At 42.3% G+C, this 63,271-nt stretch overlaps 2 protein-coding genes across 2 annotated transcripts; one reads left to right on the top strand and one right to left on the bottom strand.

Moving 5' to 3' along the window:
* The first annotated feature begins 3,767 nt into the window (after positions 1-3,767).
* nfil3-4 (nuclear factor, interleukin 3 regulated, member 4) lies at positions 3,768-4,659 on the top strand. Its single transcript, XM_085397321.1, has one exon. It carries the CDS (start codon positions 3,768-3,770, stop codon positions 4,524-4,526), a length of 759 nt encoding a protein of 252 aa, XP_085253447.1. The 3' UTR covers positions 4,527-4,659.
* A 9,467-nt stretch (positions 4,660-14,126) lies between these two features.
* On the bottom strand, positions 14,127-46,900 carry lingo3a (leucine rich repeat and Ig domain containing 3a). The gene is made up of 2 exons (XM_085399170.1): positions 46,400-46,900; positions 14,127-17,096 (listed from the first exon to the last, which is right to left on the bottom strand). The coding sequence occupies exon 2, from the start codon at positions 17,039-17,041 to the stop codon at positions 15,203-15,205; it is 1,839 nt and encodes a 612-aa protein (XP_085255296.1). The 5' UTR covers positions 17,042-17,096; positions 46,400-46,900; the 3' UTR covers positions 14,127-15,202.
* Positions 46,901-63,271: the final 16,371 nt, after the last annotated feature.

Here is a 63,271-nt window from a genome sequence, read left to right as displayed (position 1 = left end):
CCCGTATGAAGCCTGAGTTTGATCGGAGCTGCAAACATCACAAGTTTGCAGAAAGTGAAAGTGTGTTTTATGAAAGCATAAAATGATTTTACTAGTAAGTGAAGGTTCACTGTCCACTCAGAAGTAAATAAAGGTCAAGCACTTTGGTAGCAGCGGTTGCTAGTAACGCTCGCTATGAGCGACCGGAAGACTTCAAGTATAAATCCAAAAGGTTTCAAAAAGTAGTGCGATCACAAGTCTAGCACATTTATGCAAATGTTATAGCCAGTCATGAAGCTAAATGTTTATTTTGTGATACGAATCATAATTTGTGACACTTGAATAATAAAATGTTTATGTCGGTATGGCTGACTAAACAATGAGGAAAAAATATTTTTCACGTAAAGTCAGGAAAATTACAAAAAAGGCAGAACGCCTGATGTTTCGGAACATATTTACTGCATGCAAAGCATTGTGAGGATGGTAGTTTGTATTTTATCTGCTCATCAAGAAATGCATTGCATTACAAGACGGTTAAAAGCAAGAACGGAGGCGAGTTCTTTATCCACCCAACAGGGAATTCTCTCATACTAATGGCAGTTTCAAGGTGATGTGAATAGAGTACATTGAGGTGGAAAGCCACAGAATATGGACTGACCAACTTTTCCTATGAGCACTTATTTTAACAAAGCTTGGCAGGGTACAGAGCAACACAACAACAGATGTTAGAGTGTGAGAAAACGGATAGACACCAAAAGAAGAAGTCTGAGAGTTCCTTACTAAAAAGCAGGCGGGCTATAATTAGTCGATAAGAAACAGGTGCAAATGTGCAGCAGAGTAGAGAGCGGGGTTGGCCTCAAGAGAGATTTCACTCAGGAACCCTCTCTTTTTTTATTTTCTCTTTGTCTGTGTCTTCCTTTGTGATTATTGTTTTCTCTCTTCCTGCTGTTGCTTTTCTTTTTTTTTAATGTACAACAAGTAGTTTTTGTGTCAGACACCAGTTTGCAGGTGTGCACGTTCTCACACAGAAACACACGGGGTTTCTCTGGGCAAAGGTTTGAATATTTTTAACCAATGTGTACTCTCACCACTACACACACGGTACATGGCCTCTTTGAAACTACAGTTTTGTTGCCTCTGGCAAAGTCTGACTGTACGGTCACTCGACATGCTAAGAAAGTACTTTCATTTTGTACAACTGAAATAAAAAAAAAGGCCATTCTACAGCCTTGCAGGGCATTGCACGGTAAGTAATAAGCTGTGAAGTTATTGTTTGCATTTAAGAGCATGCTATATGTGTGACATCCTGAGTGACAGCTTTTTTTGCAGCTCTTCTATGAGGTGTCACAATTGACTACTATCATAAAGTACTGTGCAGTGTATGATTTAAAAAAAAACACTTATCAGGTATTATATTGTGAGCAAGAATAAGGTGTGAATGAAACATCAATGAGTTAAAAGAGATAAGTGTAAGCCTAGCCTGTATGAGTCTATGTGTGTTTCTGATTGCACGTACAGGAGGCTGGCTGTGGTTTTTAACACATTGTTCACCCATCTTGCACAGCTTCCCATAAAAACCACCCACAAACCCACGTGAATAAAAGATAATTCATTAGCAGCAGTCAGTATTCCTCCTATTCTATTCATTTAAAGAAGGATTCGAGGTAGATGTACAGCAAAATGGACAAACTCTTACTGGCTGCACGTTTGTTCACGCAACAAAGTGACGCACAAAGATGAAAGTGCTGGAGAGGGGAAGCAGTGACTAGAAGGACAAGGCGATCAAAGAGGAAGATGAGGGGGAGACAAAGTGAGAAACATGAAGCATTGTTTGACTTCACGTTAACTAAAGATACCTATGCGTAATTTGCATACGCCGAGCTTAGGTCACCTCAGCTGAACTAAAAGCCGCTTGGTGCGACAGCATCTTCTCGGTCGCGTAAAACCTCGCGTGAAAAGTTTCCGTTAAGAAGCGTTTTATTTGGTTTCACAGATATAAAAGTAAAAAGAGAAAGGCTTGACGAGTATTTTTATTTGGTTTTGACAACACAGATCTGTAAAATCACAAATGCAAACTCCTCTAATTTGGCTCCTCATCAGCCATGATGCAGACAAAGCACACTGATGACTCAGTATGGAATATGGAGCTAACACACAAAGCCACAATCTTGCCATTCTATGTATTGTTTCCAGCCTTATTATTTTCATACGTTTCATATTGAGACAGGTAGGTGGTGAGGCTAGTTCAGGAAAGGGGGTTGTGGGTCTCGAGGTGCTAGACAGAGTGTAATAAAGTACTGAACTGTAATAGCCTCTAAATATTTTTGGAGAGGAAAAAAAACATAATGGTATGAAAATGGTCTGCCATAGATGGACAGCCTCTACAGGCACGTGCAGCATTTTATACAATTATATCCGATTTTTTAAAAAGCCCTTTATATCTGAACATTAGCCATTTATATGCTTAAAGCGAGACAAACAAACTCAAAGTTGCAAATACACAAAGTATATGTGCCTCTATTACTCAACACATTATAAGATTAGGGACTAGCACTGCAACAGCATGCCGTTGTCATCAGCGGCTAATCTGTTTTCTCAGTGGTGCGATTAAACAGCTTGCCCTAACAATGTGACAAAAATATGGAGAAGTGTCTGCTGTTTTCTTTAACCAGACCCTGAAACTGCATCCGTAAGTGTAAGAATCCAAATGTAAGACATATTCAGATTATAAATGTGTTTAATGACAAGAATCACTCAGAGCGTTCAAACCTTCACCGAGGCAGCTCGCTCTGTGCGCGCGACTTCCTTTTAAGGGACTAGGATTGCATTTGGTGTATGTTCACCTTGTTTTCCTCGTTCCTTTAAAGTGCATTTAAAATATGTAATGGATAACGGGTACTGATTTGTAAATAACTAACTATATTCTGCAGCATATCTCTGATTAGCTCATTCTCTCTCTTGACGATACTTTCTTTAAATATTTAACATATTTGAGGATCATCTTGAAAGAAAGGCAGATATGAAATTAAAAGTGAGATCAGAGGTCAAATGTGACGTGATATTTGGATGCAAACGATACTCAGAATCCTCAAATACCACAATCATCTCCTAAATGTTGTCAGGACAAACAGGCAGCAGAATTTTAAACATAAGACATTTTACTGAAGTTTGACCTTGAAGAAGAGGTCAGAAGTCCAAAGTAATATTTTGAATCCCCCTATATCATTTCTCATATTCCCTTATGCTGTCAATATAAACAACGGTAATTAGAAACAGTTTTAAACAGCTCAACGCAGCACTATTATCACGTCGACTTATCTATTGACCTTGAAGGAGAGGTCAGAGGTCAAATGTGACATATTTTAAATCTTCACACGGTACTTTCTATATGTTGACAGCGCACAGTACAGCTGTAAGGATACAGGAAATCGTCATGTTATTTGAAAAGAACCTCAAAGCATAAATATTTTGTGGTTCCTGTTTGTTTAATGTAAAGCTATATCTATAATTACCTCCACCAAGGACGTTTTTGGTAGCGTTTGCACGTGCGTCATTCTGTAAACGTGATATTTCAAAACGTCTTTATTGAATTCTGACCAACCTTTGCAGGAGTGTAGAGCGGTGTCACATTGACAGTTTGTTAAAATTTGTCTCATTATTCATTAAAAAACTGCAGAGTAGTTTCCTGATAAAGAACTCATTGCTTACTCAGCTGCTCGCTTCAGCTCCACTAACTGCTCTCCTCTATTCGATTTCAGGTCTCTGTTGTGACTCGCTCTTCATTTAGCATGGAGTCCCTACCGCTAGCTTTTCACGGGGGCCAAGAAAACCATGTTTTACACATGGAAAACGATCTGGTACGTAAAGGACCCCGTCGCAAGAGGGAGTTCATACCTGAAGAAAAGAAGGATGAGCTCTACTGGGAGAAACGTCGCAAGAACAACGAAGCTGCCAAGCGGTCACGGGAGAAGAGAAGGATGAATGACTATGTGCTGGAGACTCATCTCATGGCTCTGAAAGAAGAAAACGCCAGGCTCAGTGCTGAGTTAATGGCCATCAAGCTTCACTTTGGCTTGGTTCACCCTGCAGCGTACACAGGCCAACAAAGTAATCCACTGCAATGCCATTTCAACAGCAGCAGCCAGCCTGTAAGCACCACCAGCACCCACCAACAATCCCTGCAGAGAAACTACTACTGGGGTGGTAGAGACTCTTCTGTCCTGCCCAGTCACCAGCCTTCTAACTCCTTTCTGATCCCTGCATACGCCCTTCATACGATGAGAGGCTATTCGTATTTCAACAGACCAGCTACTAGCGGCTCTGGCATCCTCAAGCCCCTTGTGCTTCCTCGAAATCTCCTGCCAACCCATTCCCCTCATCCCATAGGTCCTCTACTGAAGCCCATGGCAACAAGAACCCCCTCAGATGAAGAGGAGGAGCAGCAGGTTCCAGGGCTGCTGTCCATGTCTTGCCCACCTCCGCCTCATAAAATCATCGCCAGAGCAGGCAGAGCCCATTCTCCACAAAGACAATACATGTCTGACTGACTGTGAAACACAGAAGGACGAATCTAGCGTACAGCTTCATCGACCAAGAAACAAATGTGTTATTTCTTTTTCAGTACTGTCATACATGCCTGCTGACGATGTAACGTTATTGCTGGGAACTAACGGCTCAAGGTGCGCAGCCCTTTCAAAATGAGAACTTTTCAAGTGTGTGCAGCATGCAAACCTCCCCCCCTCTCCACTTTTTGTTCCTACAGAATCAGCTGTCAGCTCTAAGTTGCTGACCATTCCCATTGCAGCCACATAAAGAACATTCTAAAGTAGGAGTACAATTTTTTCCATACAGTCCATTCATGCTGTTTAACTTCACAGAACACGATGCTGTGGTGTTTGTGCAGTTCGCTGTTTGGTACTTTCCTGAGAAAGTATACAAAGAATAAAATGCACACAGAATTGGGCGGGTAGCCACATGTGGGTCAGTGACGATAACAACACACGCTCACCTTTGCCCACCACTCTCAGTTCAGAAATCTGTTAATGTTATGCAAAACTGTGACTGAGCTACAGATGTGTGTCCGGTGTCTCGATGTTTCACTGGTGTTAATGCAGAATTTACAATTAAACTTCTCTGTCATCATATCACACACTGCCTTTACAAACTGTAGGCCACAGTCTGCCTCCAAACGGAAAGAGTGAAGTATAAGATGATCTGTTTTGCCGTGTGAGCAGATGTAGTCATGTTCTTCCATACTGTGCCCACAATTTGTTTTTATTGTTCCATTAACCTTCAGAACCCTGACATTGTTTTTAATATTTTTACACGTAAAATTGATTAAAACAGATGAATAACAGCATTTTGAACAAAGTCTTTGCTTTATTCTTTGACACAGTGCTCACAAAGATAAAAAACACTTCTCTGACTTGAACCATGAAGATTGCCCACCCCTGGGCCTCTGTGTCCATGCTTAAGGTTTTTTGGGGCTTTGCTAATAAAGTGTGACAGTCTAACCTCATAGAGATAAAAACAGAACTATTGCATAGGATTTACAAAAACAGTAGCTGTGACCCCTTTCTTGGATTTGGCTTGTGTTTCAGTGTGTTTTTGAGTCAGCAGCCAGCCACCCCGGCTGTAGCGGGTTGCTGGCTCATTGGCAGTGCTGCTGGCCAGGCAGGCAGCCAGTCCCAGTGGCTCAAAGACAAACTCAAAGAAACATTCAGTGTCAACAGAGAGACAGCAGCTGACTGCAGATGAACTCTTTTTATAATATCACACTACTTTAAAATAACTTAACCAGCTATTTAACATCAATTACGAAGCAACATCAGATAAGCAAAAGTAAATTGGAACTTGGACTATGTTCGGAAACAATTTGCATTCAATAAAGAGTGAGCAATAGAAATCCCACCTGTTTGCTTGCTTCTTATTTGTCATAATTGTCTCTCACGGGTAACGCCTAACTTTGTTATCAGCAGACATCCAACTGAAATAACAGGCAGCTGTTATTCCCCTTAAGCTATTAGCTGGGTTATATTTCTCATCAAGAGTACAGCCAACAGGAGTCTGACGGACAGCTAGCAAGCTATAAGCTATTTTTTTTAGCCTTTTTCAAATAGGAACAGTGGACAGAAAGAGGGGGGAGGCATGCCGCAAATTATTTTTACGCGCCCTCAGCCATACGGCATTGTGGTCGCCGACTCATCCCAGTGAGCTTAAGCAGCGCAGGAAGCTACTGATCTGGTGGCTAAACAAAACTTCCATGTAGTTAAAACAGAGAAAATGTGGTAATTTCAGAGTGAGATGCACTTACAGGTTTTTAAAGCTGCCGAAGTACTCGTGGTGCTCTTTAAGCATTTGTGGACATTAGATTAAACAAATAAAATAAAAAAATAAAGCACCGGAGGGATTTTTTTTTCCTAAATAACTTTGTTTTACCTCTGGGCTACACACAGCCAGGGTTATGTTTTAGCTGATCACCAGTGGTTCTGATCTATGAGATCTGTTATTAAGACTAGTTTATGATATATTGTTTTCTTTTTTGTAGTGGTGAAATTGAAGTGATCAGAAAAAACACTAAATAAAACTTGGCTTTCTAAAAATAGTTTTGTATGAACACAAAACTATTACAGCAAAGCTGCACTGCTATAGTGGTCAAGGGACCAGAACAGCAAGTTCAATTTCAAGGGCTGGAGGGAGGTGGGGGTGGCCTAAGTTTATATTTGGTGAAACCCTGATTGAGATATACTGGTGACTTCAGTTACATCAAATGAAAGCAAGCAAGTTACAGTAAAGCAACATATAGCATCATACGTGTCACCACAACTGCAGACAAAGTCCGAGCTGTGACCTCAATCACAGCCTCGCTGGGTCAGCCCAGCCAGAGCAAGTGCTCTAAACAGAGATCTGGTTGCTGTATGACAGTTTGATCTTTTGAAAAGAATAATGAGCAATGAATGAATCATGATTATTTCTCCTCTCTGTACTGGTTACATATCAATATAGTAATCAGTATATTATCATTAGACTGGTCCAACACAATAACTCAAAGGCCCAGAATTTTCCATTTGCACACTGTCATCACAGTCAGGCATACTGAAATACTACTACATATAAAAACAGTGCAGAATTATATTTGGGTTATGTTGTTTGTTTTTATTCAGTGGCAGACAGGCTCCCGTGAGACTTCATGCCTCTCAAACATAAAGAGCAGACACTGTTTATTTTCTATTTAGTAACTTCTATAATTATCATGTACAGAACCACTGCATATAAAATTAGCAGAGACATACTGAAATGCTGTAGGCTATATTTTATAAGCATATTTGCTGCCTATTAGTTTCCATTTGTCTGTAGATTTTTCTCACATCGAGTTTTAGTTTATGCTCTTTGGTTTAGCTTCTGTTTGACATTTTGTGTCTTGTTTAGTATTTTCGTTGGACTGGAGTTTTATTACTGTTCGACTCCTTGTGTTTAGTACCCTCTTGTATGTTATGTGATTCCCCTTTTAGTGACTTCCTGTTTTCTTCTGTTAGTTATTAGCCTCTTGTGCCTCACCGTTGGTTTGTCTTTCCTTGTTATTGTCTTAATTTGTTTCAGCTGTGCGTTGTTACCCTGCTGCTTGTACTCTTCTTGATTACTTTGTGTTTATGCGTAGCCTCAGTTTCCCTTTTTCCTTCTTCCGGGTGTCTGTCAATGTGCCATTGTGTGTTCCTGCTTAGTTACCCCATTTTGGATTTTTATATTCTCTGCATTCGACCTTATTTATCTTTATTTGTTCTTTAGCGTAAATTTTGAGTCTCACATTTAGGTGCTGATCCAGCAGTTAGTGATACCATATTCATAGCCTGAAATACATTTTCCAATAGCTTTAGAGAAAACGGCTTTTGGTCTTCATATTTGTGCATGTTACATTTTTATTATTTTTTAAAGGTAACATATTAGACTGTAGCCTAAAAGTAAAACAGTGCTGGATGAGCAACCATCATTTCAACTTCATATCTAACTAAAAATAGAAAACTAAGTGCAGAGAAAACTGGGTGAGCATTTTGCAGCTATTTAGTTTAAGTGGCAGCAGGTCAACAACATGATTGGGTATAAAGATCGGCAAAAGTTTAGCAATCTGGAAAAAACACAGAACTATTTTAGAGGGATGTTTCTCTATGTACAAATTCAAAGTGAAATTTTACAGCTAAAATAATGAAAATCTGATTATCTATAGTACATAACATCTTCAAACGATTCTGAGAATCTAGAGAAATCTCTGTGCAGGAGGCACACGGCTGAAAGTCTGCACTGGATCACTGTCATATTTGGGCCCTCGTGCAGCACTACATAAAAACAAGGATGATTCTGTCATTCTGAATGAGTGCACGGGCTCGTGAACACTTCCAGAAACGCTGCTGTCTCCTCTGGACCAGAACTAAGGCTGGGCTTCAGTGGAAAGCTGTTCTGTGGTCAGATGATTGACGTTCCCGAGCCCGTGTGGTACAGAATCAATTAGTCGCGCGTCATGTTATACACACGTATCTTTTCCTTTATTGGTTTTTGACCTTGTCTATTGTGTTCAGAAGTTTTTCTAGAATCTTTGAGTCGTTTAAGCATCACAAATGATAAATTCACCAATTTTATGTTGACAAGGCCTTGTCATACATTGCTGAACTCATGCCCACACAGTGTTTTTGCAGCACGGGGAAATCCTTTTAGTTCTCAGAAACTCCATCCCTCTGACACTGACAGTTAACTTCAGTTAGTAGTGAGATATTCCAGAGGATGTTTTTTGAAGTATTACACAACTTTCCCTCCCTTTTGGCGTCACAGTTCTAAATTTCTGGAAATGAACACATATTTTTCAAAACACATTGGAAATGTTTCAGCTGTGTTGTTTTTGTAGTATGACTACAATATGAATGATATGCATCTAAGTGTGTTCTTTTATTTGCATCTCAGTGTGTATTTTTCCACGTTGCCTTTATTGATTTATTTCTGTATTATTCATATTAGAACCACAGTTTTTGACATGCAGCCATCGGTGGTTGCTGGTAATTCTTTGTGCGACCTGCTGGCGTGAAAGAGCGTGCTAATCTACAACTACTTTAACCACTTTATGTTGTGATATAACTGAAAACAATTTGAACTGTTTGAACTTGATCGTAGACTTTTTATTCCAGTCACAGTAGCAAACTAAATCATAACACTGACAAACACAGGTATCAATAAATGTCATCTCACTACTAGTTAAAATCTAAACCAGTACAAAAATGACAATTCCCAAGACAAATCACCACTCTGAGATGACACATTGCAAACACTAACTAGTACTGATTTGCACACTTTTCTTGTTCAACTCTCAGTCATATGCTAGCTCAGTAATCAACAGTAATCTATTAAACTTTTGAGAAACTCTTTATCAGAACATGTGGGAAGGTTTGGGGATTTTGAAGCAAGAAACTAGGCTCAGTTTAGCTGCCCTGCATTTGTTCTCTACTTAAACTAGAACCTGCGCTTGCAAATTGTTACTTTCCTCTTTTTCACCCTCACCCTCACCAACGAGCAGCTGTGGCAGGAGACACTGTACATCGGCAGTCTTTGTTCAAACTAATGATTCAGATGTAAGATCTTGCCTTAAACTTGTGTGAAATGCAACCTTTGAAACTTTTTGTGGGGCACAGGATTTGGATAATGAATGCAAATACATATTTATTATGCACAAATTGACAGGTGCATAGTGCAGGTGTGCTTTTTGAAAAGCTTATCAGAAGCGCTGCAAGCAAATGAAAAGCGGCGCACATGTCGCAGCAGGTGAATTGTTTTTTTTAACAACTGCTAACCACTGCATTCCCATTTAGACCACCACACCTCAACAACATGGTAGCAAAAAAACGTGTGATTACGAACCCCCCACACACACACACACACATGCACACACCCACTGTGTTACATCATTTCAGCCACTTTATGCTTGTTCCCATGGTACGGATGGAAATAACCTTGCTGAAGCAGAAGCTGGGTATCTCTGTGTTAAAGTGCATTCTGACATCATTTCCTCTGGCAGCCAAATGAAGAAGGTAGTTCAGGGCAGGGTTTTAACACGCTCTGTATTTTGCCACTTTTGTCTACTCCAAATAAATTAATAAATGGTATAAATGCAAGGCAGACCCAATGAGTATTGATGTCATTTCACACTAATTCTGGCATCTAAAGCAGGTGATGACACATCTGACATGTTCGTTATGTCTCTTCAGAGACCGCCGAAATCTGCATAGGTAGCCACAGTCAGTGCTCAGCAAAGGCGGAAGGAGTTTCAGGTATATTACTTTGAAGTTACAAATGAAAAAAAACTGTCATAATAATTTGTTTTCAAAGAAAATTTAACAATTTAAAATTCAATTTCAACAAGGTTTTGTTGAAATCCTATCTTGACTGTAAATAGCAGAATAATATTTAACACGGAAGCCTGTTTTTATCTATTCGCATAAACGCTATTGATTCGATTGCAGCAGGTGTCTTGAAGAATAAAAAGCTAATTATCAATAAGTCCTTTCTATTTTACATACAGTACCTACATAATCAGCTACTCGATATCTAAAAAAAGAAAAACAAATGTTATTAAATACCAAAATTCTTGTTCATGGTCACTTTTTTCAGATATCTTCCCCTGCGTCAGGCTAAGAGGTGTATATAGGTGAGACATCACTAGAAAGACCTGAGAGAAAGAGGGGACAGTCATAACAAATGCACAGGCTTCCACACGTGTGACACAGATGAGCGGTAAAGGTATTCTCATTCCTAGTATAAAAACGGATGAGATGTGATGATCAAAATTTAACAAGAACGTAACGATCAGAGGTGACTCATTGTAGAGTCATTGTAGGTGCAAAAACCATTCACTTTCACATGTGCCTTCAGAGGTATGAAAAAAAAACCTTATAAGGCGAGATGAGTCACTCTAGTCTGTATTCTTGATAAGTAGCCAAGTGTTAGACTGGTAAACAGAAAAATTCTTAAAGTGTGAATGACACCCCCTCCCCCCCTCCAGGGGATGGATATGTCTGATATGCATTGGGGGTAAATTGCTTATACGTCTAGTTCTGAGGAACGCTTCTCTTCTCTGCACGTTTTCAAACATTTTGTGGTGGTTTGAGTGGTTTCAACAGTTGGGGGCACAAACATGGTGCGATTATGATAAATACCTGTGGGTGATTTTGGACTCACGTTTATGGGAAAAGCTTTTGAAAGATAATGCTCACCTTGATGTCATCTGGGCTAAGGGGCAGTAAACGTGTGGCGTGTTTTTGTCAACACATTTGCAAATGTGGGATCTTATGACCTGTTTGCTCACCTTTATACAAAATAAAATCTACAGTTTTGTTGTTGTTGTTGTTTTGCAGATGAACTCCAGATATATTTTGAGACCCTATTTTTTTTAAAAAGGAGGAAAATTTGATAGAAAATAATACAGGCCTATGAGTAAAAGCAAAATGTGTCTTACATCACTGAAAGTTTCAGTATATGTGTACTGCAGGCTTCAGCTTTCCACGTGACATCAGTGTAATTTAAATACTGAAACCCTCATGGCTTCCAGACTAGCAATGATACCACAGATCTTGAACATAAACGTGTTAAAATCAAATTTATAAATATACTTGTTGTTCCTACAGTATTTAAAAGTAGAACGGGAGGCAGAGCCTTCAGTTTTCTGTGGAACCAGCTTCCAGTATGGATTCAGGAGACAGACACTATCTCTACTTTCAAGATTAGGCTTAAAATTTTCCTTTTGCTAAAGCATATAGTTAGGGCTGGATCAGGTGACCCTTAGTTATGCTGCAGTAGGTCTAAGTTGCCGGGGAATTCCCATGATGCACTGAGTGTTTCTTTTTCACTCACCATGTGTTTATACACCTCTCTGCATTTATTCTTTATTTAATATTAATCTCTGGCTCCCCTATCTTCCTCCCTTCCCTCCCAACTGGTCTCAGCAGATGGCCTCCCCTCCCTGAGCCTGGTTATGCCCAGAGTTTTTTCCTGTTAAAAAGTGCTTATATATATAGGGGTTTGTCTTTTTGTTGGGGCTTTCTCTGTCTTACTGTAGGGTCTTCGCCTTACAATATAAAGCAACTTGAGACAGCTGTTCTTCTGATTTGGTACTATAGAAATAAATAAAGTAACATTGAAATTTAATGTTAAAATATTCCTGGATGAGGAAGCAATTTAACTAAATAACTCAAACAAACTTTTAATGCACGGGGATTTTAATGGGGCAGTGGTTCACACTGTTGCCTCACACGGTCCTGTGTGGAGTTTCAGTGTTCTCACCCGTGCCTACGTGGGTACTCTCCAAACATTGCGGCTTCCTCCCACAGTCCAAAAACATGCACAGGCTAGGCTAACCTGCGATTCTAAATTGGCTGCAGATGTGAATATGAGACTGTCTCTTTCTCAACCCTCCAACAGATTAGCTTTCTATTCAGGGTGTACCATGCCTCTCAGCCCCTGATCCCTCCACTCCATGACCCTGAACTGGATAAGGAGAAGAAAATGGATGGGACTCTTAATGAGTATGAAGCTGTATACTGAGTGTTAAAATGCTGAGAACTTTAAGTGTCATTTATATGACCAGTTATCAGTCAGATAACTGGTCATATCAGTACAAAATTAATTCATTTACCCAGTGAACACTAACAGGGCTTGATTTTGTTTTATATTAAACTCACTGCCATGGATTAAGTCATCATACCCACACGATTAAGGAGTAACAATCTTGAAAGCCCACAACAGACACATCTGAAAGTGTGAATGCAGAGTTGACTTTATCTGCTCACAAAAATGAATTTATTTTTTGTAACTTTTGACGAATGCATAGAAAATGAACAGTAATAACCCTCCCCAGACACTATATCATGTTTACTCATTCATCAAGTCCGGACAAGAATGCTTTCTGCTGAGCTCTATATCTTTACTTGTGGTGCTGATAGCACATCAATCCTTCTGATGCAACTTTCTTTTGAAATTAAAATATGAGCACTTCCTGGGGAAAGAGAAGCAAATAAAAGCACAAAATCTTCTAAACAAAATTTCCATGGGGGTTTGGGGGGGTGGGTCACAGGTCTATCGATACGCTCCTGAGACCACCACCATACAGACTGATTCGCTGGCCAGCTGCTATTAAAATGGAACAGGGGACAAGACATGATTGTAGCAGATAATATCACATGCTTTATAAACAGTGGACTTCATTATTTATAAAACAGTAAAGTACAAAACAGTATAGCACAATTTCCATACACAATGGTTTCCATATTTACAGGAGGGATCGGGGGGAGGAAAAGAAAATTACAACTGAAACCAAAGTGTTTACATATTGAAAAATACAAACAGGAAGGCTAACTGATTTGAGATCGGTCCACGGATGTATTCAAAGTTCAGTATTAATAACTTTGTTTGTAAAATTAGTTGTGCGGTGTCTATGTTGTTGAAACACGGGACTCAGTTTTGTGTGTTTGAAGAGGCAGGGTATACTGTTGAGCAACAATAAATTCATTTTTAATTCCAGCGCTGATTTAGGTCGACCATTGCTGAATTCCACATTTGCCTTTTGAGAAATTCAAAAAAATTACTTAATATTAAGTAAAACCCTGCTTGCACTATAGAAATATCGAATTTCCCAGAGGAACCCACCCGAGGGATTAATAAAGTTCTATCTAATCTAATAGTGAAAAGTACAATACTCGTCTTAGTCAACAGAGGGCAGCAGAACAACACTGTTAGAAATCAGCAGTCAAAGCCAAAACAGAAATAAATGGTTTGTGATAATGACATTGGGTCCCAGCCCTAAACCCACAGATCATGAGATAGAGCTTGAGGGCAGAACGGCATGCGGGTGACCTCTGTTATCAGCATCTAGGCATCAATGTTAGTCACAGTTATCATGCAGCTTTTTGTTGTTGATTGTATCATGAAGCTTTCCTCAAATGACTTTGGCTGGTGTCATTTAGAGTTTTGCAAAGATTGTTTTTAAAAAACATTCACACTGAATGCCTCAAACGCAATTAGAGTTTCTTCAGCCACAGGTCAGACAAGCCTTCGTGTTATTTGTACAGCTACAAATAGGTAAACGAAGTGAAACTTGATGCAAATGCCCTTCATGATTTGCTGAGTCAGTGAGCTCAGGGAGTGGGTTGTGTTTCAGTCGAAACGAAATAAAAATAAAAACGCTTCTAACTGAACTGTTATGAGTCATTCCAAATAGGACTTTAACACTTTAATAACAGCATAACATTAAAACCTTATTAATCACTCAACAGTACTATAAACGACCACAAGAACTTCAAGGTCAGTAATTACAAAATATATAATACATCTTATGCACCCCTATGAGTCTTTCCTTTACAAATAATACAAGTTATTCAAAGTAAGAAGCCAACTCTGTACATGCATTTCATTTTATACACATGTTTGCAGATTAGGAGGAAGCTGTAGTTCTTTACTGAACAACAATGGGAAATCTGACTAGCAAACGTGTATTGGCATGTGCTGATTTGTCACCACATTACTGTGCACCAGGCCCCACTGTAGCTAAAAATCTGTAGAATGTTATTTTAAACAACTTCCAGCCGTAACTATTGATGTGAAACTTCTTTTTGCCGTCCCTTTGGACTGACAGTGATATTACTTGGTGCTTTCCGGTCGAATTGGCAGTGTTGCAGAGTGTATTCTAAGTGTAATATATTCTGTACGAACCCACCATCAGCAAAATGTCTTCAAGCAGAGCGAATATATTGTTGCGCTCAACTTATGACTGTGAATAAGTCTAAATATGCAGTATATAGCTGGAACTACTAAAATACATATTGGCATGTCCTTGGCATTTATTGAGCACCACCCTAATATTATGTATTCACCGGTTTGTAGACAGAGCAGACGGAGGAGAAGGGTGTATTCTTTTTGAGATAAACGGGGGAGAATTCCTCGAACTGAGCTGGTCGGAGCATGAAGATAGTGTAGATGGGACTTTGCCGATTGGTCTTTTAACAGTCTGTTCAAGAGTTTAAAACATATTCGATGATAATATAGCTTTTCTCTGCACAATAATGTGAATACACAAGAAAGAGCTATAGAAATATATCAAGGTCTCGCAAAGATTTGACGTTGATGCTCTTCAAGCACAGCAGTCCACTTTGATGTGTGCTTATAATCAGCACTGAGGAGAGAACACTAAAACATATCAAATCATTTTCATGTTGAACTTCCGTGCTCCACCTTGTCCTCCACTGGCTGCAGGCCCGTCCACTTTTCTAAAAGAATATTCTACAGAGAAGTTGTTTTTGTGCTGCCCTCGCCCTCGACTCCACACAAACAGCAGAATGAAACAGAAAAGGACTACCCCCAGAAACATGATACAGCCCATGGCTGTAGATATGAGGATCGTCTTGAGGTCCAGAGTAAACTTCAAGAAGACTCTGGTATCATTCAGATTTGTGTCATTAAGATCCCCAGCATAGTAGGTGCGGTTGGCCATGAGGGCTGCATCCAGCGGCAGCCCACTCACTGTAAGTGTGGCAAAATATGTGTCATTTCCACCGGCATTGCTGGCTATGCAAATGTACGTCCCACTATCTGTGACCTGGGCATAGCGGATTTCTAGCGTGCCTTCTGGTAACACGGTAAGGCGGCCGCTGCTCTTTGTGGTGATGCGGCGGCGCTGAGGAGAAATCCAGAATATCACCGGTGTGGGTTCACCTTCTGCTCTGCAAATAAATGACACTACCTGTCCCTCGCGGGCAGATATCTGCTGCAGTTTCCGGTTGCGGATTTTGGGCTTTTGACAAGTAAAGTGGTCAAAGAGAGCTGAATCAGAGAAAGCATTGAGAGCACGTCCTTGCACTTCAACAGGTGTCATACACACCGGGGAGGCACCATCAAAGTTCAGGGTCTTCCTGCGCTGAAGGATCCAAAGCAAGCGGCAGTCGCAGGCCAGAGGGTTTCCATCCAAACGCAGCGTCTCCAGAGTGTTGACAGACTGAAAGGCTCCCTCCTCCAGGGTCACCAGGCTGTTAGAGGAAAGGTTAAGAAGGCGGATTTGCCTTAGACCACCGAGCGCATAGGGCTGCACTACTGCCAGGTTGGTTTTGACTAGATGCAGCTCCTTCAGCCTTACGAGATCCCGCAATGCCCAGGACTCCAACACAGTGATGGGGTTGTAAGATAGGTTGAGGCTGGTGAGGTGAGCCAAACTACGCAGGGCAGAGGTGGGCACAGAGGTGATGTTGGTGTGTGTGATAGACAGCCAGGACAAGTTGAGACCCTGCAGGCTGTGAGGAGAGATGTACTCCAAAAAGGGCCAGTGATCGATCTCCAGGCCCCTCAGGTTTCCCAGCTTCCGGAAGTTTTGGTCCTCTAAGGCAGAGATACTGAGGTAGCGGAGCCGCAGAGTCACCAAGTTATGCAGGTAAGACAAAGACTGACTGGACACCGAAGTCAGGTTACACCTCTCAATTGTCAGCTCCTTCAGTCCCACCAAACCCAGAAAGGCCTTGTTAGAGATATAAACTAAATCATTGTCGCCGACCTCCAAGTTCTTTAAACTTCTCAAGTCTTGGAAAGTGAAGTCCAAAAGAATTACAATCTTATTCCCACTAAGGTCCAATGAAGTTAGGTTGGAGAGACGTGAGAAAGCTCCCATAGGGACCAGCTTCAGTTGGTTACCTCTCAGTGAAAGCGACTTAAGGTTCTGAAGGCTAGAAAAAGCATTTGGTTCCAGGACACTGATCATGTTCTCACTCAGGTCTAGCTTTTCGAGACGTGAATATGGAAGCAGGTCTCCGTGTTCTACCCAACGCAGTTTATTCCCACTCAAGTCCAGGATCTTGGTGTCCAGTGGGATTCCATCGGGCAGTGCAGACAAGCGTTTACCATAACAAGACACAGTCTTGAGCTTAGCAATGCACTCACAGCGCTGGGGACATCCTTGGCTTTGGGCAGGTGACACTGTGATCATTAGTAACAAGAAAAGGAAAGGCACCAGCCAGCCTACATCCTGACCCAGGCTCGCCCTCGTGGCCATCCTTTCTTCCTCTTCCTTTGTTTCCTGTCTGGGGTCGAATCACTGGGCCAGACACCTGCAAAACGAGAAGAAGGGATAGAAAGAGTTAGACAGAAAAAAAACCAATAAGGCAAGAACAGAAAGAGAGGGAAGACAAAAAGACAGATAGTGAGAGAAATTCATTAGCGTCAGCTCTCTTTAAACAGCAGCAATCAAACACTCTAAATGAGCGGAATTACAATTACAAACTCTAATTGACCCGACACAGCAGTGAAATTAAAGCCAGGGCGCCAAGATAATCCTCAAAGGACTGATTCGGCATTGAGTTGAAACAGTTTGGCTTACAATGGCCGACTGTGCATTGTAAGCTTACTGGTTTTATAATCACTTGCCGTGGCACAAAACCTCTAATAGCCATGACTCAATTTGATATATGATGGTTAGGGTATATTGCTCCCCAGCCTGTCTGTATGAAACTCATGCATTGTAAATGAAAACGGGGAAATGGAGAACCTATTGTATTAAAAGCACCCCATGTGAGAAATCTTAAAATGCATGAAAAGCTAAAGTGATTGTGGGCTCTCAAAAGTCTTTAACAGCAAATACCTGAAATGGTGCACATAAAGCGTATGTTGTGAAACAGAACACTAACAGCTATACTTAACACTTTGTAGAAGAAAACACAAGCAAGTGAACAGAGTGACTAAAACATCAAAGCGACACTGAATAATCAATAGACATAAAGCACAGTACATCCACCCCAGAGTCTTTGAGTACAAGCCCGACACTGTCTCGCACTGCAGAAGGAGGCCACGACTGGGTGCTTCAGTATAACTCCCATCACATCATCTGCACGAGTCTCTGAGGCATGAGGCTTATCATGAGAGGAGCTTGTCTAGGCTGATCTGCTAGTGTTTTCATATGACACACACACATGCACGTGCACAATCCCTCTCTCCCACCTAACGTCTTTATCTGCTGATGCTTTGACAGCAGATTGGCAATCCTTTTTAAACCCATTGTGAAAGACTAACAAGTAGGATGGAAAGTAACTCCATATTTCACCTTGTTTTAGTACCTGATTATGACGCTAACTGTGTGTTAAGAGACGATCAAAAGCCACCGTTAGTTTGCCACGCTATCAATTGCATATTTAAACAATACCTATTATTTATACCTATTTCCTCTTGGAAAATTTACAATGCGTCTTAGCTGACAGATGATTATTCCCAATACCCCACCTGCCACTAAATACAGTTACACACCTGAAAATGTGTATAGAAAGCTCTAATAAGAGACAGGGCTAAATGAGCACATTGTTTTTAAAATTGACTTAATGACACTGATTTTTCGAGAGCCACCATCAAAGACGCTGTGACAGAAAGTGATATACCAAACATCCCACACACTCTCACCCACACGCAACAGCCTGACACATAGCCTTTTGCAGTCGACCCAGAAATTTTGTGTTATTCACTGCGATCTAACGAGGCTCAGTAGACACTGGAGCAAGAACTCGCGCTGCACCCATGGGTAGTGTTTAGATTGTGGCTCAGACTTTGTGCATGGAAAACAAATCGCAGCAGATGGTTTGGTAGCAAGAAAATGGCAAAGAATTAAGAGATTTAATCGCCTGGCAAAGCAGATGTTCCCAAGGCACAGACATAAACAATGCCGTTTTAAAATAGAGCACCGCTAACGTAATGCAAATCATCTTACTTCATTTGATGGTCCAACATTCGACTCTGATCTTTACAAAACTTAAGAGAATATGACGTTTTAAGTTGGAAAGCACTCACTGAAGGATGCTTCTATTTCCTATTTCATTCTTTCCATTGCTGATGAGAAGGGGACTGGTTTTTTGGGGAAAAAATATACATCATATAGACCTCTAAATTGAATTGCTGAACTTGTCTGCATGATTTCAAGGACTTTATGTCATGCCAAGCATGTCTTTAGTTGGTCTGACATGTTTTGACTGTGTGACCCAGGGTCATGCTGGTAAAATAGTAAAAACTCACCTCGTCTGCACAAGTAAAAATATTTCTTTCAGTATTCACCACCAGAGTATTAGCCACAAACTTCCTCCCTAGAGTCCTACTGTCCTCAGTCCTCTGCTTTTAAAATGTCTCCAGTTTCTCTGTCAGTCACATAGCCATGCTTTACGAACCCATATCTGGTAGCAGACATTCACTAATAAGCCCAGAGGCCCCTGGCCAGAGAATGCACCATAAGTCAACAGCAGGTGGATAGAGAAGTGTGCACTCTACTGTGTGTGTGTGTGTATGTATGTATATATATATATGTGTGTGTGTATGTATATATATATATATATATATATATATATATATATATATATATATATATATATATATATATATATATACACACATATACATATATATATATAAAGTAAAAAAGTATCGGTATTGATATTTGCAATAATGGCTCTGTATTTACTTTCAATATCAAAATTTGCAGTATTGCACAGCACTAGTACCCAGACCTATAGGAGTGCCAGTCAGACCAGCTAGCTTAGGGGCAGAGAGCATGGCCTTTACACTGTGGCTGTATTAGCATGGTTTTCTGCTGGGTGATAATATATGCCTGTCAGCTGCTAAGGAGCTCTGCTTTCTATTTTTAAAAACCTTCCGTATAATGAGGATGGTGCAATGGTTAGCTTTGTGGCTAAAGTGAAATTTTGTCATGGTTGTTCAGTGGTGGAGATCATTATTAACCAATGAGGTAAAGCTACTACACTCACATGTAAATGAACAGCAGGAAACACACAAGTGTTTGCTTTTATTAACACAAACTTACTCTCACAGGCTATTTTTTTCTATAGGTAATATTATAATTTAAAATATTCTATTTTAATAGCAGTAATTGTGTAATGCCACGAGTTTTAAATATAAAGTCACCGAGCACAGTCAGTGTCACATCTCTCTGATTATGCACTATTATGTTTGCCGCTGACCTTCGGCTATTTCAATGAGCTACAGTGAAGCTGCTGCTCAGGCTAAAGAGTGGCTTCTCTTGACAAAGCTGTGACTGACAGCAACTCTTCCTCGTTACTCATAACTCACTTCACCCTGAATTTTTAAAAAGAGTAACATTTTGTGGTTTCTCACCAGCCAAGTTGTAAAACTGATCACTATTGTACTGGCGTGAGTCATTAATAGCGACACTAGTGAAACAGAAATAAAGAGGACGGAGGACTTCCAAAAGCGGACGCCAAAGGAAGAGAAAAAAAAAACTTGTGAACAGCGGTGCTAACGTGATCGTGTCCCAGTTTTAACTATTTTAGAGTCAGTAAAGTAACTGAAGGGTTTAAAATACCCGGTCCATGGGATACAGGGGCTGTCAGTGAGCTGCTCAGTAAAGTTCAGTTATGTAAACACTCATCTGTGAAGTCAGAGGATGTTCAACAAGCTGAGATACATCAGCTACGCCTTGCAGACAGAATCAATATGCAGCTCTGATATGAACCGCAAAGCTTCCAAAGGATAATACTGTAGGTGTTTAATGTTGCCATGGCAACGGCTGCACCATCTCCCCCCACCCATCCTTGAAACGCTGTCCTTCCCAGTCTCCTGTTTTTCATATCAAGCTCAAATGCACCTGTCCACCAGATAGCTTCAGTAAGTTTCCCGCCCCTAGCGGCTGTTCCTGTTTACAGAGACACTGCTCATTAGCTCTTTGATAAATGTTGCTAATTATTAACAAGTATTTTAAGCTCAATTATACTGTGCTGTTGCTGATGTGCAGGACATCCTTTCTGCTTCATACCTGTAGAATTTTCTGCCCCCCCCCCCTCCCTTTCCTGCTTGGTGTAGGTGCATTTAGGTCCCATTTCCTGTTACTTACCACCATCACAGCTGCCTGTCATTTCACACATTGCTTGTGCAATATGTGCACACATTCATAGCACTGACAAGTGGTCAGTTGTCTTTTGTTTTACTATTTTTGTTGCCAGGCAACATTTAGCACATGCTATTAGAAAAAAAGCTTCACTGCCTGAAGTCATTTTCTACTCCAGAGTTGACTCAGTGTTTAAATGCATGGGGGATGGACTCATTTTATTTTATTTTTCTCCTGAGAACGCTGCACTGTTAGCTGCAGCAGCTTTATATTTCTGGACATCTAAGCTTACAAAAGCGTGCAATTTGTATTAGAATTTGCACATGATGGCTAAATCTTTTGTATTCATGCATGTCTTTTCTACTGTGATACGTCAAACTATGGATAATTCAAGAGGCAAACACAGAGTGTTCCTCGACCTGGATCTGAATTTAACTAATACTTGAATATTTTTAAAGGAATGTGGGAAACTGTAGGAATGATCTGTTAATTGTGACTAAAAATTACCTGAAAAATACCAGCAGTTTGCTTATGCAAGATCAACACACGTGTCAGTGTCCCTGTGGAGATGAAAAGCATGAGTACACAGTCAAACTGCTGCCATGAAAGCGGAATATACACAAGGCAAGCAAAAATCAGACGATGGCTTAATCCTGTGCTGCTCTGCACTGTGTTGTTCAACTTAATTTAGCCCGTACTATCGAAATAACGAGAGGCTCCAAGCTCTGAATAAAAAATAGTTCTAGAAACTAGCTATAATTTCTGATGTTTAAGAGCACCAAAGGTACATGTAATATTAAACTTTCTGGGGGAACTCAGGGCACCCTAATGCACACATGAATTAACCACAGCCTCGTAAGAGCCACGTTACAATATTCAGGACATGTCTGTCTAATGGGATGGAATCAGCTTTAAGCAGACTTTAGTCAGGAGCTGACAAAAATGAATGTGGTGTTATTAAAATTTCATTTCTACCTTCCTAAGACCCCTAAGTTCTCAGGGTGAATCATTCCCACACTTAATTAATTTTTATACTGAACTCAAATTTAATTAGTATTAAACTAATTAAACGTTTCAAATTTGACTGTGCGGTATCCAGCTGTCTGACATCCTGATGGTGTATGTCATCTTTTCGGGTGCATGTTTTACAACATTTTGAACAAATATTAATGATTTAAAACTTATTAACACATCACCACAGGATGGAGTTTAAGAACTTTTTGATTTTGATCCAGATATGTGGATCACAGGATGTGACCCTCAGCAGGCTCACTTCTAGTATGTGTTTAGTGCAAATTACCAAATATCAGGATGATAATAAGCGTGTTGTTTGCACTGAAAACACTGTTTTAGTCTATGTCCAGGAATCCATTAGCTCTTATTAATCATGCCTGTTTTGCTTTTGTTGATAGATTTTGTTGTTTTCTTCTAGTACGCGTAGCTGTGGTAAATAACCCCTGAGCTCTGAGTCTCTAAAGTGCAGATGACGGAGCAGGTGACCTGGAATTCATGTGCTCTTTGACTCCGGCCCAGTTACCATCTGAGACATCGCACATACCCAGAGAGCGGGGGTGTAGCAGGAGATGTGTGGCTTTTAGCTCGAAAAAAACCAAATGCAGGTTAGCTAGCAACAGCGCCATAATTAGACACTAGAGTGGGCAGAGGCCACAGCAGCGGGGAGGCTCGCTGAGATGTTCTGCCACTTCTCAACCCCACCACCACCTCTTCTTGCAGAAACCACTACATGATTTATTTCACTTACTATCTTTACTGCCAACTCATCTCCTCCCTGGTCTCTCTTTACACAAAAGCAATCAGAGCTTGAAAACTAGCAACTTAAGCTGATTGGCATTATGTAAACACTGTCCTTCTTGCTGCAGCAGAAGAAGAGTCTGTGTGTGTTTGTGTTGCCTACAGCAAGGCCCTGAATCAGAACCAGCTGAAGCAGAGCAGAGGATGAGACTGGCAGACTTTTCTGCAGGTGTAGGACACAGCTGACAAATGAGCAGGAAGCGTGTTGGAGTGTGTAGGTGTAAGCAGGCACCCTCCAGAAAGACACACAGGCCGAGGCATAACATCCACAAAAGCTCCTCAAATGGCTGCGCTCGCTGATTTTCACCGTGCCCACTCATTACGGTTTATATAAGCGGATCTCTCTCTCTCTCTCTCTCTCTCTCTCTCTCTCTCTCTCTGTGTGGTATGTGCTGAAAGTGTCCTCCAGAGAAAACACATTAGTCATTTACACTGAGGGAAGCCTTCGTCAGTGTCCATCAGTCTGTGCAGGGAAACCCTGAAGACCATGGCAGTGCAAGTTCCAAGGAACACACAAATAAACACACACTAGTAAGCAAGAACAAGCTCAGGGATAAATGTGACTGACTTGTTTGTTCCCTCTAATGTTCCTGTAACTTCCACCTTGCAGTACAGTGATGGATCATTGTTACCGGGAGGGTCGCGCTACCCGACACAGCCAAGGACGAAGAAGAAAAGCTGGAGTGGAGAATTTGTGGCATTCATATAAAAGCAGTTCCAAATTTAGGAAGAAGAATTGCTGTTTATTTACGCAAGTAAACGCCTCTTCGTGTTCGAGCACACGGCCTTTCTGTGGACACTGAGGCTAAAAGAGGAATGGATGAGAGAAATGGTACACAAACAGCTATTTAAAGCGATTTCATCCCCGGGCACTGCATTACAAACTGATCGGTTATGTCGAATATTTCCATTGCACCTCAGCATCTGATGCAGATTGATATGAAACGCTTGTCTAAAGATGCCAAATAAGACTCTCATTATTATAATGGGTTCCAGGGAGATTCTTAAATTTCATTTCTGTTCGATGCAAAGCATGAACGTTGAAACCGAAGGACACAAAGGGGTGATTAAGAATGTGTGCCATGAATCTTTAATAAGAGAGACCTGTTTCAGGGCTTATGGACGTAAAGGCTTCTACAACCAGGAGCTAAATAATTGATGACGTTATGCTGCGTGGTCATGACCCACTGACATGGAAATTTTGACCTTACCTGGAGCTAAAATAGCTACATAACCAAAGACATAGAGAAACAAAAATATTATTATTGGTCAGTTACTGGTTTTATACTTCAGCTGATATAAAAATAGTTAAACTTTAATGATACATCTTAGCTTCAAAGAAATACCTTATAGCAACCTGCCTCTCGGTCCATATTTCCTTTGTCTACTGACGCATAATAATAAAGTTTTGGTCGTTTATTTACATAACAAAGGACAAAGTATAGCATAGAACAAAATGGACTTGCATCTTTTTCTAATTTTATTATACCTCAAACTGCACTGAAGGAGATTTCATTCTGTGATGTTTTTCAGTTTAGATGAGAGAACAGGTGGGGGCCACGATGCCTTACAAACACACTATCGTGACAGGCTCTGACCCGGTTTTCTATCTTATCAGTTTGTACTGAGGCATGTTCACAGCTGAAGGTTAAAACAAATATTGGGGTCCCTACACAAACACTCCCACACAATCTGAGCCCTCCGAGCGCAGTCACTTTGATTTAACACAAAGGGATCTGTGGCTCCAAAGAACATTAAATTCGATGCCAAGCTCAGAGAGGCCACAGGCCATCACTGTAATGCAGAGGGACATGCTTTGCTACGGTCAAATACACACACTGTATGAAGCTGGCTGAGGTTTATTGAACAATCAACATTGTTATAGCAACAAAACACTGAATACCTTCAAAAAGTGTACAATTACTCAATTACTGTACAAATTCTGAAAAATGTGCTCCTCATTATTAATAAAAACTAAAACTAATACTGAAAACTGGAAACAAAAATAATAATCATTTGAAATATAAATAAAACTCTGCTTAGTAACTCAAATTTACTTAAATTCAGGCTTAGCTTAACTTGAGACATGATATCAGTCTACTTAAAAATCTACAAATGAACCTCCCATTGTCTGAATCTTCTTCTAACCGTGATTGTGTTATTAATCAACAAAGGTGATTATGAACACAACTGAAAAAAATGATGGAGACATCTGGAACCCCTCTGGCTCTGCTGTTCTCCAGCAACAGACATGGGTTTCACAGTGGAGCGACACTAGTCGGTCACCCGTCTGTCTTTTCGGCCCGCTTTCCGCATAGGCAGGCTGCCACTGGCAGCTAGCCTATTAAATGGCCAACCTCTCTTTAAGCCCTCGTGATCAGACTGTGTCAGTCAACCAGCAGTACCCCTCCTGGAGCAGCCTCTCGGGCTAGTTACACGACTTCAGCAGGGATGAGAAGTGACAGACCACCAGGAAAGAGAAGACATAATTGGGAGGACTAACAGTTTGTGCTCAGCGAGGAGAACAAAAACGTTAATTTGTCCTTGTCCAGATCTTTCACGACTGTTTTTACATTTTAAAAAAATGCATGAGTAGAATTTGGTCAGCACCCTGATTGTGTCTGGCAATTTCTAGTAAGTTGATACAATAAGACGTCACGGGCCATTTAACTATGAGATTCATGTCCTTGAAAGCACCCTGATCAAATGCTAAACGTAATGACTTGGAAACATCCACTGTCTCTCTGTAGCTTCAGAGTAAATAGCTGGTTGTCATTTGCTCCAGTTTGACTGTTTAGTATGCATGACACATGCAACCCATTACTGTATAGCGCTCTCTTGTTTCCATTATGCTGTGAAATAGAGAACCTGGGCCAATATAACGCCGAGCATTACTGCTGGGATTTTTTCCCCTCTTTACCAATTAAATCACATAAAGCAGATTCCGCCTGTAAACTTGTACAAACAGTGACAATTCATCACTTGGTCTCCATTCTCACAGCGAAATAAACAAATCCTGGGTAATTTCAGGACCGTCATCCCATAAATAAAAGTAAGTAAGCAGTAATAAATCATGATGCAGACTCCAGTCCCTCAGGAAAGAGGGTTTTTTTTCCTTCTGTGCATGAATAAAACTTGAGGTCAAAGGTTAATAAGAGTAATATTCACAAGCTCAAATTATTACTAGCTACTCTGTTGGCAGCAGACTTTAACTGTGACCCTTAATTTGAGGTCATTTCTCCCATAAATGCAAAACTAAAGCTGTATAATCTATATTGCCTGTTTTTGGGTTTGTTGTTTTTTTACAGAGGACAAAGAGACAAGAGCCAGAAGTTCTTAGAAGGTGGAGGTGAGTGTGATCTGTGTCTCTGTTGGCATCCATTTTCTGACTGGCTGGCCTGTCTGCAGTGTCACCAGCCATCACTTCAATCCAGGCTCTTTCCATGCCAGTTGGCTCGGCTCTCGGTCGCTCTCACACTGCCTGCCACATTCAGAGACGAGAGGCAACGATGGGGCATTTTAGGCTGGCATCACACATCACACGCTTGCAGTTCTTTGCACTTCGCATACACACACGCAGAGATTTGCGTGTTCCAATTTACGCACGAAAATGGTCGAATGCACAGAGATATGAAAACAGACATGCATGCATATTCACTCACGCTCCCACTGTCCTCGATCTGCAGGGGAGTGTGTGTGTGAGTTGTATCTTAAAAGGCTAGTGTGTAAGGGATGCTGACCTTTATAACAACCCTGTTTACAACATAAACGCTGAATAGAAAGCAGCTAAAAATCAAGTTGTGGCAAACGTGGGGTGTCTATAAAAGATGTAAATCGTACATACTTCAACGCTTTTCTTTTTCCCCTTTGGTTTGAGAGACTCATGGAAGCATCATAAGGGAAAAAATTGCTGGCGCCTGCTTTAATCCTTCTTGAAGCCTGCAGGCTCTCCATGTCCTTCTCATTGGATTCATTAAAAGGATTCCTGTCCTCTCAACTTCCCTTTCACTGCCTGCCGCCTGCTCATCAAGTGGGCCAATTACAAGCACGATCAGGAGTCAAGAACTATCTGAAAGGGGTCACATACGCACTGCAGCTCCCTCTTACTTCCAGACGGAAAGGCTGAAATGATGTCGTGTAAGCAGTGATGCCACTTGTGTAGAAAATAAGGAGCATATTGTGTAACTATATCCAGCATACACAGAACACGTGCACGGCTAGTCGCTAACTGTCTAAACAGTAATGTCCTTTGTTGGCAGCCTAATGTTCATATTTTATAAATGTAGATGCTAAGCAGACAGCTGCTACTAGCCCGGGCTGCAGGACTGGTGAAGAGAGTCTGAGTTAGGAAATGAAAAATCTGTGAACTGTGTCAGTTGAAACTGGCTTGTAACGACGTGCCTGGAGCAAGATATTAACTGCTGAGTAGCACACCTGGACTATGAGAAGCATCAAGTGCCGCACACTTAGACACAGATCAATGTTGTGTTTTCTTACTTTTCACCCACTAGTGAATTAGCTTCATCTGTAATGGAGATTAATTTCTTAAAGTTTTTATGTGATTGGGTTAGAGTTTCAGATGGCCATCTAATACTCTGGAGGTCCCTTGAAAACGAAGTCTGACTACCAGTGCGAGGCGGCGAGGGGGGCGGTGTGCAAATTGAAAGTAATCCTCAGACCTGGGCAGCAGTGCAGCTGGATTCACGTCTATTCATAATTCATCACTCAACAGCAGTGGGGTGAAGATTGTTCTATATGTGTAATAAAGCAAGAAGAGACGTCTCTGAAAGGCACTGACAGAATCACATAGATCAGCCATTGTGTTGCTGAACGTCCCAGGTGAGGGACGCGCTTGTTATAAGCAGAGAGGCAGACGGAGACGATAGCTGCAAGTCACACCGCGTTAGCTCCTACAGCCATCCATCCGCAACTTTCAAGAGGAGAGCAGCTGACTGAGCCTCTGCCAGTCTAATATGAACTGTCAAAAGCCTAATTAGACAGCACCCAAGCATCACTCACAAAAGGCACCAGTTTCCCTCTAGTTGGAGCGTTCAAGTTTTTCCTGACCAGAAAGGAGTCAAACTGCTACACTAAACCCCGAGGGCGAGAGAAAGGAATAATTGGTAGCACATTTTCAGAACAAGCTTAAACATTTTAAGCAGACACTTGTGGTTGGTAAGTTCAATATTCACTTTTCTCTGACTCTTTAAGTTTCCTCCAACATTCATGAAAATATCTAAAAACCTTTGCTGTAAAATCATTTAGATAAATAATGTTTAATCACAAGTTTTTCCCAGGTTCCAGGTTTAATGCAGTCATCCAAAACATACGATGAGGATACTTCGGACTCAGAGGAACTGCCAAATCACACTGTAATTCTCTGCGGGTTTGTCTTTTCTGATAAAAAAAAAGAAAAAGATGATTTAATCCCTTGTTATTGTAAAAACATAAGTCACAGCTGCTTCATCACTTTTATCCTTGTAAACTCGGCAGGGTAAAATGAGTTTATTTCAATGATATAAAAAAGTCACTTTTCCCTGGGCTGTTTCTGTGATAAACTCTTTGAAATAAATTGAATCATTCATCACTTTTCAAATTAGGTATCTAACGCATGAGCATAACTGCAGCTGAGGATTTAATTCACTCGTGGGACAGATGCATAAATCCTTATATGTCATGGTCCTGGGTCGTTGACCCAGCGTTTTGTTTTGTGATTATTTCCCTCTGTCTAGTTATTCTGTGTCCTCCCCCCTTGTGTCTGGTTCGGGTTCTAGATTTCCTGTTTTGTTCTGAAAGTCTGTGTCTGTTGTCATTGTGTTCAGCTTGTGTCCTCCAGTCATCATGTGTATTCAGATCAGCTGTTCTTCCCTCCTGTGTGCGATTACCTGATTACCTTGTGTGTGTATATTTAGTGGGTGTCGGTCTGTGTTTGTTGTCGGCTCGTCTGCACTCATCCGTGTATTTCTGCGTTCCATGGTGTCCTGTCTCTGCGTCCCTCTGCCCCGCACCCCCTTTGTACGGTCTCAGGTTTGCTATTTAGTTTCTCCCAGTTTAGGTTTCCGTTTGTAAAGTACTCATACCTCGTTGCCTGTTTTTGTCACCGCCACCTTTGTAAATAAAACATCACTCGTATCATCAGTTTGCTGCATCTTGGGTCCTCCTTTTCCTCCACACCACACGGCTCCCTTCGCCAGCCGTGACAGTACGAGCCGACCAACATGGACCCAGCAGCATTCGCACCTACCCAGGGGTTTCGGGAGGAGGTAACCGACACGGTCGCAAGGTTGGTAAACCTGTGGCTCGAGCAGGAGGAAGAAGAGTTCCACCGCGCTGTAGAAGCCAGGCTACAGCAGCTACTCTCTGCACACTCCTGGCTGCTAGACTCGCTTCACCCGCTGGCACGGGACTTCCTCCTTCATGAGCTGCACCTTCACCCACCAGCCGCTACCGCTTCCCAGCCCGGCCCGCCGGAGGTTTTGCCCGGCCCGCCGGAGGTTTTGCCCGGCCCGCCGGAGGTTTTGCCCGGCCCGCCGGAGGTTTTGCCCGGCCCGCCGGAGGTTTTGCCCGGCCCGCCGGAGGTTTTGCCCGGGAGGAAGCGACGATCGCGCCGTCGGCGCGTCGCCCCACAGCCGGAGATTAGGACTTCGGAACTGCCGGCTGTGGTGAGTGGAAAAGACACTCCGTCTGTTTCGCCAGCTCGAATGACTGTTTATTCCGGGGCTGTGTTTGTTGAGCCAGCCGCCCAGCAGCCACTAGCTCTGTTAGCCACTCAATCACCACCTCCATTACTGTCACAGCCAGACCTATTAGACACTTGGTTACAATCCATAGCTCAGTCAATAGCTCAGTTGGCAAGAGACTCATCAGCTTTATTATCAGCTCAGCCACCATCTACACCAGCTCCGCCTGTACTAAAAGTCCAGTCCGTCCAACCGGAAAAGCGCTGTTTTACACCTGTTCATGTCAAGCAGAGAGACACACCACATAACGCAGTTGTCAGTCCGCAACAGCTGGCCAGCCCAGAGACTGTGACGCACTCCAGGGCCTCCCCAGAGGCTGGGTCCCAGCCCCCGGCCGACTCTGGACCCCTGGAGATTAAGAAGCCAGCTGAGGACTGCATCCGGCTGTCGCTGCCTGAGCTGGGTCAATGCTCTGTGCAGCTGCAGTCTGCCTTGTGTTTGCCAGAGGCCCGTGCGCCTGCTGGATCTGATCTGTTCCTGCCAGAGGCCCGTGCGCCTGCTGGTTCTGTTCTGTGCCTGCCAGAGGCCCGTGCGCCTGCTGGTTCTGTTCTGTGCCTGCCAGAGGCCCGTGCGCCTACTGGTTCTGACCTGTGTGTTCCAGGGGCCCCGGTGCCCACTGGTCCAGAGACAGTTTTCGCTGGGGGGCCCGAGGAGCCCGTCCAGCCTCCTGCTTCGCCTGCTGGGGGGCCCGAGGAGCCCGTCCAGCCTCCTGTCTCGTCAGCTGGGGGGCCCGAGGAGCCCGTCCAGCCCCAAGACCCATCATCGCCACCAGCTGCAGCCTCTGTGTCTCCATCCTCGCCTGGTCCGGCCACTGCTTCACCCTCGCCGTCGCCTGGTCCGGCCACTGCTTCACCCTCGCCGTCGCCTGGTCCGGCCACTGCTTCACCCTCGCCGTCGCCTGGTCCGGCCACTGCTTCACCCTCGCCGTCGCCTGGTCCGGCCACTGCTTCACCCTCGCCGTCGCCTGGTCCGGCCACTGCTTCACCCTCGCCGTCGCCTGGTCCGGCCTCCTCATCAGCTGCTTCGGCCTCGTCTGGTCCAGCCTCCTCCTCAGCTGCTTCGGCCTCGTCTGGTCCAGCCTCCTCCTCAGCTGCTTCGGCCTCGTCTGGTCCAGCCTCCTCATCAGCTGCTTCGGCCTCGTCTGGTCCTGGCGCTGCGACGGCCACGCCACCTTCGGGTCCCAAACTGCCGCCTCGACATCGGCGGTCATCTGCCAGGCCGCTGGTGGAGCGTCATCGTCAACATGGACGACCTCCTAGACGCCGCCGTTGCCGTCTGCGCGGTCGGCCCCCAGACTTGTGTCATCGCCGCCGTTGCCATCCGCGCGGTCGGCCCCCTGAGCGGTTTCCCTGTTGCCGCCGCTGCCGTGTGCACGGTCGGCCCCCTGAACTGCCTCCACTCCGCCACCGCTTGTTTTGTTCGGTGTTGGTCCCTCCGTCCCGGGCCCCCGCCGCCCGCCCTGGGTTGGTCGTCTGTTTTTGTTTTGGGCTGTCTGGAGCCAGCCCTTGGAGGGGGGGTACTGTCATGGTCCTGGGTCGTTGACCCAGCGTTTTGTTTTGTGATTATTTCCCTCTGTCTAGTTATTCTGTGTCCTCCCCCCTTGTGTCTGGTTCGGGTTCTAGATTTCCTGTTTTGTTCTGAAAGTCTGTGTCTGTTGTCATTGTGTTCAGCTTGTGTCCTCCAGTCATCATGTGTATTCAGATCAGCTGTTCTTCCCTCCTGTGTGCGATTACCTGATTACCGTGTGTGTGTGTGTATTTAGTGGGTGTCGGTCTGTGTTTGTCGGCTCGTCTGCACTCATCCGTGTATTTCTGCGTATCTCTGCATTCCATGGTGTCCTGTCTCTGCGTCCCTCTGCCCCGCACCCCCTTTGTACGGTCTCAGGTTTGCTATTTAGTTTCTCCCAGTTTAGGTTTCCGTTTGTAAAGTACTCATACCTCGTTGCCTGTTTTTGTCACCGCCACCTTTGTAAATAAAACATCACTCGTATCATCAGTTTGCTGCATCTTGGGTCCTCCTTTTCCTCCACACCACACGGCTCCCTCCGCCAGCCGTGACATTATAGCAGCTTGATGCTGACATTTTTTGGAAGACAGCAACAGCAAGTCAGCATGATTGATGATGACAGACACTCAGACAGCTTGTGGACCCTAGACACTCAGCACTGCTTTACCTAAAAGAGATTAGGAAAAGTTGAAACAAATTCACATGCCGAAACCCTGAAAACAGCTACACTCAGAGGGTGTTGAGGCTTCACCTTGAATACAGAAGTTCAGTGAAATGTCCTCATCTTCAAAGATGCGCAGTTTGCATAGTGACAACACTGAGCCTACTGCACACTGTGGAGGTGACTTTGGCTGTCAGAGATGTTGGCTGCCCCCCTAAAGTTCTGACATCACACGGTCCTGATGCTGAGGACACAGTGGAAGTGAGAAAAAGCAGGAAGGACTTTTAAAAGATGCGATGTGGTGAACTACTAGATGGCATATAGTGCCTGTGTCGTGATAATACTCTCATAAAGTTTTGTGTGCTAAAAAAGTGTTGTATTGGAATGTTATTGTGCTTAGGTTCCATAGTGCACGCAACAGCAAAACAAGCCTGGACATGTCTGAGAGCGAGAGCAGTGTCAGCATCCCAGGACTATTTCAACAACCTCTAATCAATAAAGTACAATGCAAAATATGTTTTAAAAAAGTATACAAACAAAGTATGTTTGTAGAGGTGCAAACAACAAAAACACACTGTGGAGTACAACAAGGCCACGAAGGGAGGCCAGCTGGTGATGTGCAACCCAAAACTAAACTAATGACTCAGTCAAGCACTGCTTGAGCGCTCAATGGTTGCACTCCATATGACAGGAAGAGCAAACGGTAGATGCAAATTACAGATGCAGTAACATGGTAGTAAAAGTAAATGTTAAGACAGTAATGTGCAGGCCCCAAAGAGTAACAAGGTGGTTAATTTAGTTATTGCTACAGTAAAAATGTAAGCACCAAGGATACTTTTACATTTGACTTATGTTGTAATAATAATAATAGTAGTAATGTATACCATGGGAAAATTACTCTGCATTTAACCCATTCACTCAGTGAAGCAGTGGGCAGCCACCAATCCCGCGACCGGGGAGCAGTGTTCAGGGGTACCTCAGGGTAGCCATTCAGTGGATTCAAACCTCCGACCTTCCGATCATGGGGGCAACCACTCTACTCCACTCTCTACTGAGCTGGCACCAAATTCACACTTCAAATTAGGTAGTGTGTCATCAGTGACAATAACATCTTAAGTGTCACGATTGCAAATTTCCTATAAAATGTAAATATATTTAAATAAATATAAATAATAATGATAAATAATTTTATGGCTATACGGTTTCTCATGTTTGTGCTGAGTCAGGCTAACAGACTGCTGCCATTACTGTTTTATTTAGCATATAGACATGAGAGTGGCATTGAGCTTGCTTCCTATGATGTTATTTTATTATATATTTACATTTTATTTGGGACTACCGAAGCAGGAGTGGAACAAGATGTTGGAAAACGCAAAAACAGACCCAGAGTAAATCTAACTTAAAGATGTGATATATTAGGTTACCTCCAGAGTAAAGCTCACTACACCATGTGCTTTGTCAGCTCTTTGTAGATATCCTAATTGCATTTTTACAGATTAGTCATAAGGCTGACGTGGCTTATGTGAAATACGGCATTAAAACCATAGGTGAACAATAATTTGCAACCAGGAGGTTTTTTCTATGTGTCTGGCATTCCTGACCTCCCTGTTTCTAAACTGCACCGGCTCATCGTTGTCACTGATATTTTGTAAGATGTTGCTGTTCCATGTAACGAGTCTCATTAGGCTGCTGCTCCAGCAGGGTAGGTCATAAAAGGTCATCAGCATCCAAATCAACATTAAGGATCCACAATCTCAGTTCCTGTTTCTGTCAATTTGGATATTTTCAGTGTTGCTATCGTTTCACACTACATTGAGGAAGATCATCTTAATATGCCTATTTGAATACAAAAATACAGCTGAATATCTTTCTCGTCTCGCTCCTTGAATGTGAGAGCTTATCCGAAGTAACCACGAGTTCACTCATCTATATTAAAATCGTTTTCTGTAAAGAATTTCTACGCAGCTCACTCCACAGCAGTGAGCAGACCCAGCTCTCACTCTCGTCTTACGTTCAGTAATGAATACAACACAAACCAGTGCTGCAGAAACAGAGCGTTGACAGCTAGCCTTGTTTTAAAAAAGAAAAATACACCAAGACCGGTGACATCTCCACAGCTGTTATCCGTCAGTGCTTTGTTCCCTTAAATGCAAACAAACGCTAGAATTGATCACTTCTCTTTCAGATATTTGACACGAGCAAAGCGATTTTGCTCCAGAACGCATTTCCTGATAAAATAGGGCACCTCTGACATCAGTGTGAGTCTACATTAAGGTGAAAATAACACAGAAATATCCACAAGGTTCCTGACCAGTAATTATCCCTGTCTGACACACATGCAGCAGGAATAGCCGCTGGCCTGAACGGGATTACAGCGTAATGACATGCTGATGAAATGTACTGGGCCATCCAGCTCTGTCTATGTTATGGCCTGTTGTCCATATTTCGGCTGAGCCTGTTTGTATGGCCTACTTCGCAGTCCCACCCTCTAATCCCGTGCCGATGGGAACTGCCACGCCGCCTGGTCCCCTTCCCATCTCTCCTCCACTCAGCTTTAATCTCACTTCGGCTAAGACGGTGTTGGTGAGCGCCAAAGTGGGGATGGCTGACAGTCAAAAGCAGCCTCGGCTAAAGTGTGTTTTTGATTCTGATAAACAAAAAATACTTTAACTAAATCTCGTTATTTTGCCCACAATTTACAGTCTTCGCATGAATGAAAACAGCAGCAAATAAAACGACTGTGTGCCGTTTGGAACTGTGAGCGAGTGGCATGTCTTCCTTCCTGTTGCGCCGGGTCTAATAATTTGAGAATAGCGTGGTCTGGGATTTTGGTGTAATTATCCGAGAGCGCTAATTGCAGTAAGAATTCGGAAGCAATTATGAGGATCTTGAGCATCGACACTGGCACTGAATCTGCATGGCGCAGAGTCTCACAGCAGCTGTTGATTAATCTTCAAGCTTCACTAACACACAAATCCCTGCACATAACTTGTGGCGATAATCATTCATAAGTTAAATCCCAAATTTATTCGCTCATCCCTTTATTTGATTTGTGCGCACTAGGAGGGGATGTTTAGTCTGGAAAGAAACTCTTGTTTATAGCTTTGAGCTGAAGCAGAAGAAGCAGAATGTTCAGTATCTGTGCCACGTCTTCTGAGAGATTAACTAATGTGGCAGCAAGCTGCCTGATAAAAGGACTCAAGAAGTCAAGTGGCAGGAAAGAGAAGAAGGCGCTGACCAATGAGGGAAACGAAACAAAGCAGTCAAGAAAACGAGGAGAAACGAGAGGAAAGAAAAGCAGTTATTGAGCACAGGAAAGCAGAGGAGTGCGCAAGAAGAAATTATAAATAGAAATAAAAGAGCTTCTTCTTTTAAGTTTTCTTTTTTTTTTTTTTTTACAGGGTGACAGATAAAAACAGAAAGCAGAGATGTGAAATGGTTTAGGGAAGGTGATGAGGGATTATACATCCTGACAGAGCCACAGAAGAAAGAGAGCCTTAGAAATGGATTTGTCAAAAGTGAGGCACTTCAGAGGAACGTGGACTGCAACCGTGTGTGTGTGTGTGTGTGTGTGTGTGTGTGTGTGTGTGTGTGTGTGTGTGTGTGTGTGTGTGTGTGTGTGTGTGTGTGTGGTTGACAGCCGCACTCTCTTATCGCTCTGTTGTAAATCTGAACTCAAAAGAGAATCTGTCACTGACTGTGCTGCTGCTGCCGTTGTCCATAGAACCGCTCTGAGCACCCAATTGAACACTTACATACTGACAATGAAATTGTAAGGTACACATAAGTTCTGCAAAAAAAAAAAAACATGTACAGGCTCTCAGATGAGGCTTTCTATGGCGTCAACAATGACACAGGTTGTCAGCACCTGTGATGAAGGCTTAGTGAGAGAAAAGGCTGGGAGCTGGGGGGGATTTACCCCCAAAACAAACAAACAACTGTTCACGGTACAAGCGCGAAGGATGAGCAATGAGTGTCCTTAAAGGAGGTCACCATGCCTCGCCATCTCACCAAGTCCAAGGCAGATTACGGCATCGTGGCCTTTTATCTGCCATGCAAAGGGACCTCTTTAAAGTCTCTAGGCATAGCTTTGGGCACCCAGTAATTGGGTCCTGCCTGCACATTAAACATAAATCTGTTCTGGCATCACGCAGGAACTCAGCATCGGATGTACCGGGATGAAACAGCATGCTGGATGGAGTAAGAGGCACACACTGTGCCACACCAAAAAAAGAAGGAGAAGAAGAAAAAAAAAAGCTAAAAACCTCACCCGTGCAAACAGACTGAACCACAGCTACAGTCAGACATACAAATTATTCACAGGCTCTTTTGAAACTGTTTACTCTGGGATGCAGATGCTGCCTTCCTCACACTGAGACAGTCGAGAGATAAACTGAAAGTGGTTCTGATGAGGGATTGGTTGTGAAGGATTTGATTGTGGGACAAAAGTGAGATCAGAGGAGTTCTTTGAAGGAAAGCGACAGTATGCATGCATACAATAGGCTGACAGAGGCAAAAGGAAGCAGGCAGGGCTGCCTTTGAAATAGGTGAAAGAGGCTGTGACAGTGTGTTGTCAGGCAGGCGAGCTGATCCCTGATTCTGTGATCAATGTTTTCCAAGAAAAAAAAAAAAAGATGAATAATTCAAAACAGACGAGCGACAGGCTCGTGAAGACGGGTAAAGCAACAGTAGTCGTCTGGCTCGCATAATAAATTCATAACATTCCCCTGATGTCCAGAACCGGCTTGTCCTTTTCGCCCGAAAGTGTGGCAAACAGCACACATCAGAGAGTACACCTGTCAGAGCTCGAAAATGTGACAGAGCATGAGCAACGATGCACTTGTGTACATAGGCAGCAGCACAGTCGCATGGATGGATATTTATAGCTACGCAGATCTACAGATTGTGATCTATACCGACAAACATAACCCCATAATTCTAAGAAGCAGCATGAAATCCACCTCCACATATAAAATGTACCCACCATGTTCCAGCTATTCTGTGAGTAGAGTATAGCCTCCATAAGGTATTGACCTAAACAACAGAAAAGAAACTTGCCACAGCTGTGATTTAGTTCAAAGCAAAGAATCTCAGCAGACTACTTCTGATCAAACACGTCTGACAGGCAAACCGAATCTGTACACTCCCACAAAGGGGGGGAAGATGAGAGGAACCACAGTCTGTTAAGCCCAATCTCATCACACCCATCTGTCACGGTTACACACGGACATTTACAGCTGCACATTTATTAGTTCAAATCAGGCAGGAAGAAAACAGGGAGAGATTTTCTTCCTTTCAGATGACAGCCTGGAAAAAAGCTTCCCCCTATAAATATACTGTCCCTCTCTCCACCACTGCATGAAAATAACACACTTGCTTCTCAGTGCACGGCAAGTAGGGTCATCTTTTATGGACTCTGCTATAGCTGCTGTTTTAAGTGGACTAATATTAACAAGGCATGTGTAAATAAAAATCAATTAACCTTTAATTCTCAGCATTATAAAAAGCTTCAGCATTTTCATAAAGTGGAGGTATTTCTATATCTTGTTAAACTATTTGAAAAAGGAAACCAGCTCAAACTAACATCTCCATAATTATGTATTACACTGGCACACGGCCGTAACACAAGCTCAAACGCTCTAATGAACACAGTAACGTCTGATATGTCTTACTTGACTTCAGTGTCACCTCCTTTGATTTATTAAAGAGGAATAATTTTCTTTTACCTCTGGTGATCAAAATCTGAAAAATGAGGAGTCTCTTGAATATATTTAGGGAGCAGAAGTTAGCCAGTAGTTAAAGCTGTATCCACGAATCCATTCCTTTATTTGACACTTCCTAATTATGATCCAAATTTCAATTTTAAAAAATGCTTGAAAGCTTCTTTTAGGTTCTTTTGAGAATTATATTTAATTTTGTTTGAGCTGGAGGCAGCATCAGGTTACATTAACTGAAAACAGGGGGAGGCCGCTAGCTTTGCTGTGTCCAATTTGCTGTCACAAAACCTGCAAACTGCTGGAGACTCATTGTTCCCAGACCAGAAGTAATCAAGTAAAAAGAAAGCACATCCTCTCTCAGTTCTAAGGTTTTACGTATAAAGCCATAATAGAAAAACATATGTGGTCCTCGGCAGGTGTTGAAAAATACAACCTGAAATGAAACATTACACATATTTCCGAGTCACTATTTAAGCGAAAACTGGACAATAAAATGTTTCCACATTGGAAGGAAGGATTCATCAGCTCGGGAAATGGGATCATCCAATGAGCACGTGAATGAACAGTTATTCAATTCCGAAAGTGAAGTTCACTGATTTGAAATCATGCATAAACAAGGTTTAAATTACAGTTCGAATGCTCCCATTTCTTGTTTCTATAGGGAGCAACTAAAGTGCACGCAAGCTAGCAAAAATATACTACAAAAGACGCAACACATAAGGCAAGTGAAGCGAGGATAAAAGGAAGGAGCAGCCTGACTGCGCAGTTCAATCTCATCTCCCTGTTCCACTGATCTCAACTTCAGGAAAATGATTTGATCAACTGATTATCTGATTTATGTTCAACAGCTGAAAAGGAGATAAAAGTCAGCTTTAGTTCTGTCAGCGTGATCCGCGGAGCAGACAGAGAGGGGAGTTGGAGGTCGTGGAGTGAGCTGAAGATGCAAAGAGGCGTGAGTGTTTAGTCTTCATTTATACAGACGGTTCAGTCAGATATTTAAAATAGCTTTAGTAGGTTCAAAGAACAATTATTTAATGAGGATGAGTAAGAGAAACAGACAATACCTAAAAAAGCTCCACGGATGAAAGTAGACATGGAAGCGATGCGCCGGAGTATTCATATTCTGCTCGACTGATCTTGATATAAATGCAAAATTAGCTGATCCGGGCCAAGATGTTGAAGTAGCAGAGAGAAAGCCATCTATTGCAGTGATGCAATCACTTAGACATAATAACAGATTCATAGCTCCTGTGAAAAACACAAGATGTCAACTGAATCCAGTTCAGCTTGGCAAACTTTATACACATCTGGAACAATTTTACGCTACGACATGCACTATGGGCTCACCAGCTGGAAACAACAACGTCGGACCCCATCAAAATCTGCAAAAAGGCTCGTTACATAAGAATGAGCATCATCATTTTACAATTTCAACAAAATATAATACATTAAACTGGGAAAACACTGCCAAACGTGCAGATATCCAAGTGTTTGAGCAAAATTAAACACATCTACTAAGTATTTAAGCAGGTGGCTGTGGCTCGGGAGAGGCGGTAGTGCAGGTCATCTACTAATTAGGAGGTTGGTGGTTCGATCCCTGGACGCTCCAGTCTGCACGCCAAAGTATCCTTGGGGAACATGCTGAACCCAGAGTTGCTTATCGGAGTGTGACTGTTAGACAGAAATCACTTGGACGTAGAAAGAAAGTGCTCCTGTGAATGAGCCGTGTTGTATAAAGAGCTTTGAGTGCTCGAGAAGAAAAGAACCATTTATCATTTTCTACAGAGAATTGTAAATACTGCTTACAGAAAGTACACTCTGTCTTGAAATACTATCCAAAAGCCAACATCCGTGTGACTCGATGATAATTTGTCTTTGCTTTAGTAATTGTGCTTATGTCCTTCTTTCAATGTATTGTTAACTGTCGTATGGTTATGCCACAGTTTTACCATTCCTGATCATCTCAGCTTTTGTATCTTATTTGTTTTTATATTTCTCGATTTAGCTCTTTGCTACTTTCTTCATAGCTCCCTCACTGCCGGCTGGGATATATTAATATATCCAATTTAGCAGCCCTGAATTGAATAAACATGTATGAACGTTATGCGACAGACTCGCGACCTGTACAGGTGTTCCCCGCCTCTCGCCCTATGACAGCTGGGATAGGCTCCAGTGCCCCCCACGACCCTGGGAAGGATAAGCGGAAGCGAATGGATGGATGGATGGATGAACGTTATTATTAACATTAACATTATTATTGCTGGGTCTTTACCTTACAATATAAAGCGCCTCGAGATGACTGTTGTTGTGATTTGGTGCTATATAGATGCAACTGAACTGAATACAGATGCATGGATGTTTATGTGCCATGTGACTGTAGATGAAAATAAGCATTTCTGGCCAAATCTTTCATGATGTACCAAAGCACTCGTGTTAATTAATGTGCATTGCCACTATTTAAATATATAAAGATAAGCATCACCGCACAAACACTTAACTGAGTGTTTTCAGAGATCAGCTGGATCGAACACACTCTTAACTATTGTGAACATCAGGACCTATTTGAAGACTGATTAATTAATCCCTTCCTTGATACTCTACTCTGACCACTACACATGAAGGTCTCATTAAGCCAAAGTCATCAACCGTATCTGGACTGAGGGAACACTATAAAGGGGGGAAAAAAGGTACATTTGATTAAGCATTTAAATATTAATTAGTGGATGATGTTGACTGGATGAGGGTGTGCAGGTGTGCTTGAAGATAAAGCTGCGGAAGTTTAATTAGGTATTGCAGTTTAATCGTGATGTGTTTTAATGCATGTGAGGGCAAGAAAAATGGGAAAACGTCGCGACTGCAAACACTCATGCGTTAATCTAATCGTGCTCGTAGTTACATAATTTAAGAGAGCTGATTATGAAGCGATCTCATGTGCGGGGTCTGTGGTATGAAAGATATGTGTAACTTGAGTCAGCCCATAGGACACAGCTGGCTTGACGCAGTGGTCCCAGATACAGTAAGCCGCGACCGCCTGGCTCAGCTGCTGCAAATGCAGTTTAATGACAGAGCTGGAAAGACTGATGCCCCTCGAAGCGTGAAGTAATAATATTTCTGGAATCTATCAGTCGCTTTATACAAAGTAGAAAAGGTAAATTTACATTTTTATCTGCAAGTTATTTTCCATTGATGTGTTTAGAAAAACACTCTGAAATCCTTTTGAAAACATGAACTCTACTTTGGGCTAAATGTGAATTTATGATGTGAGAGTTACAGGTAAAATAGATAAAAGGCAGCTTTTAAAACAAGCTGTATTCAGAGAGTTAACATCTCTTACAGTCTGGGTACTTTTTCATTTGAAGAATCAAAACGTTTCTCAACACGTCCTGAACAAAGGAGACAAATAATGCTTTAGGATTCTGCAGTGAGATGAAAACAACCGGGTGCCCTTCAGAGATGAGTGTTTCCATGCTACTGAATTAAGGTGCTGCAAAAAGTGTTTGCCCCCTTCTTGATTTCTTACTTTTTTGCCTACTTGTCACACTGGCATTCTTCAGGTTATCATCAAATTTTAATATTACATAACGATAACACAGGTAAATAAATAATGAAAATTCAAAAAGATGTATTTATTATGGAATAATCTATCCAAGCCTACCGTTGCACTGTGTACAAAGTAATTACCCCCTGAACCTGATAACTGGCTATTCCACCCTTAGCGGCAAGAACAGCAATGTTTGTGATACCTTCAGACACATTGGAGGGTTTTCCAACATGAACGTCTTTAAGGTCACGCAGAAGCAGCACAGTCTGATTTAAGTCCAGACTTTGACTTGGATTCTCCAAAACATTCATTTGTTGTTTGAGCCATTCAGAGGTGGACTTGTCACTGTTGAGTGCCCTTGAGCTTCAGGACATGAAGTAATGAGCGGAAATCCTCCTTCAGGGTTTTCTGGTATGGAGCAGAATTCATGGTTCCCTCAGTTACAGCGAGTCGTCCTGAAGAAACCGAGCAGCCCAGACCATCACACCATCACTACCACCGACTGCTGCTGGGATGTTCTCTTTATGAAACGCTGTTAGTCTGATGCAGATGTAACGGGACTCAAACCTTACAGAAAGTTCAGCTTCTGTCTCATCAGTCAGAAGATTTTCCCAGGAGTCTCTGAGGTCATCCAGATGTTTGTTGGCAGATGTGGTGTTCTCCTTGCATGCCATTTTTGCCAAGTCTCTTTTTTATGGTTGAGTCATGACATCTGACCTTAACAGAGCCAGACAATGCCTGCAGGTCTTTAGATGTTGTTCTGGTTCTTCTGTGACCTCCTGAGAGAATTTTGGTAGGCTGATCACTCCTGTGACTTTATTCTCAGTGCTATGACTGAGAATAAAGTGTTATGGTGGTGGTTGAGCAGTTAGAAAGGACAGGTAACCAATATTACAGTATACATTTACATTTACTCTGGTTAGTTGTTTCCTTTTGCAAGCATTTCATCTGATAACTTATAACAAGTGATGTCAAATGCAGAATCTATATCTCAGATGTAAAAGGACAGTTTTCATACCAGACTGCCCAAAGATGGCACAACAGTGAGCCCATGTTTTACGTTTTTAATAGCAGAACGAAGTTGGCATACAATTTAAAACCTAATTTAAAACTTGAATAAACAGTTATCTGTGTCACTTATTACTTTATTCAAGACTGCTAATGCTATGCTAATGATATATCATGTATTATTTTTGACTGGACAGATGGATTATTCTTGATTTAAGGACATTCTTTTTGAGGAACTGCCATATGCAGTCCTCAGAGTCCTGTTTAAATAATTTCTTACGCTATTAAGGATAACATCTCTGATGAGACACCGAGCAGGAGCCCTGAACTCCATTTTCTCCAGCAATCTCAGCCATGATTGTCGATCCATATTGAGAAATTTTGTTTTATAGCCGTCCGGTCGCACCACTTTAAGCTGCCAGCAGCAGCAGAAATACATAAAATGAAATGAGGCGGAGAGTCTGACAAGTATATAAGCTCCCCAGAAACCCTCCTCTTCAAGCCCTAGCACAGCTCAGTGATGGAGACTCTTTGCTCTCTGACACACACGTTCAGTATCAGCTCAGACACATTAGAGGTTTAAATAGTTGATCTCTCTGTTCTGTGTTGTTTTATAGATGATGTCATTTTTAGATCCAGCTGGCCTGGTGTCAAGCATTCATCGTCACAAACGTTCTCATCCTAAGGAGCGCTGGGCAAACAAACTGACTTCATGCAAGAAGCATGAGACAAAGTGTGATCTCTGAACTCCTCTTAACTGTGTAAAATCAGACACTCGTGAGACTCATTTGATTCCTCTTATTATTTACGTAACTACTAAGACCGTCTCATCACACATTCTTTCATCCAGAGGCCGCGGAAAACATAAAATATGCAGCATCCAGAGTGCAAAAACCACTTCTCTCCTGCCATCGCTTCCTCTCTGGATCTCGCCTGTGTCCTCCAAAGTCACTCTAGAAAAATCATCATCAGCTTAAACGAGCAAAATTTCAAAAGTACACAGATGATACAAGAAGTTGAGGTATTATAAATAGGCTGTGCAATAAAAAGAAAATACATTAGCTAATGTAGTTTTAAACTGAAGGTAGATATATTTTCTGAGTGGGCCGTGACAGAAATTGCATCTGTATTGTTCTGGGTTGATTTATTTCTTTGGCTTTGATTCTATGGCTTTTAAAAAAATCTAACGAAAGCCTCTGTAGTTACTAGCGGCTCCATTAGAGTCACATAAATAAGCAGCCCTGCAATGACAAACTGCAGCGTGTGGCACTTCATGACTGCACTGCCGTACTAATTCGTCTAAAGCTTCAGCCTATTTTCCGCAGGTCAGGGAGCATAATTTTGAATAAAAACGCTCACATTTGGCCTTGATTAAGCCCTGGAAAAAGGTACACACACACACACTCACACACATGCAAGAGTCTAATTTCACTAAATTATTCTAGATGCCATTTGAAGATCAGTTCACATTCATAAGGTGATATATTGAGATCAGTAATTGCCATCCAGGGGACACAGGTGTTTCTGCAGCAACCACGGTTACGTAAAGACTGTCAAGCTGCTCGAGCAATCTTAAAATAGTTAGTTGAATGTAATATATAAACAGTGAAATAGTATAATGCATAGCTCCAGGAGCTCCAGTTTCCCCCAGCATCAAAAAAACATACAGGACTTTTTCTCCTGTCATGTGCTCTCGAACAAGGCACGGTGGCTGGCAACTACTACTAATATAAGGATGGGTTACAAGAGGAGAACTAGCTTCCCTACAGGGATGAATAAAGGAAATCTTACCCTCTATAAGTAATGAATAAATGATTAATCCAGAACGTCACTGATGTAGTAGCTCGTCCGACTCATTATCATCACAATTCACAGGTCATTATAATGTGTGAGGTACAGAAAGAAAGTAATAGGCTTCGCAGTCATTGGTTGGAGGTATTTTATAAACTAATGAAAATTTAAATCTATTAAAAAGTCAAGGAGGATTGCAAACAGTCACACACAGGAAACTACAAGCTGAGCATTACTCTAAGAGGAGTGTTTTTTGTGACAAGCAGAATGACCTTGACCTTGATCATTGCGTGTAAGTTTCATTAAATTCTAGCCAGTACTCTGTGAGCACTAGCAGGTCTAATCTCCGAGCTACATCATTAGATCCCTACTATAAATATTATTTAAAATAGCTAAAAGTGGCGATAGGCAGCTGGAATATTTGGTTTAACATGTTAAATAAAGGATTAGCCATCTGACAGAGTACAGAATTAGCTAATAGTAACAGATAAATTGATAAAATTCCCTTCAACTAGAAGGTGAATAAAATCCATCTTTTTGGTCAGATTTTATCCCAACTGCACTCAGTTCGAGGATGCGATTGGACTGATCTGACAGGGCTGTTGTGGTCCATCTGGCAAAATAGGACTACTGCTCTAAGGTAACGAGGTCAACCAGGCACTAATGTCACAACAAATGCGAAATGAAGAAATCTCATTTTTAAAAAAGACTTGTAACGCCCACGTGCTCTCTAAGCTCTGCATTAAGGTTACAGCCCCGTCTGAATGTCTGTAATGGCATTACAGTAGTCTGTGGGAGGCCGGCCAGCGGACGCAGGCCGACGATCATTCCAGCTGGACATCTTAACGCAGACAGATGACACACCAGCCTGCCTGCAGGTATCGGACAGCCACTCGCAGGAGCACTCTCTCCTTTCAGTCCCGCATCGCATGCCTCCTCCTCCCTTTTCCTCCCTCTGCACTCTCCTCCCTGTAAGAGCAGCGATGCCCTCATCTTGCTGACAGTGGATGCATCTCTGTTTTATTGCCCTCATAAATACTGTGGAGTTGAAAACAATGAGGCACTGTTAAGCTGAGCCAATGTGACTGTTGAGCTTGGATGACAGCTTTATGTGCAACAGAAAGGTTCAAAATGAGAAGGTAAGTGTAGGCGTAGTAAAGGACAAGGCTAACAGGCCTGTTTTAATAACGCACTCTGAGGAACTTTGCAGACATTTCATTACTGACACATAAATCTGTCAAATAAGGAGGCTAAGTGGCACCTCGGGTACCATTAAGAGCTGTTTCATAATTGCCTTCACTTTAGTTGCTGTTTTTTCTTGATTTTGTTTTTTTAAAGTAACTGCTCTCAGCAGAGATCTATAAGATGATACATGGAGGCACGAAATGCACAGCATAAATCCAGTAATAATCCTGGGATTAATAAGAATGTAAGATGTTAAAGGAACTGCACCTACAGTACCTTAAGCAGATTAAGCATTTGCAATGTGACCCTTACTGTATGAACCCAGTGACGAACATGAACCCAGTGACGAACATGAACCCAGTGTCCAAGGACACTTCAACAGGTCGAAAGCAGCCAGTGACTGAACAAAAGCTAAGGCACCCCACTGCAGGACACCAAACATAATTCTTCAGTCACAGCGCATGAAAAGAGGGAACATGGTGTTTTAAATGATTTTCATTTGAATGTTGGTGAAATTACCGACTCTGCGGCTCTCTACCCGCCTCTTATTGGTTTAACGGTGACCGATTAACTGGGGCAAGCATGCAGTGACACTACAGTTAAAAATCATTGAAAGGGCCAGTCTCAGACTGACTGAATCAATGTAGAGATGTGAATGTCACGGTATAAAAACAGGGTAGTCCGAAAGGCTTGGACTCGAGTACTTTCAGGGACCTTTGTTGCATCTCATTATCCTCCTCTGTCAACAAGTCACCCCCAAAATACTCAGATGATCAAACTCACAGGAATTACAATTCCCTCCTGTACTATCTTAAAAACAGAAACACATCAAATGTGCAATTTCAGCAACAAAGCAGCCAGTTACAGTATGTATGCAAGCACTGCTGGACCAGAGGAGGAAAGAGATTAAAGCAAAACTATATTCAGAATTTTCCTAAAATAATCATCCGTCTTCCAGAGACTGCACTAAGAACAGAGCAGAGGCGCAGTAAAAACAGAGCTGGGAGAGGGCTGAGCAAACACCGACAGAGGGTTTAAGACATGCCAGGCGGAGGACAGGCACCGAGCTTCTCACACCGAGACAACTGCAGGGATCGATCAAAGGCTGCCTCCCCCCTTCCTTCGTTTAGATCATCAAAACCTAATTGACAAATGGTAACCAATGACACACACACAGTGGCTCTGCTTGCATGGTTGCACTAGCACACCATCCCGAGGTTGACAATAGAAAAGCACGAGATAATGAGACCTGATGTCCAACTGAGTTAGAGAGCAAATCAATCAGCCGGGAATGCACCATAACAGAGTGAGAAGTGTCTGAGGGGATGGGATGTGTGGATGATTACAGGTGCAGCCTTGGGCTCATCAGGTTGTCTGTTAAGGTGCGAGTTGAATATAGCAAAGTGGAAGAACGAGTGAAAGACACATGCAGAAAAGAAGAGGGACACAAATGATAAACGCCATGTGCACGGTCTCGTTTCGTGGCACATTAATGGATCACAGAGGAGTGTGGAAAAGTGTTTGTTTGATTGCAAGAAAAGATGGCACTTGACTCACCCAGGAGTACAAGTTGACCGGCTCTCCCTCCACATCTGAGCCTGGAGGTACCCTGGTCTCCGCTGGCCGTCTCCTCCGAGTCTGTGCAGGATGATGTTACCGTGCTGGTCCTCCAGCTTCTCCAGATGCTGGGCTTCTTCTTCCTCCTCCTCTTCCCGCAGCAGCAGCAGCAGCAGCTGGACCGAAGTGCATTCACTCACCTTCCCTCACCGTTCTCTGCTCCTCCCAGCAATGTCGCGGAATTATCTCTTGCCTCCCAAATTGAGTCCCCGGATTCCCCTTCACCTCTGCTTTGTGCTACAGAGCCAGCAGGAGCTCCTGCCACAGCTCTGCGTGTCGGCGAAGGCAGCCACTAGCGAGCGGGTTGGACTGATGGAGCTGTGGTTACTGGATCGCGTTTGTGTGAGTGTGCTGGCATTTGTGTGTGAGGGATGTAGAGCGAAGTGTGTGTATGAGTGTGTGTGTTTGAAAGAAGACCCGGCTTCTGATCATTGGGGCTCATCTGCTCTCTCTTTCGCTCTCGTACTCGGGCAGTTTTGCGCTGCATTCACGTTCCGTGTATAAAAACGGAAAAGAGTCACCTGCTTAGAAATTCAGCCCACCTCAGCTGAATTGAAATGTATGAATGATGAAATACATTTCAGCACATTTCAAAATTATTCGTTTCTACTACAATATTTTACTCTTTGATTTATTCAGTTTGTGTTTGGTTAAGATTTTTATTTATTTATTTAATTTTCATGTATTTAAACTATAGTCTCGCTTTCCTCGGCAATACCCTAAACTTCTTATGATGTAGTAAACAACATCCAATTTAAGGTAGGCTATTTCCGCCCAGCTAATAGAAATATCTATAAAAATTCTACCTTTAGCTCCGTTTTTGTCCTCCACCAGCTCGCCAGGGGTCTCTCATTAAACAGTAAGCAGGTGTTCTGCAGTGGATTTACCAAAGCCTACTTGTAAACAGTTGCTAGAGCTGCTACTTGAAACTAGCAGTGAGAATGAATGAAAGCAGAAAATATTTCTGACCATAAAGCCAAAACAATGAGCCGAAGGACAGTAAAACCCTGCAGAGTTGTAGAGATCTGCAAAGACAAGTGGTTTTTGTACGAGGCCGTCCTTGCATCTACAGCTAGTTCTATATTTGTTTGACACGGTTTTCATAGTTTTGGCCCTGTACACCACTGCAATCGATTTTAAATCAAATAGACACGAAGTGATTGAAGTGCAGGTTTTCATCTTTAATTATTACAACAACTGTGCATTAAATGTTTGAAAATTACAGTAGTTTTTATACACAGGCTCCCATTTTTGAGGCACATTATTTATTGGACCATTGATTGCAGTTTCATGGCCAGATGAAGCCCATTCACTTTTTATTTCATGACAAATGAAGCAGAAATCAAATCTGAAGTTAAAGTGTCGAGTTTGTATTTTACAGTTTTTCGTTGTAATTTCTGAATTTGACGAGAACAAGAAGCTATCAGAGATAGAAAAGGCTTTAGGAGGGCCAAATCAATAATTTAGTTCATTCGTAAAAGAAGGAATGGCGAGCTGAGCAACACCAAAAGACTCAAAAACCAAAGGAGGTAAAGTGGATGAAGACAGAATTTTTTCCATAGTTGACAATTATCTGACCAAGATAAGATCACTGCTGAGGAGACAAGTGTATCATTGTCAAGCTCTATAATTTACTAAAAGTTCTACAAAGGTGTTTTTCAAATACAGAGAACAATGAAATGCAAACCACTAGCTACACTCACGGAGGTCCCATTACACATTTACCAGGAGACATCTAAAAGAGCCTGCAGGTTTCTGAAAATACATAAAAATCTTGTACTAGAGTGATGGGAAAAGTCTGGGCAAGGAGAGAAACATGAAAAGCAATAACATATCATTGCTGGAGCCAATATTATACTATAAGGATGTATAGCCACTACTGTTTATTATTATTATTACCTTTATTTTGCCAGGAAGTCCCACTGAGATCACATTATCTTTTACAAGATAGCCCTGACTGAGGTTGCAGCCATACAACCTAAAGCATCTAAAAATGCTACAAATGCAACATAAAATTAAAACCACAGCTTAAAACACAATATAAATATACCCATAACATAAAATGTTAAATCATTAAGTGATTTTATAAAAGAAACATCCACAAATCTTTCACTGCATTCCTCATTATACTTCTAAAGGCATGTTTAAATTTCGGTCTTTCTGTAAATTATTCCATGTCCAAGATGTCTAGTAATAAAAGCAGTTTTTCTGAGATCTAACAGAACCCCAGGTACATCAGAAGGCAGCCATTTAATGGAGTGATGATGTGATAATAGTAGTAAGATGAAATGTGAAGTGTACCATGCTGTACTCTCTGCTCAGATTCAACCAAACGCTGCAAAACTATCTGACACAGTGCAGAAAATAAAGAACCTAAGCATAAAGCAAATGCAACCCAAGAGTTTCTCAAGGTGAAGAAAAGTGATGTTCTTCAATCCCCAACCTAACGTGGAGCTGAGAGAGCAGCTTTTCAGTTATTAAATATAAAATACAGAAGAAAGACACGCAATCAAGCAGTAACTAAGGTAGCTGCTGTAAAGGCCTGGCAGTGCAGATAAGGGAGGAAACAGTATTTGGTGTCCATGGGATCTAGACTTCAGTCACTAACTGAATTCAAGAATAACAAATAATTCCTATATTTAAAATTATGTCTGTTTGTTCAATTAGATCCTGAGTTTCTGAAAATGGGGAACTAACTCTCTGGCTCTCTTACAGTTTATAAATAGTCCTGGTAAATAAGTGTTAAATCCATGTTGGTCCTCAACTATCCTGTTCCAGTTCAGCTTCCTGTATTCCCAAAATGACAACCATCAGTGAGCAGAGGTCTCCATGTAGGAACAAAGGGAAGCAATTTGGGGTTTAGTATCTTGTTCCAGGAGAAAACAAATGAGCAGCACATTAAATCATAAACTCTAGCCAACCACCAGCCCAGCCTAACTGAGCAACAGCTGCTACACTGTTGTTCTACAGTGAGACTGAGGGGAGAGGGATGGTGTGCCAGGTGGCTGAAACTACAACAAAGCTTGAATTTTCAGTCCATGCTGAGTGCAGAATGAAGCTCGTGCTCTTTAAATCTTAGATGATGTTTGTCATCTCTGAAAAGAAATGACAAAGAAAATCTTTTTTTTTACTTGCACCAGAAGGTACCCCAAAGATGAAGATGGCCAGCACTCCAGATAGTTGTTTTTGTCCTTTATTCTACTTTATTCTACTGATATTAATTCAAAAGTATTTTTGTTCTTTTTTAAGAGATAAGTGTCTGTGATGGAGGGAAGAGAGGCTCCAATGATCTTCTGAGCTGTTCTCACTATCCGTTGTAGGGTATTGCGATCTGATATGGTGCAGTTACCATACCAGGCAGCGATGCAGCTGCTCAGGAAGCTCTTGATAGTCCCTCTGTGGTGAGAATGGGTGTTGGGAGATGGTTTTTTCTTGGCTTCTGCAGGAAGTAGAGACGCTGTTGGGCCTTCTTAGTTATGGAGCTGGTATTGAGGGACCGGGAGAGGCTGTCCGCCAGGTGAACACCAAGTTGGTGCTCTTGACGACCTCCACAGAGGATCCGTTGATGTTAAGTGGACCGTGATCTCCATGCAGTCTCCTGATGTGCAAAACAGAATGCATCACGGGGAATTCATAACAATATAACATTACCATATGTTGTGGATCTGAACTAAGAGAGGCTGTACATCTACAGTTTTCAGGCTGGACTGCAGCTATCCCATTATACTCATCCCTAACTCAAATGCTAGAATTCCTAAATGGGCTCAAATGCCAACAAGAGCTGGAAGTCTTGCAGTCTTCCTTCGGGCATCCTCACACATCTTTTACATTTCACTGCTGCGTTTTAGCAGGGAATAAATCTAAGCCTGAGGCAGTCATGGAGTGTCATATCCAGGTGAAAATGGCAGCTGTGCTACGTTTCATCCCATCTGCAGTCTGCTTTGCTGTCTTAGACGCACACGATGGGGCTTTCCTGTGCTGATTTCTCTCTGCATGTGTGGACTATGCATGCTGACGCTCTCCACACAAATACTGGATGTATATATAATACTGCTTGTTGCATTTTTAAATTCAAACTTCTGAACTGCAGTAGCCTGTAGTACGGTGACCTCTGAAAGCTTCGCCATAATCGCAGCAGAGCAACGATCACCATACCTGGTAAAATTAAGTCTGCTCTATGGGTATCAAGGGCTTTTCTGGCAGAATATTTTTAACAGTTTTTGCAGTACAAAAGTATTGAGGGGGCGAGTGTTGATAAATATGTTATACATAAAACATGAATGCAATGCACCTGCCTTCTGTGCAGGCTGAGGCGGCTGTACATCAGCTCTAGGACTTTCTACTCATTTGTCAAACTGAAAGGACTGCTTACCCTTATTTTCTCTATGCGTGTGTGAAGGGCTCACTTGCAATGAAAATAAAGTCATACAATCACAGCCATGTTCCCGAGATCCAAAATATGCCACTCAGTCACAGAAGTGTATTACATTCATATACGGTAATAAGGTCCCCAAGGAGAGCTACGATGTAATAGAAGTGTCTCATTAGTTGTACTTCACGCTTTTCTGAAAAAAAAAATGGATGTAAGAAACCACATTTACAGCTTATTCCTGTATCAGACATACTCATTTTATTTATTTATATTGTTCCCATTGTTTATTTATTCATTGTTCTCAGACCATTGTCAGTGATTCCAGTTGATAGGGTGCATGTGCTTGTATGCTGTGTTAGATTTTGTGCATTATGGACCAACATTTTGCAGTTTCTCTGAACATTGATGGGGGCCAAAAGCTGCTCCTTTAGCATCATTGCTGATATCTTTGCTTGTTGTGTTAAGTTAACACACCTGAATAGTTCAGACCTGCAGACTGTTAAAACCTCTGCTTTTGTAGAGGTGCTCACACTTCAAGTGCATTTGATCAGCAGCACTTGGCTGCTAGTTTCCCCCTTAATTCCTGAAGTAAGGGTGTATTTAACTTCTCACAGGACTTCAGAGTACTGTGAAAACCTCCTTTTTCAAACAGTTATCGACCATAACTGAAAGAGACAAAGACAGAATATGTAGCTAATAACATCAGCCTTAAAATTACTTTCATGCTATTTCAACCTTGTTGTCTATACAAACTAAAAAGAAGCCGTCTGTATTTACTAAGACTTTATTTCTCTCTGCAGTTCAGCTCACCTTGGGTCAAGGCCATTAGCTGACTCACTATCCACTTTTGTTAGATCTAATTAAAACTAGCACAGGGAAACAACAAGCTAATGGTGTACAATACTGGCCTCTGATACTTTGCAATATTCAGCCGTCACTCTATCCCAGCTGCCTTCTCCTGCTCCTCGTTAACCCCATATACATCTGGTTAGTTGTCTGTCTAAACCCTAAAGCCCAGAATCATCCTAGCTTTGCTGTTCTCATGTTTTTTTTGAATGGTGAATCCCATCAGTGGGAACTTCTGCACATTTCCCAGTCATTTCACTATGTTTCTGACAGTATACCTACTCACCCTGCTGCCATGTGCTGGACTGTCTCAGGGGCATCTTTGTTCACAATATTTCCTCTTCCTCCTCATCACCCTTTGCCTTTTCTTGCCAAGGCTATCGCGTATCAGTTCATCCTATAGAGGCAAACAATCCATAAAATGACAATTTGTAATATTTTTTAAAAGATCCACAACAACCGTCATACACACTTTAACAACTGCTGCTTATAAAGATGAAGGTATTTAATCCTCATTTACCTCCCCACATAGTAAAATCAACCTTGATATGGCTGTAAGAAACAACTCATTGTGTTTTTATACATATAAATATATATAGGTATGAATATCTATATATGGGGATGATGAGAGGCAGTCCCAACCCCAAAAATGTTGAATATATGCATTTATGCCCCAAATAAAACATGAAAGGAGCAAAAGGCCTATTCAGAAAAAAGAATTACTAAGAGGAAAGCCTGTGACAGCGCCAAGTGATTTTCATTCAGCGACATATATCGTCACACATACAGAGTTGTGAGTTATGAGCTACACAGCTCTTCTCTGTCGCCGTGTGCGTGCAGGCAGGTTGATGATGGTGAAATTTAATTTCTTTCTAGTTTTCAGTGAGCTTCAATAACACACCTGAGATGTACAAAATTCCTCAAAGTTTTTCCAAAATACAGACGTGTGATATGTTTACAGTGTGCAGAGTTTTAGCTAGTAAGGTCCCGGAGCTTTTAAATAAACTATGTGAACAGGTAACTCGAGCTAAGCAGGTTCATTCTGTGACTTTTACATCTGGAACCAGACAAACACAAGTCCATATGTCCATTGACTCAGCCAGGATGATGACAGTTTGATAGAAACTGTAGTAAGAAATGCGTACAGTAATGCCTGAGAGCCAAAGCGCAGGCGTGAGAATTGACAGTTTGGGTGAGGGTTTGTTGTTAACCACTGATATCTTCTTTGGCCAGTAGGGGTACATAATGTCAGGTCCTGGTGCTTTAGACTTGTTTTTGATGACTGACTTTGTGCTAAATTATTGGGAGCTCTCGTCTGAAATCCACCAGCCGATTGGCAAAAAAGTGTCACGTGATGCCTTTTTGTTCTGCTGCTTAGTCTCAGCTCTGGGTGGGTCTGTCCTTGTTCTGTTGTTTCCTTCCAACTGGGAGTTGTTGGGTCTTTGAAGGTCAGACCATTTATTCCCTATAAATAGACAGATTAAACAATCAGCAAAAGGATTTTACCATTCATCCTCATGAATGTCAGATTAGAACAGTCGAAAGGCTTCTTCCTCTGGGAACCATGAGTGTCAATACAATTTTCATGATAACCTGAGAAACACTTTAAAGAGGCTGGTAAACACATTAGCAAAAAGCCCAAAAGCTGAGAGCAGGATTTTGTGTCTTTCTACAGAGTCCTATAATCTCTGAGTGGGTAAGAAGATCAGGCAGAAAACTGCATTTGTGCTGCAATACGCCACACGAGACGAGAAGTGGATCTTTGTTAATTAATATATGTCATTAAGTGAGTGAGTCCATGCGAGTGTTGGAAGTTTGTTCTGCAGGCTTTTCAAGCTGAGATCAACGTACCCGCTTCCTGCGTGAAACTGACGAGGAGAGCAACCACGCCGCACACAGTAACTCTGTGTGTGTGTGTGTGTGTGTGTGTGTGTGTGTGTGTGTGTGTGTGTGTGTGTGTGTGTGTGTGTGTGTGTGTGTGTGTGTGTGTGTGACAAAATGACAGAAAAAGCCTCCGGCTGGGTGATGTGAGCTGTAGGTTCCATCCATCCATTTTCCTAACTGCTGAGAGCCCATCCCAGCTGTTATAGGGCGAGAGGGAGGTTACACCCTGCACAGGTCAACAGTCTTCAGCTTTCTAATCTGTCTCACCTGCAGTCGGAATAGACGCACAGGACAAAAAATGATGGGAAATGCTGCGTGTGCAACATATTGTGCTACAGAATACAAGTCAGAGCCAGACGTGGATTTCTTGTGTACAAGCTTCAAACATTATGGCATGAAATACAGTGAGAATACATTTATTAAGTGCTAACATTAAGTTGTGTCATCATCTTTGACCTGTAGCCTGACCCATCTTATTTCCACCATGGCTTTCTGCAGTTGGTCTATGCAAGCAAGCTTATTAACTCTTCTTTATAATCTGATGTGATGAATAGAAGTAAGGATATCCGTGCTGTAGCCAGGCAGAGGCAGGATGAGTAATATGTTGGTGCTTCAGTGTTTGCGTGTGCGTAGGCTGGACAGTCCCACAACCGCAGGCTCAGACAAAGGTTGGTGACTCAGCAGAGCTCAGCTGAAGCAGTAAGAAAAATAAAGTAATGGAGAGAAGGTAGAGCTCTGGATTAGCGGTGGCTCTCATGAGAGAGAAGAGGAGAATGGGAAAGGATGGAGGAATGAAGGTCTTGAGGGAGCCTGAAAACCCAAAGGGAAAAAACGTGTGAGCAGAAAGAGGAGGAGGCGCATCGGAGGCATTTGCTTTTCCCTAAAGGCTGACCTTTGGGGAGTGAGTGAAGGACGGAGGAGTAAATAAAGTATAGACAGACTACGAGAAAATAAACAGCACCCATGGGGACTCTGAGGGAAGCAGCAAGGAGGAAGAGGAGACAGCTTGGAGGAACTCTGGAGACTACCAACACACACACACAGACTTCCCTTTGGATGTGGGCAGGAGACCATATTTACTACAGTAAATACAGAGACAAGTGTGTGTGTGTGTGTGTGTGTGTGTGTGTGTGTGTGTGTGTGTGTGTGTGTGTGTGTGTGTGTGTGTGTGTGTGTGTGTGTGTGTGTGTGTGTGTGTGTGTGTGATTGCACAGTTTCTGACTGCGCAGCAGTGTTTATCTAAGCAGGACTGCAGTGACTGTGGGCCTCAAGCAGCTTCTGACTTCTTGCATTATGTCATATTGCTTTGCAAATTAGTGCAGCCAGAAGTAGAAAGGTATGAAGCTTAACTGCCTCCACAGAGAATAACCAGCGATTAAGGAGAGATTTCTTCTTCGCAGTAAAAGATCATCTTAAAAGGAACCATGTGGAGTTTTTGACCTCTGGAGGTGCTTTTAAAGCAGAGTTTTGATGGGTCATTCTCCGGTGGAAGGAAATATCAGCAGCTGCGGTTCGTTATGTGCAAGAGTTTGTAAAGACATTCAACATCACTGCAAAACCTGAAGTAGTTTTTTGTGCTACGTACATTTTTACCTCTACCGTGGTGTGAAATTGTATAATCAGTACAAAATACAGCACTTTCACTGGTTACAGCAATTAGAAAAACTGGTAGAATATCATCAGTCCAACCTCGTTTACTTCAGAAAGTGTCTTTTGTGTATACTAGGACAAACCCCATGAGATACATCATCCACTTTTGAGGGAGGAAGGTGGGGGCGGCGTTTAAGCATATTTAGTATGTGGGCTCTAAAATCCTATGTGGCCGGACTTCTGGAGAGTTACTTTATGCTTACCGGTTCTGTTGTTAAAAGTTTGAGGTCAGTCAGTCCCTGCTGCAGTTTACTGAAGAACCACTTTTCTTTATTAAAAAATTTCTTAAGGTTTTACTTGAAAAAGGAAAGAAATTCACTGCAAACTTATGACAGATCTTTGTGGAACATCTGCGGCACTGACTGCTAGCGTTTGACTTTAGATGAGCAGTTTGACCTGCAGCACAGCTTCCCCTGACTTTGGAGTATTTTTACACTTATGCATTTAATGCTTTTGTCTAATAAATTCTATTTTAAAATGCTTGTTTGTGCACAGCTGGAACAGTTGCTCAGAACTAAAATCTGTGTGTTACAACTGTCAAAAGTAAAACTACATGAAAATCTCATAGCTTTCATACCTAGATTGTATCATTTTCTAAGATTTCAAAACAGACTAAGGTATTTGGATTTTTAACCATCTCACCTCGTTCATACTAAAGCGACTGGAGCTAATACTCATAAAACTGACTTTTAATCGGATGTAAATTCATGCACTCCTGCAGCAGCTTCCGGATGTAGGCGTAACTGGAGGTCTTGGACAATGGGTCAAGGACTTTCTTTAAAACTAACCTCCCACAAAAGAGTCCACATTAAAGAAGTGCTCTCTGATTGGGTTCCTTTAAATACAGAAACCCCTGCAGGGCTTTTATTCCCCCCACATTTTTCATTTCACACCAGTAATTTCCAGATATTTAATCAAATATCACAATGACATGACATTAGTGGGGCTTTTCCATGAAAATAATGATGGCTCTGATTATTTTAATCAGAATTCTAAGTTGGAAAAAAATTGGTCTTATTCACCTCAGTGCTTAAATGAGATTATAAACCAGCACACACAAATAATATGGATTTACAGTGTAGGAAAGCAAGCCAGGGACTGCACTGAATTCAGAAACCGAAGGTATTGGAGGGAAAATGGATGGAGAGCGTCCTTGGTTTTAATATCAGTATGGGTACTTGACTTTGGTGAAAAGAAAAAAGCTGACAGCAGGGAAGATAGTCGGCCACCAAATGACCTTTACAGTGCGGCTCTGGGTCGAGACAGGAAAGCCCTGTTAATTATTAATCACACGAAACATCTCCTCCACCATGAGCTTAAGTTTCGCCCTTTAGGGTGATGCTAAAGAACAACCCTTTTAAAGAAAAAGCTCTGCAAAGGTTCTTTTATCCTACATGTCATTAATATGGTGTGAATGCACAAACTGTTGTGTTTAATCGTGACGCTTTTATCTCATCTGAAGATGTTTGTATTGTGCTGGGTGAGAACAAAGGCGACTTTCATGCCTGATCTAGACAAAGATGCTTGTTTAATTCTGCTCTATTTAAAAGGTTTGAGGGAGATAAGTCAAGATCTTTAATGAGGGCCGGGCCTGAAATGCTGATCACAGTCCTCTCTTGCGGCACATATTTCTTTTCATTTTATTTAAAAAACCTCTTATTATGTCTGTGCGCTTGAAATCTGATCAGTGAGACTTAAAACTTTAGCTTCTGCTGATGGGAAAAAAAAACTTTAGAACTGCTTATAATCTTAAATTTATATTCAAGGCTGAAATTGATCCCAACCAAACGAAGGAACGTTTCACAGAGACATTATAAAGAGTGCAAAACAAGGCAAAGTAAGGTGAAGGTCAATAAGCTATGGGACAGTCTGAGGTGCAAGGTGGCAGCATTGGATAGCCTGAAACATAATGTCCCAGAGGTCTTCTATTGGATTTAGGTCAGACAAGCATGGGGGCCAGTCAATAGTGTCAATTCCTTCATCCTCCAGGAACTGCCTGCATACTCTCACCATATAAGGCCGTGCATTGCCGCGCAGGAGGAGGAACCTAGGACCCACTGCATCAGCGTAGGGTCTGACAGTGGGTCCAAGGATTTCATCCTGATACCTAGCAGTCAGGGTGCAGTGGTCTCTGCGTCCCTCTGTGGATAAGCGTCCCAAACCCTCACAGACCCACCACCAAATCAGTCAGGTTGATATAGGCAGCATAACACTGTCACAGTTTCTCCAGAGCCTATCGCATCAGTAAAAGGATCTGGAGTGGTGGATCTGGCAATTTGATGTTCTGTGACAACGGCCAGTCGGCTCTGCTGTGCTGAGATGTACACACCAATGATCTGCTGGAAGTCCTTTTGCAGCTCTGGTAATGCTCATGCTGTTCCTCCTTGCACAGAGGAGCAGATACTGGTTCTGCTAATAAGTTAAGGGTCTTCTACGGCCCTGTCTAGCTCTCCTAGAATAAATGCCTGTCCCCTGAAATATCCTCCATGTTCCTGAGACTGTGCTGGGAGACACAGCAAACCTTCTGTCAATAGCATTGACAGGCCATCCTGGAGGAGTTGAACTACCAGTGCAATCTCTGTAGGATCCAGGTTTGGCCTAATGCTACCACTAGTGACACTGGTCCTACAGCTAAATTCAAAACTAGTGAAAAACAGTCTGAAAAGATGAGGAGAAGTAAATGTCAGTGGCCTCCTCGTCTTTATTTGTCCAGTTTTGTTATGGTTATCTCATTGATGACCCTCTAGTGCAGCTGTTGTTAATGTAATAAACACCAAAGCAGGTGAAACTGATTAACAACGCCCTCTGTTAGTTCACTGACCAGATCAGTGACCACTCACACTGACAAGTGCTCCTGTAGGTTTTTTAAGCAGTGTATTTATATTGTAGTCAGATTCAAGGACAAAAATCAATCTATGTAGCATTTACAAGAAATCCGTCTTTATGAGACATCTGCCTAACCCAGTTAGTCACAAACCTTCAAGGATGAAGTTTGACCTCACGTTTTGTTTTATTACTACAAAAAACAGATAAAAATAGTGAGATTGAACTGAGTGCAGGCTGCGTGTTTCTGTGTCAGTGTCAATCGCAGTGTGAAGTTACCTCTGAACTAAAGAGACCCTAACCTTTTAGTGTTGAGGGTCAGCGCCTCCAAAAAGGGCTGTGGAACAGAAAAAGAAAAAAGAAAGGAAGTAGCAGGTCTGTGTATGTGTGCGTGAATGTTGCTCGCACTATATGATTCCAGCTCAGGCTGTGAATGAATTCATTAATTAAATCAGGGCTAAACCAAACCCTGTAGACGAGTACAAATTCCCCTGCTAGGTTAGCTAATTAAATCACAGTAATTATTTATAGTGCAGTCATAAAGTTAAATTAATGTTTAATTTTAAGTGGGGAGGTGTGTGTGTATGTGTGTGTATAAGACAACAAGAGAAGTACAACACTGCAGTGTTAGAAAGGAGGGCGTCACAGAGAATAAAATATTTTCTCATCCTGATTAGAAAAACAGCGATGAAAGGCCTCGGTGTTGCAGGCGACAGTAACATAAATGAAATTAAACAGTACACAGAACTCGGTGGCAGCTCAAGGATAGCACGCAACAGCTGAGATCATCCATCAAATGAAAGCTTTTAGCACAGAACGAGCTGAGGCAGCAAAGGACAGTGCAGGTGAAAATCAGTCACAGATCTCAGTAAAGCTGAGCTCTGCAGAAATGCGAGCGAGTAAAGAGGGCAGCTGCAGCAGAGAGGACCGAAGGAACATGAAGTAATCACAGGAACGTTAAGACCAGGGAAGCAACAGATTAAACAGCCTGAGCAAACAGCGCACTGACTTATACTTAATTATAAGATGTCAAAAAACATTTGTCCAGCGCTGTGACAGACTGGCAGCTCGAGGTCATCATCATCCTTGTTGCGCTCTCATCTCTTGCTCACCCACACACACACACACACACACAAGTCTGAGCAGACAGTGGAGACATTTGTCTGTGTGAAAACAGGCTCAGATTACTGCAAAGGTATAATATCGTGGATTATATTTAATCAAAAGACTGGAGCCAAAGTCCACCTGGAAGCATTGCTAGTTTGCAGCCATGTTAAAATCGCTTGCAACACTTGGGGAATGACACTGTACATCCGTCATGTAGAGCAGCAACAGTTAATTAAGTTACAGTGGGGCAAAAAAGTATTTAGTCAGCCACCCATTGTGCAAGTTCCCCCACCTAAAATGATGACAGAGGTCAGTAATTTGCACCAGAGGTACACTTCAACTGTGAGAGACAGAATGTGAAAAAAAAATCCATGAATCCACATGGTAGGATTTGTAAAGAATTTATTCGTAAATTAGGGTGGAAAATAAGTATTTGGTCACCTCAAACAAGGAAAATCTCTGGCTCTCACAGACCTGTAACGTCTTCTGTAAGAAGCTTTTCTGTCCCCCACTCGTTACCTGTATGAATGGCACCTGTTTGAACTCATCATCTGTATAAAAGACACCTGTCCACAGCCTCAAACAGTCAGACTCCAAACTCCGCCATGGCCAAGACCAAAGAGCTTTCGAAGGACACCAGGAAAAGTATTGTAGACCTGCACCAGACTGGGAAGAGTGAATCTACAATAGGCAAGCAGCTTGGTGTGAAAAAATCAACTGTGGGAGCAATCATCAGAAAATGGAAGACATACAAGACCACTGATAATCTCCCTCGATCTGGGGCTCCACGCAAGATCTCATCCCGTGGGGTCAAAATGATCATGAGAACGGTGAGCAAAGATCCCAGAACCACACGGGGGGACCTGGTGAATGACCTGCAGAGAGCTGGGACCAAAGTAACAAAGGTCACCATCAGTAACACACTACAACGGCAGGGAATCAAATCCCGCAGTGCCAGACGTGTTCCGCTGCTGAAGCCAGTGCATGTCCAGGCCCGTCTGAAGTTTGCCAGAGAGCACATGGATGATACAGCAGAGGATTGGGAGAATGTCATGTGGTCAGATGAAACCAAAGTAGAACTTTTTGGTATAAACTCAACTCGTCGTGTTTGGAGGAAGAAGAATACTGAGTTGCATCCCAAGAACACCATACCTACTGTGAAGCATGGGGGTGGAAACATCATGTTATGGGGCTGTTTTTCTGCCAAGGGGACAGGACGACTGATCCGTGTTAAGGACAGAATGAATGGGGCCATGTATCGTGAGATTTTGAGCCAAAACCTCCTTCCATCAGTGAGAACTTTGAAGATGAAACGAGGCTGGGTCTTCCAACATGACAATGATCCAAAACACACCGCCCGGGCAACAAAGGAGTGGCTCCGTAAGAAGCATTTGAAAGTCCTGGAGTGGCCTAGCCAGTCTCCAGACCTCAACCCCATAGAAAATCTGTGGCGGGAGTTGAAAGTCCGTGTTGCTCGGCGACAGCCCCAAAACATCACTGCTCTCGAGAAGATCTGCATGGAGGAATGGGCCAAAATACCAGCTACTGTGTGTGCAAACCTGGTAAAGACCTATAGTAAACGTTTGACCTCTGTTATTGCCAACAAAGGTTATGTTACAAAGTATTGAGTTGTATTTTTGTTATTGACCAAATACTTATTTTCCACCCTGATTTACGAATAAGTTCTTTACAAATCCTACCATGTGGATTCATGGATTTTTTTTTCACATTCTGTCTCACAGTTGAAGTGTACCTCTGGTGCAAATTACTGACCTCTGTCATCATTTTAGGTGGGGGAACTTGCACAGTCGGTGGCTGACTAAATACTTTTTTGCCCCACTGTATATTGCACATTAATATTTAGAAGCAGCATACAGTACTGTATGCAGTGTTGCAGTGTTATCGGTTTCTGTTTCAGTGTGTATTCAATATTTTATTAGATTAGGCCGGTGTAAAATTTTAGCAGTTGCGGAAACAGGTATCCAAGGTGTTTATGTTGCCATGGCAGCAAGATATAGATGATGTCGGCCTTGGTTTTGAGGGAAGCTCCCTTCGACGGCGTTCCTTGGGCTTTTCTGACGTTTAGCGTTCCACACTTCCTGTGTTCTCCATCCTCCTGTCTGTGACCCTGAAATCAATCTCAGTCTGCCACCTTAAAGGATGACTCAGCTCCTCTCCCGCATCAGCAGGAGAGAGGAATGAGGAGAGAAGAAGCTAGCTATGATCATGGATGCACAGGTGTTTTTACCCTTGAAGGACAAAATCAGTCTTCAGCCATGTTACACAAGCATTGATCCTATGGCAGCTCGATGATTGGATGCGCTGCTATTAGCGTAACACCTCTGACACGCCAAAACATGATGGTCACGTTGCCTCCGTTCCTCTCTCTGTATGTCTCGTCTTCATCTCCTTTGCTAAGAAAAGAGAAGCATGGGGTGAGGAGGTGTTTATGCAGAATGCGGACTAAAACATAGCTTCAGTACTTCTACTTGGACCCACAAAGCTCAGCTGCTCAGAGTGACTGATGTGTTTCATATGCACAGAGGAAATGACAACAAATATGAGGTACAGTCACCACTAGTCGCCATTAATCAATTCTTTTTTGGTTTGGGATGTAGATCATTTTGCAGTGAATGCACGAAACAATGATTATCTTGCCTGTGGTGACTAAAGCCCGCACCTTTAACTTAAACGTTTGCAGCCCACAGCGATTGAATATTAAACACTGCAGTTAGTGGAAGAAACGCTGAATGCAAATTAAGTGTTGGCTAGCTGTGTTTTCCCACCGTGCCCGCCGAGGCTCCATACAGCTCCTATAAATCCAACATGGCAACCTCCGATGTTTTTAATGATGTGAAATTGTGATGATTGGTTCCCCTGAAATGTTTTTTTCTGCTGTATTGCTATTTGCATCGTCTGCTCCTGCTGATAGGAAAGACACAAGGCTTTACACTGACTGCACCTCTGCAGTTGAATACACATCATAATTACAATCGCCACCTCTAGCCCCAGCAGACTCCGTCCACCCTACCCGCTGTGAGAAAAGATGTTAAATCGATTTCTTTTTCCTACACCCAAATCATGCACACTGAGCTTATTAGAAACCGCTTATTTCTTATTTATGCCACGTCCACAGCTATGTCTTATTTTGCATTTTCATTCATTAATCCTCCTTCAGTTCATATCTGACACAAACTTAAACTACATCTTTACATTTCTGATATTTTACATTGCTTTGGCAGGTTCTCTGGCACACATGCAAAGTTAGAGCTGCCATCTGTTTTGCTGAAAAAATAATTCCTTAATGTTCACTTAACAGCAGGAGATAAAGGAGCGCATTAGATTTGTTTCCTCTATTCTGGATCAGGCGTTTTATGTGATGATGAGGAAGTAAAAGGAAAGCTTCTCCTGTGCTCACCCTGGAAGGTCAGAGGTCAGGGTTGACTGCAAGTGGTGGCTATTGAGCATCTTTCTCAAAGACAGCTTCACGGTGACATGTGTGGGGACATGCCGAGCGTACGTGCAGGAGAGAAATCTCATCCTTGTCCTCGCTCTGTGGCCTGTGTGCCACTGGGGCAGCTAATGAGCAATGTAAAGTCCAGCCAAGCTCTCAATCTGCTGCCCACAACATCACGGCACACCGAGTCCGGGCACAAAGCCAGGACTCATACAAAGTGCCGGACTGTCACGAGCACCCTGTGTATACGCTTCCTAGCTCCGGGCTATGGGTGGGTTTTCTGTTATCCCTGTAAGAGCAAAGACGCAGCTGACATTTAGGTGTGTGTGTTTGGAGGCAATCTGTTGTGAATTTAACAGTGAGTACACAAAGGCCAGGGAGGTATTGATTACTTTTTAGCTCCTTTTTGGATTGAGATGCTAGTGTGCCATTTAAGTGTGTGAGCGTGTGTGTGTGTTACTCCACGTGTTCAGACAGAGCCATCTGTTCCAGTCTATAGATTTAATGTATTATCCACTCTCACTGTCAGCACTGGTGCCTTACAGTACCTGCTTTGGAGTTAAGTTCTGCAGCCGTGCCACTGAAATTAAATTTAAAAGGTCGCACTGAGAGTATGTGAGTGTGGATTTTTGCCAAATGCGTCTACAGTAACTTGCATAAATCGTTGAATTTG

The sequence above is a fragment of the Rhamphochromis longiceps genome, linkage group LG23 (assembly GCF_057381845.1).
Source record: "Rhamphochromis longiceps isolate RC_006_pf linkage group LG23, R_longiceps_female_GT1.1, whole genome shotgun sequence".
Taxonomy (NCBI): domain Eukaryota; kingdom Metazoa; phylum Chordata; class Actinopteri; order Cichliformes; family Cichlidae; genus Rhamphochromis; species Rhamphochromis longiceps.
The sequence above is the reverse complement of the archived record's forward strand: the minus strand, read 5'-3'. Positions and strand labels throughout refer to the sequence as shown.

Excerpts from the sequence above, each read along its gene's own strand:
- nfil3-4 (XM_085397321.1), top strand. The coding sequence starts at position 3,768 with ATGGAGTCCCTACCGCTAGCTTTTCACGGGGGCCAAGAAAACCATGTT.
- lingo3a (XM_085399170.1), bottom strand. The coding sequence starts at position 17,041 with ATGGCCACGAGGGCGAGCCTGGGTCAGGATGTAGGCTGGCTGGTGCCT.